The 72,089-nt window shown below is 38.1% G+C and overlaps 4 protein-coding genes and 1 long non-coding RNA gene across 6 annotated transcripts in view; 2 read left to right on the top strand and 3 right to left on the bottom strand.

Moving 5' to 3' along the window:
- Window positions 1-30,001: 30,001 nt before the first annotated feature.
- On the top strand, window positions 30,002-30,567 carry LOC149959152 (succinate dehydrogenase assembly factor 2, mitochondrial-like). Its single transcript, XM_090165146.1, has one exon. It carries the CDS (start codon window positions 30,038-30,040, stop codon window positions 30,476-30,478), a length of 441 nt encoding a protein of 146 aa, XP_090021272.1. The 5' UTR covers window positions 30,002-30,037; the 3' UTR covers window positions 30,479-30,567.
- An 872-nt stretch (window positions 30,568-31,439) lies between these two features.
- Window positions 31,440-41,133, bottom strand: LOC149959151 (ATP synthase mitochondrial F1 complex assembly factor 1). 2 transcript variants are annotated; one of them, XM_090165144.1, is made up of 9 exons: window positions 40,968-41,133; window positions 40,551-40,657; window positions 38,854-39,028; window positions 38,464-38,526; window positions 38,190-38,240; window positions 38,065-38,112; window positions 33,194-33,289; window positions 32,429-32,536; window positions 31,440-31,618 (listed from the first exon to the last, which is right to left on the bottom strand). In XM_090165144.1, the coding sequence occupies exons 1-9, from the start codon at window positions 41,076-41,078 to the stop codon at window positions 31,460-31,462; spliced, it is 918 nt and encodes a 305-aa protein (XP_090021270.1). In that variant the 5' UTR covers window positions 41,079-41,133; the 3' UTR covers window positions 31,440-31,459. The 2 variants fall into 2 exon arrangements, with proteins under 2 accessions (XP_090021270.1, XP_090021271.1); XM_090165145.1 differs by having other exon boundaries at window positions 38,860-39,028.
- A 921-nt stretch (window positions 41,134-42,054) lies between these two features.
- Window positions 42,055-49,784, bottom strand: LOC149959150 (uncharacterized). The gene is made up of 3 exons (XR_016478586.1): window positions 49,403-49,784; window positions 42,573-42,671; window positions 42,055-42,503 (listed from the first exon to the last, which is right to left on the bottom strand). It is a non-coding gene; the product is annotated as an uncharacterized LOC149959150 (long non-coding RNA).
- LOC149959149 (transmembrane protein 59-like) lies at window positions 49,739-58,325 on the top strand. The gene is made up of 6 exons (XM_090166424.1): window positions 49,739-49,963; window positions 54,658-54,763; window positions 54,820-54,914; window positions 56,491-56,677; window positions 57,402-57,697; window positions 57,873-58,325. Exons 1-6 carry the CDS (start codon window positions 49,802-49,804, stop codon window positions 58,029-58,031), a joined length of 1,005 nt encoding a protein of 334 aa, XP_090022550.1. The 5' UTR covers window positions 49,739-49,801; the 3' UTR covers window positions 58,032-58,325.
- Window positions 58,326-71,803: 13,478 nt separating this feature from the next.
- The window catches only part of Ctns (lysosomal cystine transporter cystinosin), a 9,026-nt gene continuing 8,740 nt past the window's right edge, over window positions 71,804-72,089 (bottom strand). The window contains exon 10 of the mRNA XM_090165143.1: window positions 71,804-72,062. Coding sequence (XP_090021269.1) covers window positions 71,911-72,062 — 152 coding nt within the window. The 3' untranslated portion in view covers window positions 71,804-71,910. The remainder of the gene's footprint in view (window positions 72,063-72,089) is intronic.

Genomic DNA, 72,089 nt, shown 5'->3' with positions numbered 1-72,089 from the left:
GTGCCAACAATTTTCAGTCTTAATGACTCTACACCATTGGAAATTTCAGAAAATGGTAATTTCAATTCAAGCCTTGCTACTCCTCTGAGAAGATCTAAAGGATAATTTTGGTTTTAAGTTTTTATTAACGGACAGGATTAGCCAAGATTTTGTAGATAATTTTCTTGGATCTATAAGACAGAAAGGAGGCAACCGTGATCATCCCAATCCACAACAATTTCGAGCTGCATACAGGGCTGCCTCTGTGAATAATCTCTTGAAACCACCGGATTCTAATTTTGAAAATCTTGTAGTCTCGCAAAGCCAGGGGTAATGTTCCGATGAAGACTTAGAATTTTTTAATTCTATTGGAAGTCCAAACCTGCTAAAACAAAATGTTCTTAGTTACATTTCAGGATATCTAATTCACCGCTGCTACTCAAACCTTCAATGCTCTTCTTGCATAAGTCAACTCAAAAATGACAATCCAATTGTTGACCCAACAAATCTGCTCTTTTACTTTAAAGCTTTCAAAACATCGTGTGTCGGATAGTAACGTAACCTCTCCTATGGGCGCGCGCTCTCAAAATCTTGTACGAAATTTTAACGTTACGGGAATAGGAAGAGACGCCTCTCATAATCTTTACACTCTCTGCTAATAGCTCGTACCGATAGGTCTTCGAGCGGATGAAAACGCGAAACTCGGACCAAATAGATCTTCGAGTGAATAATTAAATTAAATAAAATAAAATAAAATAAAATAGCCAGAAAATCCAACGGTAGACCGGTTTCGTCCTATTTGGGACTCGTCAGTACCGTGCGGGAAATCTGTCTTGCGACTATAACACCGAATAGAGAAACTAAGCCTAAATATTAAAAATTTCAAAACGAGTTGCATAGCAACGGAAAGCCGAATAGGGGGAGAGTGGTGGAGATTATTATATACGTAATGTTAAGTTAAAAGGAACCACCTATGGACTGCATTGTACAGGATGAAAAATTGGTGAATAAGTAGATAAGTCCATAATGAAAAGGGATAATAAAGCTAAACCCTAAACAAATTTGAAGAAATTTAAAAACTTACTAATAGCTCGTACCGATAGGTCTTCGAGCGGATGAAAACGCGAAACTCGGACCAAATAGATCTTCGAGTGAATAATTAAATTAAATTAAATAAAATAAAATAGCCAGAAAATCCAACGGTAGACCGGTTTCGTCCTATTTGGGACTCGTCAGTACCGTGCGGGAAATCTGGCTTGCGACTATAACACCGAATAGAGAAACTAAGCCTAAATATTAAAAATTTCAAAACGAGTTGCATAGCAACGGAAAGCCGAATAGGGGGAGAGTGGTGGAGATTATTATATACGTAATGTTAAGTTAAAAGGAACCACCTATGGACTGCATTGTACAGGATGAAAAATTGGTGAATAAGTAGATAAGTCCATAATGAAAAGGGATAATAAAGCTAAACCCTAAACAAATTTGAAGAAATTTAAAAACTTACTAATAGCTCGTACCGATAGGTCTTCGAGCGGATGAAAACGCGAAACTCGGACCAAATAGATCTTCGAGTGAATAATTAAATTAAATTAAATAAAATAAAATAAAATAAAATAGCCAGAAAATCCAACGGTAGACCGGTTTCGTCCTATTTGGGACTCGTCAGTACCGTGCGGGAAATCTGGCTTGCGACTATAACACCGAATAGAGAAACTAAGCCTAAATATTAAAAATTTCAAAACGAGTTGCATAGCAACGGAAAGCCGAATAGGGGGAGAGTGGTGGAGATTATTATATACGTAATGTTAAGTTAAAAGGAACCACCTATGGACTGCATTGTACAGGATGAAAAATTGGTGAATAAGTAGATAAGTCCATAATGAAAAGGGATAATAAAGCTAAACCCTAAACAAATTTGAAGAAATTTAAAAACTTACTAATAGCTCGTACCGATAGGTCTTCGAGCGGATGAAAACGCGAAACTCGGACCAAATAGATCTTCGAGTGAATAATTAAATTAAATTAAATAAAATAAAATAAAATAGCCAGAAAATCCAACGGTAGACCGGTTTCGTCCTATTTGGGACTCGTCAGTACCGTGCGGGAAATCTGGCTTGCGACTATAACACCGAATAGAGAAACTAAGCATAAATATTAAAAATTTCAAAACGAGTTGCATAGCAACGGAAAGCCGAATAGGGGGAGAGTGGTGGAGATTATTATATACGTAATGTTAAGTTAAAAGGAACCACCTATGGACTGCATTGTACAGGATGAAAAATTGGTGAATAAGTAGATAAGTCCATAATGAAAAGGGATAATAAAGCTAAACCCTAAACAAATTTGAAGAAATTTAAAAACTTACTAATAGCTCGTACCGATAGGTCTTCGAGCGGATGAAAACGCGAAACTCGGACCAAATAGATCTGCGAGTGAATAATTAAATTAAATTAAATAAAATAAAATAAAATAAAATAGCCAGAAAATCCAACGGTAGACCGGTTTCGTCCTATTTGGGACTCGTCAGTACCGTGCGGGAAATCTGGCTTGCGACTATAACACCGAATAGAGAAACTAAGCCTAAATATTAAAAATTTCAAAACGAGTTGCATAGCAACGGAAAGCCGAATAGGGGGAGAGTGGTGGAGATTATTATATACGTAATGTTAAGTTAAAAGGAACCACCTATGGACTGCATTGTACAGGATGAAAAATTGGTGAATAAGTAGATAAGTCCATAATGAAAAGGGATAATAAAGCTAAACCCTAAACAAATTTGAAGAAATTTAAAAACTTACTAATAGCTCGTACCGATAGGTCTTCGAGCGGATGAAAACGCGAAACTCGGACCAAATAGATCTTCGAGTGAATAATTAAATTAAATTAAATAAAATAAAATAAAATAGCCAGAAAATCCAACGGTAGACCGGTTTCGTCCTATTTGGGACTCGTCAGTACCGTGCGGGAAATCTGGCTTGCGACTATAACACTGAATAGAGAAACTAAGCCTAAATATTAAAAATTTCAAAACGAGTTGCATAGCAACGGAAAGCCGAATAGGGGGAGAGTGGTGGAGATTATTATATACGTAATGTTAAGTTAAAAGGAACCACCTATGGACTGCATTGTACAGGATGAAAAATTGGTGAATAAGTAGATAAGTCCATAATGAAAAGGGATAATAAAGCTAAACCCTAAACAAATTTGAAGAAATTTAAAAACTTACTAATAGCTCGTACCGATAGGTCTTCGAGCGGATGAAAACGCGAAACTCGGACCAAATAGATCTTCGAGTGAATAATTAAATTAAATAAAATAAAATAAAATAGCCAGAAAATCCAACGGTAGACCGGTTTCGTCCTATTTGGGACTCGTCAGTACCGTGCGGGAAATCTGGCTTGCGACTATAACACCGAATAGAGAAACTAAGCCTAAATATTAAAAATTTCAAAACGAGTTGCATAGCAACGGAAAGCCGAATAGGGGGAGAGTGGTGGAGATTATTATATACGTAATGTTAAGTTAAAAGGAACCACCTATGGACTGCATTGTACAGGATGAAAAATTGGTGAATAAGTAGATAAGTCCATAATGAAAAGGGATAATAAAGCTAAACCCTAAACAAATTTGAAGAAATTTAAAAACTTACTAATAGCTCGTACCGATAGGTCTTCGAGCGGATGAAAACGCGAAACTCGGACCAAATAGATCTTCGAGTGAATAATTAAATTAAATTAAATTAAATAAAATAAAATAGCCAGAAAATCCAACGGTAGACCGGTTTCGTCCTATTTGGGACTCGTCAGTACCGTGCGGGAAATCTGGCTTGCGACTATAACACCGAATAGAGCTATTTTATTTTATTTTATTTAATTTAATTTAATTATTCACTCGAAGATCTATTTGGTCCGAGTTTCGCGTTTTCATCCGCTCGAAGACCTATCGGTACGAGCTATTAGTAAGTTTTTAAATTTCTTCAAATTTGTTTAGGGTTTAGCTTTATTATCCCTTTTCATTATGGACTTATCTACTTATTCACCAATTTTTCATCCTGTACAATGCAGTCTATAGGTGGTTCCTTTTAACTTAACATTACGTATATAATAATCTCCACCACTCTCCCCCTATTCGGCTTTCCGTTGCTATGCAACTCGTTTTGAAATTTTTAATATTTAGGCTTAGTTTCTCTATTCGGTGTTATAGTCGCAAGCCAGATTTCCCGCACGGTACTGACGAGTCCCAAATAGGACGAAACTGGTCTACCGTTGGATTTTCTGGCTATTTTATTTTATTTTATTTAATTTAATTTAATTATTCACTCGAAGATCTATTTGGTCCGAGTTTCGCGTTTTCATCCGCTCGAAGACCTATCGGTACGAGCTATTAGTAAGTTTTTAAATTTCTTCAAATTTGTTTAGGGTTTAGCTTTATTATCCCTTTTCATTATGGACTTATCTACTTATTCACCAATTTTTCATCCTGTACAATGCAGTCCATAGGTGGTTCCTTTTAACTTAACATTACGTATATAATAATCTCCACCACTCTCCCCCTATTCGGCTTTCCGTTGCTATGCAACTCGTTTTGAAATTTTTAATATTTAGGCTTAGTTTCTCTATTCGGTGTTATAGTCGCAAGCCAGATTTCCCGCACGGTACTGACGAGTCCCAAATAGGACGAAACCGGTCTACCGTTGGATTTTCTGGCTATTTTATTTTATTTTATTTAATTTAATTTAATTATTCACTCGAAGATCTATTTGGTCCGAGTTTCGCGTTTTCATCCGCTCGAAGACCTATCGGTACGAGCTATTAGTAAGTTTTTAAATTTCTTCAAATTTGTTTAGGGTTTAGCTTTATTATCCCTTTTCATTATGGACTTATCTACTTATTCACCAATTTTTCATCCTGTACAATGCAGTCCATAGGTGGTTCCTTTTAACTTAACATTACGTATATAATAATCTCCACCACTCTCCCCCTATTCGGCTTTCCGTTGCTATGCAACTCGTTTTGAAATTTTTAATATTTAGGCTTAGTTTCTCTATTCGGTGTTATAGTCGCAAGCCAGATTTCCCGCACGGTACTGACGAGTCCCAAATAGGACGAAACCGGTCTACCGTTGGATTTTCTGGCTATTTTATTTTATTTTATTTAATTTAATTTAATTATTCACTCGAAGATCTATTTGGTCCGAGTTTCGCGTTTTCATCCGCTCGAAGACCTATCGGTACGAGCTATTAGTAAGTTTTTAAATTTCTTCAAATTTGTTTAGGGTTTAGCTTTATTATCCCTTTTCATTATGGACTTATCTACTTATTCACCAATTTTTCATCCTGTACAATGCAGTCCATAGGTGGTTCCTTTTAACTTAACATTACGTATATAATAATCTCCACCACTCTCCCCCTATTCGGCTTTCCGTTGCTATGCAACTCGTTTTGAAATTTTTAATATTTAGGCTTAGTTTCTCTATTCGGTGTTATAGTCGCAAGCCAGATTTCCCGCACGGTACTGACGAGTCCCAAATAGGACGAAACCGGTCTACCGTTGGATTTTCTGGCTATTTTATTTTATTTTATTTAATTTAATTTAATTATTCACTCGAAGATCTATTTGGTCCGAGTTTTGCGTTTTCATCCGCTCGAAGACCTATCGGTACGAGCTATTAGTAAGTTTTTAAATTTCTTCAAATTTGTTTAGGGTTTAGCTTTATTATCCCTTTTCATTATGGACTTATCTACTTATTCACCAATTTTTCATCTTATGACTGTACCCCGTGTTCCAGTCATATTCCTTCATCCATGCTAGTAGACGAACTTTCACTCTAGGCTGGTTTTCTTATGGAGTGGCCGAGGGCCAAACTTTAATTAAATTTAAAATGAGTGAGAAAACTTGTAGGAAATTTTTCAAAGGAAATTTTGAATCTCTGCTTGATAGCGACCAGTTAATTTATAAAAAAAATCTCAAAATTTGTGGGATTCGACCCATATGAGGAAAGTATGGACGATTTCAAAAGTGATGCCTCGGAATGGCCAAGGGTTCTGTTTCCAGATATAACAATGTATCTTTTACACACAACAAACTCGGTCACGTTAGAAGAAATGAAAAACCATAAGAGTCTGGAATCCCACACATTTCTGACAAGTGGGAATATAAATGGTATTCTCGTCAAGAATTTGGAGAATGACTTGAAACTCGTTTTGGGAAAGGTATGTACAGTACCATAATAAATCTAAAGTATATAGTGCAATTTGTGCTAATGTAATATTTTTCTCTTAGGTAAAACATTCTCAAAAATCTAACGTTGATTCACACAACTAGATTATTGCTAGAGAAAGTGGGGAGGTATTAACTGCACATTGCTCCTGCATGGTGGGACTCGGAGAGTCATGTTCTCATGTGGGTGCAATTTTGTTTTTAATTGATGCAGGGGTAACGATTTTAAAAAATCAACCATCAACTGAAAAGTTAAACAAATGGCTAGTTCCCCATCTTAAACAAGTACCATTTAAGAGAGCTCGAGAGATAAACTTTTCATCAGCTAAACAACGAAAGAAGAATTTAGAACGTTTACTCGTTGATCCTGAAACTACGACAACCCGTCCAGTGAAGATGAAAAAATTGTACCGAACGTTACAAATGATGAATTTACTGAATATTTAAACTGTTTATCTACGTCAAAATCAAAACCAGTTATTTTATCACTTATTAGCCCCTATAATAAGGATTATGTGCCAAAGTCAGTGGAGCTACCTCCACCCTTAACAAACCTTCGACAAAGCGAAGCAAGTGATTTGCCGTTAAATGAAGTCCTTAAGATTTGTAAAACACTGAAAGATAAAATTAAAATCGCAAAAGAACAATCCGACAAGATTGAATTATTAACCAGGACACAAGGTGCGAGTAAAATTTGGTACGCCCAGAAAGCTGAAGGGTTAGTTCATCCAATGCTAATTCAGTTTGTCACACTAGTCTTGTAAAACCATATGTTAGCCTGCTGAAATCAATCTGTTATCCGGAGGTTAAATTTTTTTCCAAAGGTACAGATTGGGGTAAAAAGCATGAAGATACGGCTGTAGGTGCGTTCATTGCAGAAAATCGAAAGCAACATGTAGATCTTACTGTTCGCAAATGTAAAGAACGGCGCGCCACCGTTTCTTTTTTTCTTAATACCCTTTTTTTGGTATATTAAGCTTGGTTTTCATCAAAGATAATTTAAACTCATACCCTAGATTCGAATACTGAGAGCTTTCCCATTGACGGTTTTGTTACGAAGCGTTTACCCTTTTCCGGCACGTGACCTCAGAAAAATCGCGCTCTATCGGTTGCGGTAAGGCGCAAACCATGGAGCGAATTTTTTCTGAGTTCCAGCGGGAAGTGGGTAAACGCTATCGGCAACGCACGAGAGAGTGATTTTGAATCTAGCGTACTAGTTTAAATTATCTTTGGTTTTAATTTACGCGAAAATAACTACATTTGAACACGACGTCGAACGTCAAATTTTGTTTTTCGGATTTCGGTCGACGCAGAGTAATAGCATTTTCACTTAGCGTCAATAGATTCCAGCATTGCTATCTTGGCTATAGAGAGAGTCACTAATATAACCAAGGCTTATCCACATTTTAATTATCTTTAAATTTAAATGTTGCTTGGTTTATCGATATGTTTTCGAAAATTGCATTATAATAATCAGTGGCGGACTGGGTCTAATATTTTTTGGTTGCTAGGAGACTAAGGGTCCCAGCTTTAACAACTATAACGCTACCATGTTTACGGAGGCCCACTTCATGAACGGTCCATGGGATTCACGCCATCGGGCAGGTTACCTCTATGGCCAATCCGAGACTAATAATAATTTTTTACTTTAAATTCAATAAATGAAGCATTTTATATACTGCATTTTAGACGTCCAATACGTTTATAAAATCATATCACGATACCTTGAATTATAATTAAATGGAAAATAACATATCAAAATAGCAATATGTATGTTCACCGTGCGATGATAACCTTCGGGAGCAAAAATGATATTATTCGTAACTCGGATATATTTCTGATTGGAAGGCTCAGAGCGTCAGTGGCGTAGCCGGAAGTTTGTCAAAGAATGGTAATATTAAGAGGGGTGTCGAGAAGGGGGTGTCAGTTTAGTATAGTCAAGGTAGGCCCAGGGGGTTGACATTGAACCCTCCTTGTCTACGCCACTGCAGAGCGTTATCGTGGAGCACGACCAAAAAAATAAAAAGCCAATATCGAGCCTTCATCCGAATTTCGACCCGGCATAACTGCGAATAATTTTGGATGTCGTTTGACGTCAGGCCAGTGGCCTACCTCGGAAGGACCGTGGACTAATTAATGTACTTCGCACATTAAAACATTAAAACAAACGTTTTACAAATTGAGTAAGTCCCACGTGTTTTTCAGCTGCTGAGCTACATTTGTATTTTCCCTCCCCTCACCCTTTTTCTTTCTTCCCCGGTTATCATTAGTTAGTTAGTTCCTAACTCCGCCGCCAGAGCGCACATTTAACAATCGCCCGAAGCAAATATTCGGAAACGGGGCGTCCCTGTGTGAAGTACATTAATTAGTCCATGGAAGGACTAGTACGAGTTGGTATTTGCCCTTGCCCTTCTGGTCGCGTGTTTTTTAAACTGTCGCTACAAGAAATAGCTCTAAAAATTTATACAAACGCCGGCGTACGCCGCCGTCGCCGGTCATTTTGGCCACGCCGAAGACGCCGCCGCCGTAGGCCTAAACGCCGGTATATTTCGTGACGGGTTATTATTTATCTTCTATATTAGTTCAAAACTTAAAACAACATGAAACATAATTTAATGGGTATCTGTTTATGTTGAAAGCACCTTTTTACTATATTTTAAAATGTAATTAACTTTTTTTTAAATATCAAGTTAAGATAATGTGATATAAATATGTTCCTATGTGCAATCTGTCACATAAACTATCATTTAACTAAACTACCTCAAGTATAAAAGTATAAACAACGCAGTGATAAAAGAACCATTAGTAAATTTAAGTATAATTTGAAATGGTGATATAAAATATTTTTCGAAATATTTTCATGCGTTTTAGCAATGGTGCCTTATATTTACTGTGCGAATTATTCACTTTGTTTTGAATAATTAGTTATAATAATTTAATGTTACCATTTCATATAAATTATATTTTAATAAAACGCACATTAACTGAAAGTAACACCTTTGAATCATTCAAGATAATGTGATGAAAATATGTTCCTATATTCATAAGTTAACCATTGTGCCTTAAGCTTTATGTCAAATTTAAAAAAAATAAAAGCGTTAGTTTTTATACAATATAATTAATTTAAAAGTCCTTTTTGAGTCGGCTGTGTTAAGCAGGCCCGACGACGGTTAAGAGTAGGTTTACAGACGAATTTCATATGGTATCTGGCCAGCAATATAAGGTCGGTTGAACTCTGGTCCGACCTAAAATCCGGTAGGACATTTCGACTTGGAATCCAATGTAGCAAATTTTCCTACGTCGGGCTGACTCTGATTTGCTACAGGGGAAGGTTCCTTGATTAATCTATTCGCAACCAAAACCAATCTAGCTGTTCGAATATTATAAAAAATATTTAAAAATTAAATCGAAGATGGTCAGTTGAGGGGTCAATGGTTCACTGGACCACTTAAAAAAAGGGTTCCACTGGTGTTTGAAAAATCCAGCCCGAAAATCGAGTAGCAGGTGATTTTTCACTCCCTACGTCATAATTTCGCACTGGAAATTGTAATAATTCGAAGGCAGTTGTGGCCTTTAATTCAACTTGGTCTACGGATACATATTATGGATCAGCTCAGGTATTTCAGGGCACGGGGTCGAAGGCTTAATCGATGGTCACTGCCACTCACTGGTTTTCTTTAAAAAGTTCCTTATTTCCCACCCTGTAAAGGGGCTCACTTTATTTTCCGTCTGCTTGAGATTCAAACATCGCCTTCCAATTAGTTCCAAATTTGAGCCAACGCCGGGAGTAGTGGCTCACTCCTGTTACCTGTAATCCCAAGCGTCCGGGAGGCAGAGTTTGTGGATGGCCGTGTGAGGACGACCACCAATCCCCCAACGGGTGTCCCCACCCCTGTCCCCTCGTATCCCCCGTTGGCATTCCCGTTACACATATCTCGCCCTGATGAATCAAATGGACTGTCACACACGTTACAATCGAATAAAAAAAATTCGAGCCAACCAAATTGTAATCGATTGTAATACGCCCGAGAATACGACGAGCTAATACCGAGGCTAATACTGCTAGTATGCTCAGTAATACGAATACGATTCAACTATAGCCACGTTCACACATACGCCTAAAAAGGTTTCGAAGCTCTTCAAATCGTTTTCGACCATAAGTGTGAACCTAGTTAAATCAGAGATAATTTATAATGTAATAAATTATCTCTGGTTTAATCGCTTAAAACCGTTTCAAATCACTCAAAAACCGTTTTCGGGCCTTAAAGCAAGTGTCGGCTCGATGTCAAGTAGCTCTTTTTTCAACAGATGTCGCTATCGTTGACACCAAAACAAGATAGTTAAAGAGTAAGTTGCAAATTATTCGTTATCGCCTTAATATTTCTTTTAAACGAATAAATTACGTTTAAAATTCCCGAATATAAAGTTTCGTTGCTTTACGTTTCGTAGATAATTAGAAATAATTAAAAGAACGGGAAATGTTTTTGAATTTTGCCGTGGTCATTGACGTCATTGACAACGAGTTATCTCATTGGTCGCTTTACCCAAGATAGAGTTTAGGCTTGCATACAAATTCTTGATGCCACTATGATGCTACTAACTCCGTTTACGAAAACTAAAAAAAACCCCTATTGAACCATGGGATTCTACTAACAGAATTCTTATGCGGTGCTCGTGCTCCGTGCGCGGATCACGGTGCGCCTAAAGGCCCAAACACACATACGGTTCGCAAGCGATTTCGCCTGCGAATTTTCGTACACGCGCCCCATGCGCCATGACTTCCATTCTATTTAAGTCACGCGACGCGACGCGATTTGCCAGCGAAATTTCGCGCGCGAAGGCTATGTGTGCATCCGCCTTTAGAGTCGAGCAATTTGATTCATCGTGCAGTTAAAGTTAGAGAGCGTGCGCATATTTTTGTTTTTGTTGAGCTCGCGCGAAAACGCACGAGACCCTTTACACGGAAATATTAGGAAGCGCGCGCTCCAAAAAATAACACTTTTTATACATGTATGCGTATATATTGTTTTATAGAAAGAGCTATTGAAATAAGCCTGCACAAGGCAAAACGATATGAAACCGAAGGCTCCTCGCTCCGCGCCGCGTGATTTGAAAATATAATTTCTATGCTTATATTTTTTATTTCGATAATAAGCCTAATGGCGTTTTTATTTGGGTTGCTCCGAAACCGCTCTCAACTCCCTTTCAGATCAAAAAAAAATTGACGTGTGACGTCATCGATCCTTAAGAGAGCGGACGAGAGTTCTTTTCCAATGATAAACGTAACTTTTTTCGAATCAGTATTTTTGGCGCGCTTTTCCCAATGAGAAACAATTGTTTCTCCAACTTTCTTGTATAGAATTCAGACGCATAGGCCTACGCTGTAAAAATGAGTCAGAAGGTGATTTTCGGCAGAAATAGCACTACGGCCACCATGTCCTTTATTGGTGGAAAGAACTCTGAAGCTTCAAATTCCGCGACGAGGCAATAACACATTTCACGGGTTAATCGAAAATTATCCCTAGTAGAGGTAGTAAAACATTTATGTACTTCTTCATTTGAAAATCTATGCACTACATTTTCAATAAATCTCTCAATTATCCGATGTTCTGCTTTATCCTTAAAAATATGTTCAAAAATATCTTTGTCCTCTGAACTTGATGATGAAGATTCTAATAATAACAAAATAATTCGTAAATCTTCTTCCCCTGACCGCCGCCATTTTCCACAAAACTTGCTCCGAATCCGTTGATCCGTCACTTGTCTCGGATCAGCAGAGAGCAAGAAATCAGCCACTCTCTCACGGAGCAACGTCCCAATGGTAAACGCGAATCTCTGCGGGATCTGCTCTCGAAAGCCCAATGGGACACGCAAGGACTTTCGGAGCACTCCGGGGGCAGAGAGAGCAGCCCAAAGAAAAACGCCATAATATTACGATAAAAAATATCTGGTTTGAAAACTTCTACAAGTAAATAGAATCGCTCCACTTCAGTTCCTTCTATTTTAGGAATGAAACTACAGCTTCGATTTGCCCCAAATTGCTCGTGCTACTGAGGAGAAAATTCGCGGAAAATTTCCGGATTTTGGAGAGCGAAAAAGGTCAGTTTCGGACTCAAAATTAGTACACTTCGGCTTTTAAATTTGTTTCGACAATGACATTTTTCGAAAGAGAACGTCTTGGGCTTCCAAACAAGCCCGCATTCATTCGTTTTTATTGCTATCGATTTTTCGTGCAACCAACACTTTAAGTAACATTTTGACCCAAAAGGCGATAATCATTTAATCATAGGTACACCTCGCGTTGATTGGATCGTTTGTAAAGTGAAGAATAACATAAATTACAGCAATTATAAACAAAATTTTTACACGGGATATATAATTTAGGTTAAAGTCCACTAAATAGAGTATAAGTTGTTTAAATATAATACTCAACAACGGCTCTCTGACGACGTTATCATTGGGGGGGGGGGGGGCGGAATAACTTATAAAAGGTTGGTGTATATGGCTGGAAGTCTTCACACCATGCATACAGGAGAGAGACTCATTCACAACAATACCATAAAGTAATACAAAAGGCCCGGAAAGAGTTATAGTCAAGCTTGAATGGTTTTACGTAAAATGTCATAGGTGGCCGCAACGACGTTGGAGAATCTGGCGTGTACCGCACTGAGGACGTCTAATAGATTGGTCGGCAGAGCCCTAGTCGTAAGTGCCCGAAGAAGAAAAGCCCGAGCCGTCCGTCGCGATAGGCAAGATAATAAAGCGTGGGAAGCGTCATCCACTGCGACTCCACACCGAGTGCAGGATGCTGTGGGACTAAGATTAAAGCGATGGAGAATCGCCCTAGTGGGAAGTCTACCGAGGCCCACGAGTAACGTTTCATCCCGCGGCGTTAAAGTTATCCGTATAATGGCTAGAGAGCCAGGACAAGGTTTCGCGTCCAGAAAAGGCCTTTGTTGTCCTAGTTACTGACCACTCTTGAGTCCATGCCGATGAAATTGCCCTGCGGCAGGCTCTTTTTCCCCCGCGAGGAGGAAGTCCACTTTTGGTGGGCGTAGAAGCTTAGTAACTCCCGCCATTTCATTGCCCGGAACTCCATCATGAGCCGGACACCACAGGAGAGTTATGGGCCACTGGTATCCATCACAAAGGTCGCGAATGGTGGTGACATTGATAGCCGGGATCACGAAAGCCGCACCCGCCCGACCCGAGCCCTCAGGCAACAAGCCGTCGGTAAAGATGACTGTAGCGTTCTTTCCATGAGGTTCTAGAGCCACGAGGAAAAGTTGTCACAGCATATCCGAAGTATTGTCCTCCTTAGCGGTAGTGAGCCAAGTCGAGAGAATCGTTGGCAGGACGGCGAACCCTTGAAAGACAAATGACGACGGAAGGTTTTGAAAGGCGTCTTATAGATCCAGGAACACCGCTAGACAATGTTGGTTGGTTGCTTGGGCGCACTGTGCCGTCGTGGTCAACTGGAAAGCCTTAGCCTATACGTCGCCCGCCGACCCTTCTGGAAACCCGATTGGTTAAAATTTAATTTCATTTTTCATTAATAGATGGCACCGCGGTCTCCACACAAGTCGTTTCTTTTTGAAGAATCGGATAGATTCATGGCCATCTCTAATAACAGGGGCCTTTTCATAAAAGAGGTGGCAATGATTGAGCCGACAGTTGCTTTAAGTGTGACCGAGGCTGATGACTGATTCCTTAAATCAATTTTAGATTCCGTGATTCGTATGTGATTCATCGATTCGAGTAGGATTCCAAGATTCCGAAGATTCGAATATTCTTAATATTCCTGATTAGATTCTTGAGATTCGGAATCACGGAATCAAGGTCCGTACGTGATTCCCCGAACGTGGCTGTTCTACCAAGTAAGATAATATTTTAGATGTAGAAATTTTGAAAAATAAGATGTCGCTACTGTCCTATCGTCGTACGTTAATTTTCTTATCTCCAGGACAGCGCCGTTACCATGGGCCCCTATGGTAAACGTTTACTTATGATTATATATATGAGTAGATGGGACAATACAGTCCACTAACCGCTATGCGATTAATCAGGGTTGAGACATGTGTAAAGGCCACGCCAACGGGGGGATACTTGGGGACAGGGGTGGGGACACCCGTGGCGGAAGTATTCCGACCACCCTTTGGGGGATCGGTGGTCGTCCTCAAACAGCCATCCACAAACTCTGCCTCCCGGACGCCTGGGATTACAGGAGTGAGCCACTACTCCCGGCCTTATAGTTATATATAAAGTATGCCTGAGCCTTTAAGAAAATAAACTTCCAAGGTGCGACAGAGATGGCGATACTTTCGTCATCCGCGAAACCAAAAGCACGGTCAAACCTACATTTTCTAATCGGCGCGCTTCCCGCCATTCGAATGAGCGTGCTAGTTATTTCTTTGATTTCTGTGATTAACAGGGTTGCGGTACATTTTCAGTGTTAAATAAATAATTTAGAACGAAAAATGCATGGCAACCCTATTAAAATAGCGTCTGCTTCACCATGTTAGACTGGAAAGCTTCCGAAAACCGCCACTTGAGGGAAATAGGAATATTCTGAACCATAGAACGTCACTTCCCGGAAGGAATAGAGTGAAATAAGCCGCAGTTAGTAGACTACAGTGCTACGGGAAATTAACCTTAGTTAGTGTAGTCCAATCAATATTTGTACTTGATTAGAGGTCGGGGATGGTTAACTTTTATTCAATAGATAAAGCTCTCAAAATTATTCGACAAATGTTTTGACCAAGTAATTTATATTTCTGTATTATCCGATTAAAGTTTTGATAAATTTGGAAAATTAATCGGAAAAACGACGTTTTTTTCGATAAAAAGCTCAATTTTACGAATAATACATGTTTTTAATCATTTTCCGAAATATTAACCGGTAAATTTCTTAATTTTAATTTTTTCCCCGAAAAAATCAATTTAAACTTGGATAATGATTAACCGTCCCCGACCTCTATACTTGATTACGTTCCAAATTACTGTTTCTGCTACAGCTAAAACTTTCAACTTCAAATGGGGGAAGTGATACTAATATAGTAAAGCAAGGTACACGAAAGAAAATAATATAGTTTGAACAGTTGGACATAATTAAACATAATATGTGATTAGGAAATTTTTTATTGATTTTGTTTAGTTACTTTGATAATTGTCTAGGGGCACAGAGACTGTTTGAGGGGGCACGATGGGACACTCTCAGATTTTTTTGAGGGGGCACAAATTATTTTTGAGGCTACGGGCCGGACTATTGCAGATCGAAGTAGCAGACGTGTAAGACGACATTCCGCTGGAAACACACAGACCAATATAGTACCAACTCGACGGTGCACCACCCCATCAACCTTGATTAGTTGTGTAGCATCTAAACAACGAGTTTCCTCTGCGTTGGATTGGATGGCCTCCGAGGGTTCAGACCTAACAAGGATGAACTTTCACTTATGGGGTTTCATCAAAAAAAGAGTTTACGAGACGCCCGTTGCGAGCATAGATGATTTACGACAACGAATTATTGCAGCCTTGGCACTTCCCACTTAGACATATATTTAATACGTTTTAGCGTAAGTATATAATATTTTTACATAAGTGTGACATTTCATATTCTTCACACGCAAAAGTTTTACTGAGAGCTATTCACAGGACAGACTGCATTACGGGCTTCGTTGCCTCGCTAGGGGGAGATTTTATTTTTGTGATGACGTCACTCCGTTACTAGCTCTTAGTAAAATATTCCCCAAAGTGACAAACTTATAGAACAATATTATAGACTTCTGTTTTTTGTAAGGCAGTGTTATTGGGTAATGGTATTTCGTAGCTTTAGCCATGCTGGTATAGTTTTTCTTTATTCTTTCCGAGAACTCCTGCCAAGGCAAGGATAGGCTTTTGTACAGGTTAACAGGTACATGTACAGAACTAAAATTTTTAACAAATGAGGGACATTAGAGCAGGTTGACAGAAATAGGAAAACATATTGACCGATATCTAAAACCAAGAGACATAGAAGAAAAAGAGTTTGCCTCGAAAGCCCTCCCCTAGCTTCTACCATAGGTTTCCTGAAATCTTCGAGCTTCGCTAACCTCTCTCTTACCCCTTATACCAGTGAGCTAATCATATTGTTAAAATTCAAATCCTTTTTTTATAGTACCCGCGACACTAGCGACCAGTAGCGTAGCAAGGATTTGTTTCGGGGGGGCACACCAAAGTTGAAAAAAAAGTAAAAAAATAAAAATATTTGTACGTACGACCATACGTTTCGGGGGGGGGCATGCGCCCCCTGTGCCCCCCTGGCTACGCCACTGCTAGCGACCCTAGTAGGAATTCTGGTGAACTCACGAATAACACATTTTCAAAGTGCTACGCCGGTCAAATGTAATCATGCGCAAGGGGGAAAGAACACGATTGAGAAGTTGGAAATTTTCATGGCACACGTAGGCAGCGTCGAGGCAGACACTTTTTCTTTTATGTCTCTTGGTAAAACATAGTGGTAATCAGGTACGTGTGTAGGATATAAAAGTACAAAATAAAAAATAAATTGAATATACGAAATGCCGAGTCACAGAATTATACAGTATGTAAGGCAGTAGCGGCGCTAAGGTTTTTTCACAGGTGGGCTAATTATTTTGTGGCCCCTAAGAATTTTGTGGCCCTTAGCGGGAACCTTTGATTGACCATATTTCGCAAAAGTGGTGAAATCGAATAAACCCACAATTTTCCAGGAAGCGAGAAGAGCATGGTCGTTTTATTGTTGCGGCTCTCGTCGCAGTAGCGGCGCTAAGGTTTTTTCACAGGTGGGCTAATTATTTTGTGGCCCTTAGCGGGAACCTTTGATTGACCATATTTCGCAAAAGTGGTGAAATCGAATAAACCCACAATTTTACAGGAAGCGAGAAGAGCATGGTCGTTTTATTGTTGCGGCTCTCGTCGCGTTTTCTGGACCCCCTACTGACCTTGTATCTGACCTGGAGGGGACATGTGCATGCCTGGGGTATTTCCCTAAATTCCCATAAGCCCCTTTCTTTTCAACTTATTGGATTCCGTGATTCTAGGTCAGTTTAAAATTTAAATCGAAGGCGGTCAGTCAAGAGGTCAGTGGTACACTGGACCACTAAATAAAAGGATCCCAATGGGGTTTGAAAAATCCAGCTCGAAAATCGAGAAGAAGGTGACTTTTCATTACCTACGTCATAATTTATCGCGGGAAATTGTAATTCCAAGGCCGGTGAGACCTTTATTTCAACTTGGTTTACGGATATATATTATGGATCAGTTCATGTATTTCAGGCGAGATTTCAGGGCACCGGATCGATGGCTCGGTCGATGGTCACAAGGTTAGTAAATTTTAGGCTATAAAAGGTTGCCTTGATACGCTGTGGTTGCTAAGGGCTAAGGCTGGTAACTTCGTTGCTAACGAACATCGTGACGTCACTGAGATGAGATCCTATTGAAAACAATGCGATCTCATCTGGGTGACGTCAGCAACAGACGAATTTTGGAGGCAATCCAAAAATTCTTTCAAACCGTTTCTCGATCGAGACCCCGTTGGATGGTCACTGCCACTCACTGGTTCACTTTAAAAAATTCCTTATTTCCCACCCTTTAAAAGGCTCACTATATTTTTCCAACCTCGCATTCTAAATTCCAAATAGACCTTTCTATTAATTCCTAGCTAAACAGGCCAAACACTTCAAAAAAGACAACATAGCGCTACTTAAGTAGGACTTGCTAACTTTTTTATTCTTTGGTTTTAAAAAATCTGCTTATACTCATTTTTATTTGATTGGTATTTTCTGAAGCGTCACCCATAAAGTCGATATTCAAAATATAGCTAAGGTAGCTTACGTGAAGATGGTATATTTTAAATTATAGTAAGTCCGTAACTGAACCTTTTACAAAATACATCAGATATAGTTAATTAACTATTTATAATGGTTTATGTTCACACATACGTGATACGTCTAAAAAGGTTTCGAAGCTCTTCAAATCGTTTTAAACCATAAGTGTGAACATAGTTAAATCGCTTAAAACCGTTTCAAATCACCTAAACAACCGTTTTCGGGCATAAAGTGTCACCGAGGCTTATGACCGTGATTCCTTATATCAATTTTATATTCCGTGATTCATCTTTGATTCCATGATTTACACGAGATTCTGTGATTCATCGATTTGAGTATGATTCCAAGATTCCGAAGATTCGCATATTTTATGTTAGATTCTCAAAATTCCTGATTAGATTCTTGAGATTCGGAATCACGGAATCAAGGCCCGTATGAGATTCCTCGGAGTGACGGATCCCTCGGAAGTAACAGAACCGAAGGGCATCAACCCATATACAAAATCTCAACTCTATTTCACAAACCAGAAAGGCGCAACTTATAAATTAAGCTAAGCCTTTGTAAAGAAGTAATTTGTTAAACAGAACAACAGTAACACGCAGGGACGTACCTTTGGGGGGGGGCTCCCCCCCAGTTTTGTAGAGTTGGCAAATCGAGGTGGACTTGGCAAAATGAAAATTATGAAACATGTTAGTTAATTAAAAAAACTCCTAAATCGATAGAAAACGATATTGCAACAAATCATTTAGAATTTCCCAGCAATTTACTTCCCTAAAATCATTAACTATGTTTGAGATTTCTATGTAGTTGCTTCTCCTTATCAGTGTTCAGCGATATCGAGATACACGATAGCTAGATACGGATCTACCTACGATTTAAGTTACTTTCTTTTAGCTACGAGATACAACTGTGGCTAAAAGGTACTACCTATTCTCAGGCGAACACAGATTAATAAAAAACTTTTACACAAACCTTTTTTCTGTAACTGATTGCGAATTATGTATTTTACGAATCTAGATTTTTGCCCTTTGGTAGTTGTTTTTTTTAGGGGCTATATCTGCAACATTCCTTATCTCTATCTCTACTGTTTTTATAGGTAATTTTTTAATACATCGCTAAAGATATACCAAGTACAAAGGGTGCATTTACAGGTCGCCTAACGCAAACGAACGTAATTATTATTTAGTTCGGATAAGCATTATTTTCGCGTGGAGCTTACAAGGGTCAGTTTTTAGTAAAGCATAGGCTCTTAACATGGCTGACAACAGCGCGTGTAGTGATGAAAGCAATTCCTATAGTATTTTGCCTGAATGTGTTGGTACAATTAATATGGAAAGTACGATGACAACCGCAAACACCACTCACAAGGAGACTACCCGAGGTGGTTATCACCGATTTTGTTGGAACTCGGGGGTTATGTAGACCTTATGGTAGTATGAAAATTCCCAAAAGGAAAAGTTGAAATGGACTTTAGTTCTCCCATGGCAACCGAAAATGTTTTTGACTTATCCATTTAAAAAAGTATGGGATTTTCTCGGTTAACCGAATTTTGTTAAAATTTTAAAAGCATTGATCCATTTTACCAAAATCCTTGATCAAATATACCCAAAATAGATCAAATTCATCTTTTTGGGTAAGTTTTGCAAATATAATTTTATCAATTTTTTTAAGTAAGTAAGTACCCTGTGAAACCGAGAAAATCCCATGCTTTTTTAAATGGAGATTTTTTTGTTTTGAGTGATCAAACACATTTTCGGTTGCCATGGGAAAACTAAAGCCCATTGCAACTTTTCCCTTTGGCAATTTTCATACTAACATGGGGTCTAGTTAACCCCCGAGTTTCAACAAAATCGGTGATAACCACCTCGGGTAGCCTCCTTGTCAGTCCACTGTATCTCTTCCTTATCTCTTGGACGGGGAGTTTTTCATTCCAGTCAACTAAACTGTCAATAAAAATTCTTTAGCCGTTCATTGTTTAAGTTGTCCTGACAAGGCAGTATTGAAGACCTCAATAACATCTACGGGAAACCTGCTCAAGCACATTAAGGTACGTCAAAATTTCTAATTATAAATTATCGTCAATAAATATATACTGGCAAATACCTGACACATCTGTGTGCGCACGGGTAGGGCGGTTAAGAAGTTTTATATTGAGGCCACAAATCTCGAGAAAACTATGGCTCCAAAACATTAAGGTTGCGCACAAAAATATCGTAATTAAAAGGTTTAAGAGGTCAATGGTAGTTTTCTTCGGCTACTCGATCTGTATTTACTCTAGTCACCTCGGAAATGACACAAAGGGAAAGAAAATCGTCGTAAGAGGAATTGAAATGCATTATTTTAATTAAAGGTGATGCAAAATATTACCGTTGCCCTACCTGACTTTAGGCGCTCGCACTCTTATGACGGTATATGTTCACATAACGTAAAGAAGCTTGGTCACAATATTACCAATATTACATACCATGTACTTTGCTAAGATTGGGAAATGAACCACCTCATGTTGAACGTAAAATATAATCAATCGGTCGTGAATCTATTCCCTTTAAACTCTTTTCTAAACCGGTTATAATCAAACCTTAAAGACAACAAAAGTAACATAGGGGGAAAGAACGAAACGTGGAATATTTTAATTCAAAATACTCCACCAGTGGCGTGGCTTACTACGCCTTAGAGTTCCGGTGCCGTTTGAACCAAGTACGTTATATAGATCCCCATTACTTTTGTTGCCTTTAACTGCGTAGGATTCTAATTATAATCGTCCAAGGTTAATGTACCTAATCTAACTTGAAGCGTGGTCTAATGCTATGCGTGTAATATTCTAGAGGAAACATCCGATGGTATTGAATAAACTAAAAGCTAAGAAAGCTACTAAGAGGAAAGGTACTGGTTCTACAGATTATATCTCAAAGCGTATGGGTTTGTTTCCTCCCAGTAAAGATCAACTACGTATTGTGTCATATTTATACTGGTATCATGCACTACACAAATTATGCAGTATTTTGGTAATTATCCATGTAAAGGGTGCATTCCAAGTTGTTTTGGGTATAATTGAATAGGAAACTCGACCCAATTCATCCTTCACCAATAACACAACTCTACCTTTGGTTATGTAGGCGTGTGTTAAGTTGAGGTCAATTGCGTAGACAAAGAGATAGTTACCAATGTTCAAACCCGTCCCCTTTGACTGTATACAGATTTAACCTTCTACTCGACCCCCCCCCCCCTCAATAACATGCTTCGACTCGCCCCCTTGATGTATTTCTAGCTACGCCACTGTTTGGATTTCGAATGCTTAGGTTGGGTGGATTTGGAATTTGAACGATTTTATTTAATTTTCATACATGTTTACTGTTACTTCGGGCTTTACCCGTACATTTTGGTTAATCCGTTAATTTCGCAATAGACTATTCTATAAATTCCTTTGACTGCTTTCCCCCTTTTGAGTTTGAACAGACGGGGGTTTGGCCAGATTTATCTCAAACTCGAAATTGAATATCAGTTATCTGGTGAACCTACAATCTTAGTTGCCAACAGGCGTAGGAACGTTTTGAATTAAGGGGGGAACATCTTGGATGTTGAATTTGGCGCCCCTGTCCAATTTCAAGGGAGTAAAATTTTACCCCCGTACCCCCCGTTCCTACGCCACTGGTTGCCTAGTTAGATATATGGAACTTCTAGCCAAACCCTACTGATTTTTCCGTTATACGTACAGGGTCTTTTTGTGCTCGAAAAAAACGTCTTCAGTGAGTAACGAGACTTGAAAATTGACAAGTTGGTTAAGCTAAATTACGCTTTTTAACGAGGCAAAAATAAATATTCGTAAGCCACAGTAATTGATTACATTTGTTAAACGCTCGTCTCACTGTATTCATTGATGGTGTTCCATGTCGATGTCATTTAAGGTCTCGGTAGGCTCTGCTACTGCCTTACTAGGCATAATTAGAAAAATTATCATTCACAATAATAATAATTTCCCAATTTTCTTTTAAATACCTAATAGTGTGTCGAACTGGCCTTAAGTTTGTGTTTGGCTTCCAATTTTGTAAAACCGGTTGCGGTTCCAACCAGGGTAAAATAGAAATACTTTCTTTCACTGGCGTAGCCAGAAATTCGTCAAGTATGTAAATATTAAGAGGGGGTCGAGAAGGGACCGGAAAATCAATACAGTCAAAGGTAGGCCCAAGGGTGGGGGGCGGGGGTGACACGGAAACCCCCTAACTACGCCATTGCTTTCTGTGTTTATTAAGACCTATGCAATGTTAAGATATTATGGCAACTCTATTTATTGAAATAAAGGTTATTAGACTGAAGTCTCAAAAACAGTTAAAAAAAATAAGTAATTATTATATCCCGTTTCTTTTAAAAGGTAGACGAGGCTGTTATGGATTACATTGTTTCAGAAATGCGCCCAATATATACCGTAGAAAAGCCTTCATTTCGCCGTATGATTAAACTATTGTCTGGTGGTGTAGAACCACCTTATGGTTCGTGTTTTAAGGCGAAACTTTCATGCAAGCGACAATCTTTAGAATGTACTCTGAGAATCCAATTTTTGTATGTAAATCACGTATGCACAACAGCAGATATTTGGAGCTCAAATCATAAGTCTTTCATGGGAGTTACCGCGCACTATATTGATCCGATTTCTTTAAAGCGCGTATCCATTTTACTTGCCTGTCAAAGATTGAAGTATAACCATACCTTCACGGAGATTGCGTCCGTGTTATTTGCTATCTACTCTAACTACGGCTTAAAAATACCACAGTTAGTGGGTACTGTGACCGACAACGCTTCGAACTTTGGAAAAGAATTCAGAATTTTTAGTACCCCTGATAACATATCCGACAACGATGTATCTTTCCTGGACGACGAGTACCAGAAGTCAATAAAGGTAGAAGCGGCTCCCGATGTTTCCCTGGAAAGTGATATTTTACACGATACCAATCTACCCAAACACAAGTGCTTTGCGCACTCACTAAATTTGGTAGCGACAACAGATGCTGAAAAGGCTTTGAAGGATTTTGGGTACTAAAAACGGTACAATTTGGCTTTAGGGAAATGTTGCGCCATCTGGAAGAAACTTAGTAGATCGACCCAAGCATCTGATTATGTTAGTGATATTCTACCTAAACGATTACCTGTCCCTTGTCCTACAAGATGGAACTCGTTCTACGATTGCCTATTGGCAATTGTTAACTCGAGAGAGCAATTACCCGCTATTGCTGATATTTTTCGTCAATCTCAGTTACAAGCACCCGATTTTGATTTCATTGTAGAGTACCTTTCTATCATGCGACCAGTTGCTACTGCCTTAGACTACTTCAAGGGGAAGAACAGAGTTACCTTGGCCTGGTGATTCCTACATTGTACCAAATAAAACTATCATTGGCTAGTCTGGACAAAAAAGGATTATGTTCCGCTTTGATAAACGCAGTCACTGAAGGCCTAAATATCCGGTTTGCGGACATATTAACATTAAATCAGCCTGAGAGTAAACCTTATATAATATCTACCGTGTCGTTACCGAAGTTTAAACTCCAGTGGCTATCCAAAAGTGAAGACGACTATATGCTCGAAAAGGTAAAATAAATGTTCTTAGAGGAAGCCACCATGTTTTCCGGTTTTCAAATACGGCGGAACACGATACTTTGACTAAAAGCGAAACTACTAGCAATGAATCGACTAATGACGTAGACACGTTCTTTTCATTTTTAAATAATGGTGACGACAGGCAGAACCACGATTCCAATAATAACAAAATTACAATGGAAGTCCTCTCGTACTTCGAGCTAGGAATATGAATGACCCGTATCCTGGAATGGAAAATTGTATTCCCCCAATACGGGCTCCCCGTCACACCTACGGTAACGTAGCTCGAGATAAAACTTTAACCTAAGTCTGTAGCGCCATCTAACGACAGGCAGTGTTACTAGATTAACATATATGCGTGTTTCCTCTCCATAATTTCCATCCTCCTAGCTTCGAGAACAGAAGTAGAGACTTAAACATTTTACATCAATATCCCACAGTAAAAAGCATTTTCCTTAAGTGCAACACCATATTGCCGTCGTCTGCCGCCGTAGAAAGAGCATTTAGCTCTGGTGGACAAATCCAAACGCCCAGACGTAACCGACTAGATGACCACATGTTCGAAACAATGCTAATGTTAAAATACGATAACAAAAATGTTCTGTAAATCAAACTAAGTGTATATGAATTTACTGTGTTCATACAATTAAAAAAACATAAGTAGTCAAATTGTAAATAATTCTACTTAGGCCTACATATTATACCCGTATTATTATGTGTTAGGCTTGTTTTTCAAGAATTTTGTTTTGTTCAGAAATTAATAATAATCCATCAAAGGTAATATAAACACATTTTTGGAGGCAGGGGGAGCCAACTAAGATATATTTCAGAGCGGCTAAAACTAAAGAAATTTATGGTAATAAAAGGTTTGAACATAACATTTCTAAGCACGCTCCTGAATGGGGCTACAAATCAGATTTTCAAGCGCTGCAGAAGACTACGTTATACGTGGGCCTTTTCTTAAATGATGGATTCCAAAAGTCAGATGGGGAAAATAGTCCTATTCCATAAAATGAAGGCGAACTGGCCACAAGCGTCTTCCTGCCCCTTCTATCCTAATCAGTAGCGTAGTCAGGATTTGATTTCGGGGGGCCTTAATGAAAACAAAACAAAAAAGGTACATACAACCATACGTTTTGGGGGGCACGTGCTCCTGTGCCTCCCCCTAGCTACTTCATATCCTAATCACAAGGGAAGACGAGAAAACAGACGACGTTATGACGTTGAAGAAGTAATATTTGACTTCTAGGGGGTACGAAAAGTTTCACCCACTGGCTTTCGGAATTGACGTCTTGAGTTAGGTTTGTTGCAATTCGGAGTGTGCCTGCTCTGCTTTGAAAGTTTCGGTTAAATTTTGTGTCGCTACTCGCAGTACGTATAGGATTCGATATCTATATCTAAACTGTACCTATTATCTAGCTAAAGATATTTGGACCTTTAGATAAAATTACATTTTACTGGGTACTGTATTTTAAATTAATAGGTATTCCAGATACAATCTGATACGCGAAAATAGAAGTCGAAAACGTATCAAAAGATAAACAGTATGGCACGTTTAGATATTTATAGGCTAACGAGATAAAAGTATCTTCCCACTAACCATTAATAGATACATTAGATACATAAACCTTAGACACAAATAACTTTTTACTATCTTTTACCTTGTACCTAGATTGCAAATCGTTGAACACTGGTGTCGGAACTTTAGTTCAGCCTTGTGGTAAAAGCTTTTTAAATAGTCATTTTTCCTACAGCACCTTATAAAATTGAAAGGCAGATAGATAGACGAGTGATAGAGAATATCGGTTGTTCGTTATTATTTAAGTGTTCGTTTTCTATGTTAAATTTGGCAATCTGTATAAAATTTATAAAACAAGTTTTAATTTCTATAGGAGACGTTACAGTATTTTTTACTTAGGTTAAATTAAGTAAGTCGTGAATATTATAGTGATATTCTTTAGGAAAGTGAAAATTTCACAAGCCAATATTCCTAAAGTTGCGTTGGGTAAAGATAACGTGTGATCATATGGTGTGATACAGTGTCGGTTGTTCTTACGTTAATATTTCAGTAATAAGTGTTATATTTGGGTATGAATAATTCCAGTTATTCAAAGCAGTTCAGTTAAACAACAACTAGTATTCGTCAGGATTAAATGGATCTTTTTTTTACTACAGCGGGATACACGACGAGAAAATAGTAAGAGGGTTTGATGGGATTTTTAAATTGCTGTAGCATCGTTCAATCTCTGTTTTCTTCTTTGTGTATTTCACTTTATACAGGGTGTCTCAATTTGCTCGATCAGGTCATTTTTCTCAAAATGTATTTATGCTAGGGTTCTGAAATTTTCAGGGGTTATTTGTTAGGTATGGAAGGCTTTGGTTACTAAATTTCAGAAAAATCGAACGATTTTGTGCCGTTTTGGAAAATTTATTTTTTCACCGGTAGGTGTCACGCAAAATGTTTCAATAAAAAAGTTGTAGGGCATAGTCAAAAGTGTAAAAATAATTTTGGTTCGGTTGAAAAAGACCTATTTTTCACTGAGTTTGGAGGTCGGGGGAAAAACAGGTTGTACTAGCAGGCAATAGCCTTTAACGAATTGTAGGTAACATGCATTTCAGTTATAAGATTTCGAAAAATAAACAAATAATAATTAGCCCAAGTGACAAATGTTTTTTAATGACTTCTACAAAATGTTTTCAAAAATGCCACCTTCTGATGCAATGCACAAATATGCACGATGTTGCATATTGCGAAATGCTCCCCGAACTATTTCTGGAGTCACCCGGCGACATGCTTCGATGTTTCTTTGTCGTAAATCTTCAACGCTCGTCACAGGTGTTTGTATAGTCCTTTACGAATCCCCAAAGAAAAAAGTCGAGTGGTGTTAGATCAGGGAATCTTGCAGGCCAACGAACAGAACCAGTTCTTCCGATCCATCTTCCAGGAAACTCGTCGTTTAGATATGCAACCACGTCACGATATTGGTGAGGTGGTGCCCCATCTTGCTGGAACCAGATGCGTCTGTACTCGGCCAGAGGAATGTCGTCCAACACGTTGGATATTTCATTTTGAAGGAACCCCAAGTAGTTTTGACCGTTCAGACGATTTGGCAGGAAGAACGGGCCAATAATTCTGTCACCTAACAGACCAGCCCACACATTTAAGCGAAACTGCACTTGGTGGCGGTGAGGAAATCCGCAGTGTGGATTCTCGTAGTCCCACATATGTTGGTTTTGACGGTTGAAAGGCCCATCTCTTCCGAATGAACATTCGTCGGACATCAGTAGTTGATCGTGAAAATCCTGGTGTGCGTCAGCCATGAGGCAAAACCAATTGCAGAAGTCGAGTCGGCGCTGTCTATCACCGTCATGCAGTCCTTGGTGTCGCTCGATATGGATGAAAATGGTGTCTTTTGAGTGTTCTCCAAACGTAGTTTCGATCCAACCCTAAGTCAAAGCTGGCAGTCCTGACGCTCGCTCGAGGATAGGCGACGAAGTAGGCAAGTATGGTGTTTTCCATGTCGATGTCCTGGAGACCACGACCACGAAACCTCGGATTGATATTACCCCAGTTGTCGAAGTCGCGGACCACTCTAAGAACCGTCGTATGACTTGGTCTGCAATTGGGAAATCTTCGTCTAAATAACTGACTTACTAGAGTAGCATTACGACGACCTTCTCCGTAAAATAATTCTAGCATATGAGCGCGCTGATCTCGAGTGTAAAGAGGCATACTGGACAACAATCGGCCAAGCTGAGATAATGTCTTAACTTTGAAATGTAAACGCTTTAAATACTACTCGGACAACTGATATTTCACGTTAAAAAACAACAAAAGAAAATAAGCGTAATTTTTGGTCTACAAATCTTTGTTTGATGATCTTACTCGTAACCACGTCGAAATGGAAGACGCGGTCTTTGTCTACTTTGTCTAATTAGGTGTTGAACGTAATAATTTTCTTTAACAATAACTTTTTGCAGATCTGATTATTAACTACATAGCTGAAAGCATAAGTTCCCTAAAATAAATGTACATGTGTGTTGTGATTATGTACGATTGTTTACGTTAAAGGCTATTGCCTGCTAGTACAACTTGTTTTTCCCCCGACCTCCAAACTCAGTGAAAAATAGGTCTTTTTCAACCGAACCAAAATTATTTTTACACTTTCGACTATGCCCTACAACTTTTTTATTGAAACATTTTGCGTGACACCTACCGGTGAAAAAATAAATTTTCCAAAACGGCACAAAATCGTTCGATTTTTCTGGAATTTAGTAACCAAAGCCTTCCATACCTAACAAATAAACCCTAAATATAGTTTGAGAAAAATGGCCTGATCGAGCAAATTGAGACACCCTGTATATAAAGAGAGTACGCAAATGCTTCACTCAATATAACTAGACGCCGAGCCGTTTTCGCCATTGAATTGGGAATAGTACCGCTAGAATGACATAGGCGCGTTCGGTAGTCGTGGTTTCGCGAAACAAATTCTGAAATTTCCAGTCGGTGCACTCAGCCGTCAACTCTATCATACGGGTGGCGCCATCTATAACTTTCAAAGTACATTAGTACTATTAATTCAATTGTATAGTATATAGTTCCCGCCGCTAACAGCGGATGGCGCCACCAATTAAAATTTTAATGAAACATTTAAATTGAAATCTACCGTAACAATCCAAACTTAGACGACTTGACAAACTATTTTTTACTTGGCAAATTTCACTTACCTCCCCCCCCCCCCCCAAACGTACTCTCTTCGGTACGCCCCTGGTAACACGGGTCTTAAAGGGACTCCAAAGTTCAGTGGCAAAAAAAAAGAAAATTAAGCATGCTTTTCTTCCCCCCCTAACCCCTCCCTCGGCTTGGCAGAGGCGGGCAGAGTCAACCGTAAATTTCGCACTTTACTGACTTTACACACATTTTGCCACCGAACTTTGTAGCCCCTTTAAGTTCTCAACGCGATACCTGAAAAAGGAAAATAAAAAAATATGAAATACCGTAAGCCTTTACTATGAAAAAAGTTTGTAAACAGAACAACAGTCCGATTTTAGACGTCAAATCTCAATTCGACAATTACTCTAAAAACATAAGCAGTCCCTTCTGTCTGAAATTTCCAAGGAGGGGATGCCGGTGAAGGTTAAGGAGATGGGCCCCTAAAATCGTGTTTGTGGACCTTTTTATGACGCGGGCTATAGGCTTAGAGCTTAGTAAATATAGCACCATCTGCCTTAATATGTGAAGAAATAGCAGACGAATTTTGAATTACTATGTTTTTCGGTTGAACTTTCAGTTGTGTAGAGGGAATTTTGAACGAGCAGACAGCTTTCATATATTCAATTTAAAACGCAGTCGGTAGGCGGCGATATTTATGAGCAAATTCTACGCACGAAGCCGATAAAACGGATAAACCTCCAACGCGTTCTTTAAACAAAATCCCAACCACTTTAGGCATTAACTCCGCAACCACCCCTAGAACCTAAGACCTTTTACACCTGGACTACAATTCCAACGTTATAACTCCGATTTCAGAGTGTACGCTACAAAACACCACCAAGTGGAGAAAATCCGCGATAGTAATCCACAAACATGCAGCAACCCCCCTTTTTTGATCCCCCTTCTTTAGTAGGTGAACGGTTCGCTCTCTCTCTCTCTCTCTTGACGCCGTAAATAAAGGGCAAAAATTGGTCAGGACTCGCGGGGCGACCGAGTAAAATGTCGGGATAGGAGCGCGAAGTGAACGCGTTTTTTCAGTCCGAATTCCCTTGTGGACAAGAGTTGCCTCTAAATAACGATGGTGGCGTTGAGGTAGCGGTGACACTAGCCTAACAAGAACGCCTACCTTCATTGCAGTCCAAGTGTAAAAGGTCTTAGCTAGAACAAACCACTAATGTCAAAAGCTATAGGAGGTAGAGGCTGGGAGTAGGGGCTCACTCCTGTAATCCCAAGCGTCTGGGAGGCAGAGTTTGTTGAAGGCCGTGTGAAGACGACCACCATTCCCCCAACGGGGGGTCGGGGTACTTCCGCCACGGGTGTCCCCACGTATCCCCCCGTTGGCGTGGCAGTTACACATATCTCACCCTGATTAATCAATTATTGTGTGTGTGCTGGTGTCTAAGGCCTAGGGTCGACACCGATTGTGTGTATAAAAAAAAATAGGAGGTAGAGGCCAATATTGAAATCCTTTGGGATGGTGATAGAAAAAGGCTATATTCCATTTGAAATATCTTATAAAATAGCTCAAGTTAAAAGAAGTGTATACTAAATCAAAATTACCGATCAAATTAAAATAATTAGGGAACGGCTTATTGCAAAATGTTCAATACTTATTTCCTGCACTTTAGGTTATTATCGCATAAAAAAGTTAGTCTGCTTTTTATTATGTTTCTTTTTGGAAAGAAATGGCCTCATCCCGTCTTTTGAGTAAAAATTCTTTTAACATTTTAAAGAATTTGATTTCTCCAAAATGTGTTTCTCAAAGATCAACACACATTAAGGATGAAAATGGAATAAATATTCCAGATTATTATATTGATCCTAATGAGCCTGTTTCGCTAAAGCGATCTAGATTGCTCTACCAAAGTCGTAAACGAGGAATGTTAGAAAATGGATTAATTTTGAGTACCTTCGCAAAAAAACATTTAGATGAATTTTCTGCTGAACAGTTGAATGTTTATGATCACCTCATAAATTTACCATCAAATGACTGGGATATTTATTATTGGGTCACTGGATTGATACCAACACCTCCGGAGTTTGAGAGTGATGTATTAAACATGTTGAAAGCTCACTGTCAAAATAAGGATAAGGAGTCAAGATTTCATCAACCCGAATTATATTAGTAGTAAACTATATATTCCTGTTATTTATTATTAAAATTAGTTCCTTCATCACTGTGTAAACAAATTTAAATAAAATTTGTTCAATCAAATGATACTGTTATTAAATTAAAAACACCATAGTTGTTTGTATATCATATGGGGAGAGGAATGTGCATTGTAAAAATTTAAATGACTGACCTGATTCGAAATTGTTTTAGCTAAAACTAATGAGATATGTTTCTAAAACCATATAAATTTTTTATTGAGGTGCTAAATGAGCAGCTATAATTTATAAGTTTCTGAGAGGGAACAAAACTTGAAAAGTTATAACTCACACTACTACCTATGTATTTATTTATACTTAAGGAGAATAACTAATTTGAGATGGTTTAAGAGTAAGCTTCTTCCCCCCAAAAATATCAAATCATTAGTTCCCTAAAACTGACAACTTCCAAAGCGATTGAGGCAAACACCAGTTACTAGTTTCTTGCTCCACCTCTTGACAGGGAAATTTCACCATAACATATTAATTATCCCTAACTAAATACATTCTCACTACTACCAACTACAATGGTACCACCCACAAATACGTAAAACGAACAAGATTTTCATGGGAAATTTTTATACTTAATTTTGATTATTGTCCTTTCTGAAATTATGTCACATAAATGGGAAAGGGGGTATGTGAATATTTTACTGTATGTTACTAGTTCAATCACACATTCCCCTTCGGGTAAATCAAAATTTTGTGGTATTTTCCACCAACAAAAATTGGAGTTATATAACAGGTTAATTTATCACATATTCCTCCATTCTCTCTCCTTCAATTATCTGGAGGCGCAAGTATCTTTTTTTCCGTTAAAAGGCTGGAATTTTTTTTTTCAGTTTTTGTTTTCCTCAATTATTAAAAAGTAAAAGTAACTAAGTTAATAAATTAATATTCAGTAAAACTTAACTAATTATTTTATAATTTATAGCTAAATTCAAATTAATTTACAATTTCTAGACAGGAGGACATGACTCAAGTTCTTTAATAACATCATTGTGTTCAAAATTATGGGATTCTTTATTAAATGTCCATAGTAGAAGTTTCCGGTTTAAATTATTGGTCACATAGTACAGTTGCACTTGATTTGCCAAAAACTGTGCTTCAACTGCAGTCTGAAAAATGTAACAGATTAGTATAAATTATTTGAATGCAATATAGTGAAATATATAAATAAGAAACACTAAAAAAATATAATAAAATTAATGTTCATGTGGAGGAAAAAGTAAGATATGACATTATGAGCAGACAAAACAAACACAGCCATTGGTTGAAAGGTCTGGGAAGGAAGTAATTTTCCTGAAGCATTTTTTCATCAACAAAAGGGGCAATGCAAAAAGTTATTGGAAGTGTATCCCCATCTATCTATCTATCTATCTATCAGTGGAGATGGAAAAAAGAAGTTGCACAGACATGGAATGAATGGTGGAACAAGATTTTTGCTTCAATACATTTTCCCACCAAACCATGCTGGTCACTTGTTTTGCCATTAATTTCATTTCTAGGGAAACATCATGGAACAGCTGAGATATCTAAAGCAACAAAGGTTTGGTTAACTTAATACCAATCTGAAACACAGAATTTTTTTAATTTCCCTATTATCCCGGACTAGTCACTAAAAATAGGGCTAAAAAAGGCCACAATATGATTGGCTGAATCGGCTATCATAAGATGAATTCTGTAGCGATTTTAATTGAAAATATTTCAGTTACTAAACTTTGGTGGAAGCCATCTTAATGGTATTAGATGTCTAGCAGCAATTGGGTAGGAAGAATGAGATGATCCGCAGCCATTCTTCCTAAGTACCAATAAATACATCCTCGGAAAACATGACAAAATTTTTAAAATAAAAGAAATAAAATGGTATTGGTATGGCATGTATTAAAAATGCTACTTATAAATATTCTGATTTAAGGTACAAGTACAATTATATTGTTGTCAAACTCTCCAGACATCAAAATGATTCCTTTCTGACTTCCAATCTCAGTAAAATGATTCAATGTTAGACATACAGGAGCTTCTTCTTTATACGTCTATTAAACCAAATAAAGCAAAAAAATATTAAATTAATTGATAAACTGATGAAATTGGAATACAGAAAAATGTAAAAACTGTTTTACAGGAAAATGACAAAATGATAAAACAGATAAATGAAAGATACGGTTTAAACTTATTATGTTTAACTTTCAGCAGAAGCATACAATAAATCTTTACAAGTATCCATTTAGGCCCTTAAAATTTAATATGTATCTTCGCAAGCTTTGGCTGTTTTCAATGGATGTAATTTTTCTGCCACAGCAAATAAACATCAAAATTTACTTCATTACTTACAATGATGCAAAATGTCAAAATAAAATTAGTTAGAGACATTTAGTTCTTTATGAACTATATTTTTATAGAAGTCACTATATGTATTTCGCACGAGCATTACTTATTTTTTTAACTGTATTTCGAAAAGCAGTGGGAGCTAGTGTAGGTACATGCTACAGATAAATAACATCAGCAACAAAACAAGTCGAAACCTTTACTCTAAAGAGATAAATTATATACTTTTAATCATAATTTCATTGTAAGAGTTGTTACAAAACTAACTGAAGCCATTAAATAATATTTTGAACCTTTAAATATAATATTCTGCACCCATAAATACTATATTCTGCATAAGAAATTATCCGAAATGAAAAACATACCTGATAGTTTATGAGTGGGGTGAAATAGACAGTATCTCCACTAAATTGGCCAAAGATGAATTCATATCCTCCTTTTCTTGCCAATGCATAAACAAACTTAAATAATAGACAATAAAATGTGAAAAAACAATTATTTGGCCTATACGATGGAGTAATGCAAATGAGTTGGAGCCTTTTGGAGTGAGGATTCAAATAATAAATATCCGATAGAATTTATAATCATGACTATAATTGGTGATGCAACTAGAAAAATATGGTCTTTAGCAAACTACAAATCTTCCCAGACCTTCTAGGGCACATTCGTATTAGTATTATTTTAGTACTAGCTCAGTTGCACATTTCGACCCTGAGGTCCATTACGCAGCTCCAAATTTTAAGACTTAAAAAGCCCAATCTACGTATGGCCAGGATATTAAACAAATGAACTGATGCAAAACAAAATGCTAGAGCCTTTAAGCCACATTCGTTTGTACCACAAGGGAGTCGTTATATGGTTGGATAGTTTTTGAATAGTTGTTTTCAGGTCCATGACCGAAAACTAACTTCAAAAGGCTTTAAGATTTTAGAGGCAAAGAAATGTAATGCACGTTGTATTATTATTATTAAAGGGGTGAAGGGCTAAAGACATGCCCATTTGCGCACTTCGACCAGTGGTCCATTGTGCAACCCCAAACCTTATGACTTAAAAAGCCCGATATCCGACACAAAATGGAGAATCCTCTTGGCCGCCATGTTATGGAAATCCGAGGTTTCCAACTGATGCATACCAAGATGCTCGAATCTTTGGGCCGCGTAATAATTGCACCTACAAATCACATGAGAGGTGGTTTTCTCCCCAACGTGACATGCCCTACAGATTGGATCATCATTGATACCAATCAAGTAAAGATGTCTGTTAAGAAGGCAGTGACCTGTTAGTAGGCCAACGACCAACCTAATATTAAATTTGGAGAGCGAGAGCAATTCCTTAGCTCTCTGCCTAGAGGGGCCCGAGATAAACTCTTTAGCCTGCCTTTGGCCATCCATCTCAAGCCAAGGCTTGAGTTGACGGTCAGTCATAGAGTTAGAGATAAGGCCGCGTACTATGCTAGAGGGGATAGGAACGGCAGGTTCCGGACCAAAGAACCCAGCCTCTGCTCCCTCCTTGGCCAAGATATCAGCCTTCTCATTACCATAGAACCCCCGATGGCCAGGAACCCAATAGAGCTGAACTTTATTGTTGGTAATAATAATAATAAAAGCTTTATTTCAGGATATTCCTATCAGTTAGAAACTGGTTTACATAGGACTCCGTCTTATTAATTTAAATTAAATCTAAAATTCAAAACCAAAGAAAGGATAAAATACTACAATTTTGTCACCAATTTTCAATTATATAATTTTTTTAGGTCTTTTTTAAAAATATTAAAAGAGTTCTGACTTTTTAGCACTGCTTCTAGTGAGTTCCATAACCTTATACCGTTTACTCTTATGCTTTTATTACTAAATGAATTAAGGTAACTGTTTCTTGTGACGTACTTATGGTTTTGATTGAGGGACGAGTCAAATATTTCCAAGCAGAAATCTGCTTCTGTGCCGACTATTGTCTGGATATGAAGCATTGCGGGAAGGTTATCCGAATTTACACAGATAGTCAGGCCGCTCTTAATGCTCTTAACCAGTATAGTATCACTTCTAAACTGGTTCTTAGCTGCTTAGATATCCTTTCTGATCTTGGGACGCCCAATGATACCTTTATTGGATACCTGGTCATAAAGGGCATCACGAGAATGAAAAGGCTGACGCCTTCGACAGGGAGGGTGCAAGAGCTCGGTTTAGTGTGCCTGAACCTGCTCTACCCATCCCCTGTAACCTGGTACGCAGCCTGGTCTCCAAGCATGTCGGATCAACAACTCAAGCTTTGGCTTGAGATGGATGGTCAAAGGCAGGCCAAGGAATTTATCCCAGGCCCCTCTAGGCAGAGAGCAAAAGAGCTACTCTCGCTCTCTAAAACGAATATAAGGCTGGTAACTGGCCTACTAACAGACCATTGCCAACTAAAAATATTCTTTGTAGCTGTGACTATTATGCGACTCAAAGATTTGAGCATCTTGGTATGCATGAGTTCCTCAGTTAAGGAGAGACTAACTCATATGTTAGATGTTAACTTTCCTGACTCCAGAGTCACTAGCAGAGCAGACTCTGATCCTCTTCCCATTAAGATTGCATGTACCAAAAGGGAAGATTGGATGGTGGAAAATAAAATTGTCACACATTCCAGGCTAATTTGGGCTACAAAATCTTTTAAGCCCTATAACTCTCCAGGGCTGGATGGGATTACTCCCATTCTTTTACAGGAGGGCATTGACATTCTCTGCCCCATGCTGATTACAATTTACGGGGCTTGTATTGCTTTAACTTTAAGGAGAATGCTAAGATGTTACTTTAGAGAACCAGAAGTGCAGTAAGCAGGTCATGGGGACTTAGCCCTAAAGTGCCTTACTAGCTGTACACCATGATCATCAGACCAGTGCTCTCTTATGCTGCTGTCTGGTGGCCTAGAGTCCATATTAAGACGGTGCAGAATGATCTACGCACTCTTCAAAGGCTGGCTTGTGTCAGCATCATAGGAGCTATAAGAACAGCCCCAAGCCCTTCTCTAGAAATTCTCCTCAACATTCTTCCTCTTTATCTGTTCATGGAGGAAGCGGTTGCTAAAAGAGCCTATAAGCTCAACCAAAATGGTACGTGGAGGGCTAATATTTTTGATAATAACCACACCAAGATTTACCGTGAAATCTCCAGTCAGTTACCTGTCTTTTTAATAGATTCTGATATTTTGGCTACTATATTACAATTCAGCAAGCCTTTCAATACTTAATTGCCAAGAGGCACAGAGTGGTCTAATCACAAAACCCCCGGAGCCAGAGGAAAAATAGTCTGGTTTACGGAAGGGTTTAAGACTCATTCTGGTGCAGATTCAGAAATGTATTGACTTATTAACAATCTTGGCTTCTATGAAAGCCTTGGTGTTAATGCTATTATTATTATTATTTGCTTATGTGTTGACTTTTGTCTTAAAAAAAGCTTCGTGGCAAGGTTATCCAAATTTACTCAGATAGTCGAGCGGCTCTCGAGGTGAGAGATTTCTTCTAAACTCGTCTATAGCTGTTTCTAAACTCGTCTATGGCTGTTTGAATCTCCTCTCGGAGCTAGGCACCCACAATAAAGTTCAGCTCTACTGGGTTCCTGGACATCGGGGGTTCAATGGTAATGAGAAGGCCAATGTCTTGGCCAAGAAGGGGGCAGAGGCTGGGTAACTGGGTTCTTTGTTCCGGAACCTACCGTTCCTATCCCCTCTAGCATAATGATTGGCCTTATCTCAAACTTTATGACTGACCGACAACTTAAGCTTTGGCTTGAGATGGATGGCCAAAGGCAGGCTAAAGAGTTTATCTCGGACCCCTCTAGGCAGAGAGCAAAAGAGCTGCTCTCGCTCTCTAAGTCCAATATTAGGTTGGTCGTTGGCCTCCTAACCGGCCACTGCCTACTTAAAAGACATCTTTATTTGATTGGAATCAATGATGAACCAATCTGTAGGGCTTGTAAGGTTGAGAAGGAAACTTTTTCTCATGTACTTTGCAGGCGCGATTATTACGTGGCACAAAGGTTTGAGCATCTTGGTATGCATTAGTTGGAAACCTTTGATTTATATAACATGCCAGTTATGTTATTTACATAATAATCTAAATTTACGACTATAAGTAATGGTCATAACAAATGGAAAGTCGGCCCAACGTTGTTCGGAAGTCGGTTTAGGGTCATACTTTTAAGGTAGATCGACTAGTTTACATTTTGACTATAAAAACCTTATTGGCCGACCTTGCCGCTTGACGGGTATTTTCGATGTCGGGCCGACTCAGTCGTGCTACAGGGGCTACAATACAGTCTTTATTGTTACCAAACTATTTCTAGCTCTTATCGAAGGCTATTAATCAGGGCTCTACATTAGCTGGTAAGACTAACATCAAATGGATAATGTTCCACTGATCGGGAGTACCAATGTTACTGACTTCATTATAAAAGTTTTATAGTGTACTTTTAATCATTGAATAGTCTATGACCTATTATTGAGTACTTCAAAAATTTGGAGAATTTTACATTGTACTTATATAACATGTCTCTCCCATTAAAGGGCAAAAATATTTTGTGGGAAAAACTACATTGTTGAACCTGCTCAAACTGCACTGTCCCACTGAAGTTAGTACCTTTGACATTGTACAGCAGCAGAGCAGGTGGACTTTCTTATAACCAAACAGGGTTGGAAAAAAACCGGCTTTTTTTGAAAAATCCAGACCAGTGGTTTTAATTGGCTATAACCGAATTTTTTCAATTATAGCCGGCTAAAATATAAACAGTACCTTTTACATATGTAAGTAGAAATTGTTTGCCTTTATTGTCGTAAATAAGGAGCTAAACAAATAAAGCGAAATAGCTATATAAAATAACTGAATTCTTTTGATTTCTTCGGGAAATTCCCCCTAGTTTTTGTGTATGACGCACCGACAGAAGCGAGGCAGCGGACTTTGGAACTTTAAACCTACCAAAAAACTGGTAAAGTAAACCGGTTTCTAAATATAAACTATTAATTTACTAAAAAATATTCATATTGTAATTTTTTTTTAATAAAGCCAAAAAATTCTGGATTTTTTTAAGTGGCTATACTGGATTTAACCAGGTGGCAATAACTGGTATGGCTGGTTCTATGCCAACCCTGTAAAAAACCAAATCATGCCATATTTCCCCTTTCGCCAGTCCCCATGACCGCTTTGTTGCCCTTTAAGTGGTAGTATTGGTAATTTTGTTTGAAATACAATACATTAAATACTTACATTTGGACATTCCAGTGAACGATTATGCATTATTTCATAGACATCTACCTAAAAAAGAAGTAATTAAATAGTTGGTTATAATTTTCAAGCTCTGGAAATGTTGTATATTATAACCAGAAGCTTACAGGTATAACGGCACACAAGGAATCTCTTTTACCATGATAACTTCTCCATATCTGCAAAGAGAATTAAAACTATACATAAGGGGCAAGAACTCATTGAAGTGATTTGGAAATTTGTTAATCAGCTGCTAAATCACAATTGCATGAGAAATATATAAGGCATCAAAACTATAACAAATACTAACAATTGTAAGTACCATTACTAAAAAACCCAAATTTTACAACAGCCAAATGTTAGAAAAAAATTAAGTTGGGTAATAATAAATAAATGCCATACCATTTCAATTTCATTTGCAGTTAAACTGGCAATTTTCTCAAGCTTCATGATATCATCCAATTTCTGAAATAAATGAATACCTCAATTTTGTATTCATTAGAAATACCAACACCCAACTTGTTTATTGCAGCAGTTCCCAAAAAAATCCCTCATAATTTTGATATGATAGCAAACCAAGGAAACGTTCTGCAGTATGATACTTGATATAACATTTTTTTTATGAATCTCTCATAATCAGAAAGTGACTTGAAAATATAACTCAGTATGATGAGAATGTCACCCCTTCTTAGAGTGACACACAATTATTGTTTAGAAAATACCCTTTTTAACAATATCTTATGGAATCTGATTAATTTCTGAAAGAGAGCCAGAGAGAATATCAAAGCTTACATGTACTTTCTTTTGTGTGTAACTAGGTTGGTGATATTTCTTATGATGACCCATTTTATTTTTCACATTATCTGACTGTTCTGATTGTAAAGATTCAGACGTTACAGGTGCCTTCCTTTTAATTTTTTTCTCAGATAATTCTTGAATTCGTGAAAGAAACTCATCTTTATCTTCACTAAAAATAAATTTTAATATTTATAAAAAATCTCATAACAATTCTGAACACATTGCCTATGCCTTATTGGGTGAAGTGTAGTACAGCGGCCTCATCGAATTTGATATTAATTTTAGTTGCGCCTGATAGACCTTGTCACGTAGATGTCGAGGGTATTTTTTATTTTGGCCGCAAATGATTATTTAATTGTTTAACTTAATTTTTTTAATTTTAAAAATTTCTCATTTTCATTGAATTTTATATTAATTTTGGTTGCACCTGATAGACATTGTCACGTAGATGTCGAGGGTAATTTTTATTTTGGCCGCAAATGATTATTTAATTGTTTAACTTAATTTTTTAATTTTAAAAAATTCTCATTTTCATTGAATTTTATATTAATTTTGGTTGCGCCTGATAGACCTTGTCACGTAGACGCCGAGAGTAATTTTTATTTTGGCCGCAAATGATTATTTAATTTTTTAATGTAATTTTAAATTTCTAATTTTTGGGCATTTGCACGTGTTTTGTTGTACTTATTTCCGTCGTGTGTTCGCCGGCAACACAGTTTCGGTGTCCTAATGATTTCCACGTGATATTCCCTTTTTGTATAAAATCAATTACAGTTTTTGTTCATTTTCTCGGTGTTTTCTATTATTGGGCCACTTTGTTTCTGGTTGAGATTAAAAGTATATACTTGATGCGTAAGGCTTGGTACTGTCCTCTAGGTCGCGTTATAGATGGCCCATCGCTTTTTTTAGTATGGGGTTGGGGAGGCGCTGCGCGCCCCCAGCGCTTGAGCGAAGCGAGTGCGCGGCGCCGTCAGGCGCCAATACGGGGAGTTTAGTAACGTCTTTTACGTGTTTTGGAAGTAATTATCTTCGTCGGGTTGTCGCCTACACCACGGCTTGTTACTGTTTGTTTAGGTTTCCACTCTACTAACTTTTTAACATTAAGTTAATTAATTTAATTATCATTTTCGACCCAAAAACAAAAGTTTCGTAATCAACGCGTCAAGTGCTACATTCTCCGCCACCCAAAAATACAAAAACACGGTAATTTCCTACAATTAGTACATTTTTAACATTAAGTTAATTAATTTAATTATCATTTGCGGCCCAAAAAAAATTAGTTTCGTAATCTACGCGTCAAGTGCTACATTCTCCGCCACCCACAAATACAAAAACACGGTAATTCCCTAAAATTAGTACATTTTTAACATTAAGTTAATTAATTTAATTATCATTTGCGGCCCCAAAAAAAATTAGTTTCGTAATCTACGCGTCAAGTGCTACATTCTCCACCAAAAAAAAACACGCAATTACATGAGGCCGCTGTAGTGCAATTTTGACGAATTATTTTTAAAAACAATATTTAGCAGCAGGAAAAAAGTTTCTAGTCCTTAATGAATAAGCCTATAAGTATTAAAAAAAATTCTAAAGCAGACCGTAGTTTTTAAGTACTATGCTCAAAAATACTTGGTGAAGTGATATTATTTAGTTATAATATCTTGACAAATGAGAACATTGCCATTGATACTTACTCTTGTAATTTTTTTATTTTATCCTCATATTTTTTATAATAAGGATTGTTGTGTAGAATTGCTTCATCTTCGCTGGATTTATCAGTAACAGTACTGAAATACCTAAACTGAAAAAATTAAGGTTGAAATTCACTTATTCATATCATATAGAATAAGATATAATGTCTATGTCAGCACCGAGAAAAAAACCCAATTATACTGGAATTCACCAGTAGAATGAAAGCTATGACACTGAGATTTGTAAAGTTTCACAGGGACACAAGTTACCACTGCCAAATTTATACTTAACTGTAGTACAGTAAGGTTTGTAATTGGAAAAACATGCAAATACCACTCACTTGGCTAGTAGAGCCCTTTAAAATCTACATAGATAAATATTAAATTTAGAACAAAATACAATTGACAAAACAAACCGACCTTTAAAGAAGAGATGGCATTTTGCAAAGGTTTGAAATTCGACAAGTTATCACTTGGCTTAATTGTTAAAGGAAAATATTTGAATAATTCCCTTGTGGACCTAAGAAACATAATTTATTAATTTATAAACAAGCCGAAATCAAAAATTTCAAAATTTGTGGTACAGTACTCCAGTAATCCTTACTAAATTAGCAGACGACAGTTACTAGTAGAAGAGATACTGAAAGTCTGAAACCTTGGAGGATTCCTCCAAGCTGAAACTCCGCCTGAAAAGCACCCCCCCCCCCCCCCGGTATTTAAAAAAGTCCTGAGTGGAGCGACGCCTAACGACCGGAAGAAAGCGCATTTTTCAAAATCCCAAACAGCGGATTTCAGACGCAAGAATATATCTACGCGTTTCGTCTCAGAAATTATTATCTTGAGTGTTTGTATTTTGTAGCAATAAAGAAATATGCCTGGAAGTAATTGTTCTGCAAAATTATGTAATAGTTCTAAAGAAAAGCCAAGGATCTCCTTGTTTAAGTTTCCAAAAGAGAAAGAAAGAAAAATTAATTAATAGCTTTTGTTAGGCCTATCTTTAATATGTGGTTTTTCAATAAACTTACCTCTGGGAAATGGCTTATAAATGTCGGAAGAAGCGATCTTTATTTGAAAGATGCTATACAATTACATCATAATAAAATATGCGCCCTACATTTTGAGGATTCTTGTTTTATGAATAGTAAAACAAAAAACAGACTGACACCAAACGCTATTCCAACAATATTTTCGAATGAATTTAGGCCAACAAGTAAAAATGGAGTTTTAAGTATTGTTTATTTATAAGTTAATTTAAATGAAACATATTTCAAAAAGGGAATGATAATTTAGCTAGTTGCTCAAACGTAAAGGTTTCGTAGAACTTAGTAGAAAATAATATCAAGGACTGTCATAAAACAACTGGTACGATGAAATTTATATATTAGTAACGGCAGAAGATGGTAACGGGGTCATGAGTTCAAACTCAAATTTCAAATAGAATCTAGTAAACGGTTTGTAGAAATGGTGGAAGAGCGCAACAATATACCTACAAAAAGAAGCAAGTTTCAGCGAAAATATATCTACAGAACAATTTTAAACAGTTTCATTCGAAACAACTCTATTAAATTTTAACACGACTTTCTTTATCAGTGGAAATTCCTACAATTGAAATTCAGCTAATATCGAGACAAAACAACAGCAAACAAAATGGTTCAAGTAGTGGATTTGAAAACATATGCAAACAAAAATATTCCAGCAGAAGATAGCAAAACATACGAAAACCAAAAGGTTGGATTTAAGACCAAAAAAGAATCATCATATTTAAAGGGAATATAAACTGTGGTATTTCTGTCGCCCTCCGAGGGTTCCAATATTGTCCGCTGCCGCCCATGGCTCTTCACACTTGCGGCGCTGATAATTGCTGATTGTGAAGGGAATACAGGAAATTGATGGGGTCTTCCATAAAGAACGCGTTGGAAGTTCTATTCCCTTTAAGAACTATAAGCAAACCGAAACCTTAAATAAAAAGGTTGCAATTGAAAATTAAAAAACTAAATGAAAAGTTGGCAAGTAATGGTAACGTACACAAAGGTAAGAGGATTACAAGAATATTTCAAGAACAATTGATCAATCTTGGTTTATTTCAAAAGATGATATCCATCAGCATCTTTCATGTGTTGATTACTTGAAAGAAATAATAATTTTTTATGTACAACGTTCCATTCGTAGTACATTGGAAAAACATAATTTAAACCACAAGTATGACCATAGAAATCTCATAGGTAACTAGAATGCTGCCGCCTACGGCCGAGCTTGGCGCCAGTTCGCCTTGAACCATCAGCCAATGAGAGGCCGTAGAGTGGTTCCGCTACTATAGCGGGAGATAGGTGACGTCATTCTCTCTGGTGACATTAAATTCTTGGCAGAACCACTCTTTGAGCTCTGATTGGCTGAGATCTGGCTATCGTCTGCCACGGCGTTTGGCCCATTTGCCAGTTACACGGCAGCATTCTAGCATGGACACTGTATCTCTAACCGGACGAGAAAAACAGTTTAAAAATGTATCCCCCCACTGTCCGTTTGCGTCCTACTTCGTGTTAGCTCAAATAGTCGGCCGTATTCGATTCTCAGGGCCGTCAAGGTCATTCGGAAGTGTAAGCGTCCGCTATCTGTTTAAAATTGCGCGGGCCACGGGATTATCGGAAAATTTAGGTGAAAGTTTAATTTTTAAGTAAAAGGTATTTCAAATGGAGCATTCTTACAATGGAAAGTAGGTACTATTAATTTTGAATTTTATAAAACGAATTATGGCTTTTAAAAACTAAAAAAAATGACTTTAGATTAATTTTATGCTAAGCCTTGTCTATGTACTACTGTTTTGAACCATTTAGAAAATCTAATTTTGGGAAAAAACTTGAACAGTTGGATGACAATTTTTATGGAATCATGGAATTGAAGGAGGAGGAAAAAAACTGTGCAATAATTTTTAACCATAATGTTGTTAAAAACGTACCATATTAACTAAAGAACTGATATTTAGTCCATAAGTCTATTTGACACGGAACCGTTAAAATACAATAAAAAATTACCTCCTAAATAAAACTAATTTAATGAAATCCGAAGAATGTAAACCGCAGTTTCAAACGGAACGTTTTGTTGATCACGTGACGAGTTATATAGCCTTGACAGCCCGGAACTTTTAAAATTCTCCACCCCCTCGCCCCCTTACAGATGGACGGTGGCGGCGGCAGGTAATTTTGTATGGTGGAAGCTACAGCTTTTCCCGTCCGGTTAGAGATACAGTGTCCATGATTCTAGTTACCTATGAGATTTCTATGAGTATGACAAACTAGACAAAGCCCAGAAACGTCTAGACCGCAAATTACTTAAAGGGGCTCCATAGTTCGATGACAAAAGAAAGAAAATTGAGCATGCTTTTCATTCCCCCAACCCCTCATTCGGCCTTGGCAGAGGCGGGCAGAGTCAACCGTAAATTTCGCACTTTACTGACTTTACACACATTTTGCCACCGAACTTTGGAGCCCCTTTAAGGTTCCACATTACCAATACTTTTCAAACATTTTAGTCGTTAACCCTTTGGTTAACATATACTTGGATTAATAATATTCCAATTATTTATCCAAGAAATATCCTTGGATTAATTATCACTATAGGTCGTCGCAAAAACCGAAAACGGCATTTTCAACAAAGACTTGAGCGGAGCGAGCAGCAAATCAAGCGGTTAATTAGGCTTAGATTAATTAAACCCAAGTAGAGAAAGAAAAGAAAGATAAATAATTTAGTTTACCAAAGATTACTGTTTATTTGGTAAAGATAAAACAAAATAAAAAACGAAAATATTTGTACACAGCTATTGCTTATCTTATTTGAAACTTGGCCTATGTGGTATTGTGGTAATACCGCAAAGGATCATAAGCCTTTCAAGTTCTGTTTTTTTGGCAGATAATCCACTCTTATTGTTAATTTTTAAGGCGCGCAATATTAAAACCCGGGTCAAAAATTAAGGCGGATGCACACATAGCCTTCGCGCGCGAAATTTCGCTAGCAAATCGCGTCGCGTCGCGTGACTTAAATAGAATGGAAGTCATGGCACATGGGCGCGTGTGTGAAAATTCGCAGGCGAAATCGCTTGCGAACCGTATGAGTGCTTGGGCCTTTATACCATCCAATGATATAACTCGCGACACGGCAACATACGTCATTCCAAGGGCAAGCTCCCCTTTTCCCCCAACTCCTTTGGCTTCCGACGGACAGCAATATTTTCTCTAGAGTAGTTTTCCGAAGCTCCCCTTTTCCTTTCCCCCAAAGCGCAATGGACAGTGAACTTTCCACAGTAAGAGCTACGCTCAATTAATTTAACCTCTGGCCCTCATTCAAGTAACAAAGGCCTAAAATAACAAAAAAAGTTAATATAGAGTACGAGCGATTGACGCGCAGTGCCTCTAGGGGCGAGCTCGCTCGTAACTTGGTTAAAAATAAATTACTATTCCCGTTGATGCTTATGTAAATGTAGCGACCATAGAAATCTCATAGGTAACTAGAATGCTGCCGTGTAACTGGCAAATGGGCCAAACGCCGTGGCAGACGATAGCCAGATCTCAGCCAATCAGAGCTCAAAGAGTGGTTCTGCCAAGAATTTAATGTCACCAGAGAGAATGACGTCACCTATCTCCCGCTATAGTAGCGGATCCAAGGAGGATTATTATCCTCCTTGGCGGAACCACTCTACGGCCTCTCATTGGCTGAAGGTTCAAGGCGAACTGGCGTCAAGCTCGGCCGTAGGCGGCAGCATTCTAGTTACCTATGAGATTTCTATGGTAGCGACGATTTAAACTAAATTAACAAATTGTTTTTAGAAATAATATTTGATTAACATTTTTCCATAATAAATGAACTTAAAAGAAACCCAAAAATAAAGATTTTAAGATATATTTTATCGTTTTATTTTTGAAATAGACAGGCTCAAAGTTTATGCGTATGCTATGGATATACCTAGGGAGAGAGCGGTAATTCCCAGTGAATTTTAAATACTTATATCTTGTACAACCTAGAGTAATATTTTATAGAAATTATATGACAATTAAAATTAAATTATCTACATTAATTGTTATATAGTATACTTTTTAGTCATTGCCCTTGAACTACTGAGCTGTCTTCGTTAACTGTTTCCCTACCGTTAAATATACGATTGCCTACCAAAAGAGCTTGACCTTTCTATACGTAGATTCTCTAAAATATTTTAACGCCAAATGTCCCTCGTATTTCGTTATTTGTTTCGTATTACAATTAGCGTTCGCAATCATTTAACAATAGTAATCGGGTTTTTCCGTTTCGAAATACGCGGTAGATTAAACCGAGGCTTAAAATTTTCGTATAATTTAAAGATACATTGTGTCACCTAGGAGCAACAAACTCAAGGAGAACGCAGCTAGCCTTTAAACACGCTAACGAAGGGTTGTGTACGAATTTCATTGGACGAGCGTCACGAGCCTCTACGCTGAACGTTTTATGGGCGGGGGGAAGACAATTTCCGAATTTTCCCTTCCGACGGCAGCAGGCGATAAAGCTCTATCTCCTCTCTCCCAATCCATTTCGGGCTGGGCTCGATCCCCTCGTGGCAGTCGGCGTGGACCGCACTACGCTCTCCCTTTCATGAGGACTTCAACTCGACGGCACTCTTTCGTTCCTTCGTCGCTGAAGGAATGGAATGCCCTTCCGGACCACCTCAAATGCATTGTGGATCGCTCAAAGTTCGCCCGCGAGCTAAACGCTTATTTAACCTGATCTCATTATCCTGTGTAAATTTCTCTGTATATACTCTTTTATCTCATTGTTTTATAAATTTACCTTGCAAACTACTGTACAGCCCACTGGCGTGATGGGCATCGCCTTTTGCCGGAATAAAATACTTTAGAACTTAAAACTTTGACTTCTAAAATAAATGATCTGACTAATAAAATTAATCGAAATCTGAGGGCTTACTAGTTAATTTGACTAGAGAAAAATTAACCTAAATATTCATATATAATGGCGAACATGGCGTATCATAAATTCATCATTCATCAATCCCATTTTATTTAAAAAAATTACAACATGTATACTTGTAGAAAATCAAGAGTCCAGGAGTCCACTGCACCTCATACAAGTTCTGATTCTAAATCTCTATCTTAAATTAATGCGTCATTTGAGGATATTATCAATGAAAATATTTTAAATTAGTCAAAGACTCTAAGTCGTGAAAAAATTGTGATTGGCCAAAGTCCTGTAATTCAAGTGATAATAAACTCTTGACTAGTAAAGCAAACTGTTGACTGTCCTTCTGGTTTTTAGTCTTACACGAGCTGTATAGGCTCTTAGTAAGACTCCTGGTCTCGCTCCGTTATCCGGCGTCCGCCGCCGCCGCTGCCGCCGCCGTAGGCATGACACAGCACGGTAGAGAGAAAGAGTCACTACGTCTAGCCTGGCGCTGGGGTAGAGCTGTACCGCGAAATGGCTGGGGAGAGGACGCGGGGCTCGTGTAAGACTATTATTTGGGTCACGTGACCCACTTGTTATACCCCTTTTTACACACAACACAATCCTAAGGATTTGCCGCCGATGACGCCGATGGCGCCGTGTCACGCATACCTCTTCAACGGTTATAACTAGAAGAGTCAATGATATATCGTTCGAATGTACATACATTGCCATTGATAGCCTTTCATAAAGTTTTCAAATCGGAGCCCAAGACGTTGGGCATTTGCCCAATTTACTATTTTCGGTGATTTCGCTTTATGTGGTAGATATTTTCATTAAAATTAAGTCCGATAACGTTTAAAAAACATTTATTGGATAGGTTAGGATTCAGTGGACCTACCCCTGTAGCACATGAAGTCGTTTTAGGGTCGGGGTACGGTCGAAAAGTCGCTTTATAGTCGACGACCAAATGCCGACCTAAAAACGTCCGAACGTTTTTCGACGCTAAAACCGTAAATCCTTTTTTGGGACTATTTATGGTCGGTACTTAAAATAGACCTTACATTTCATTATTACCCCTCTAGCAGAAAGAGTCGATTTAAGGTCGCGCTTTGCCAATTAATCGCTCAAAACTGTTAAACTTTGGCGATTTAATAAAACAAATTGAAATATTTTTAAAATAACTTCTTTTCTGTATTATATTTTTTCGAAAAAGATTATATATTCAATCTGAGAATGTTTCCTTATTAAAAATCTCTCAGCTCAAGTAGGTTACATTCGTATAGCTAAATATGTTAGGCTAAGATTTTATAAATGAAGATTTATTCGTTACTTTTACTAAGCCCCAAGAAACTATAGAACTCTGTATTCTAGATTCAAGAGCTTTCCGATTGACGGAAAAAACTCATTGTTTCACTCCCGTTCATGTGACTTGACCAACTACATACATATAAATAGCTATTTATACAGCTATGTTTACGGTTTTATGTGGTCATTTTCATAAATTATCAAAAAAGTAAGTCGTTTCGACGTAATGATACAGTACATTCTAAGTCGGGCCGACGTCGTTTCGGAGTCGGTTCTTAGGTCTATTAAAAGGCGGTAAAGAGTCGACGTTTTGTGGTCGGCCGACCCTTTTACCCCTAGGACATTTCGACCCTAAATCCAAAGGTCGGCCGACCGTCGGCCGACTTTAGTCTCTAGTACCTTTTGCCGACGTCGGCCCGACTCTAATTTGCTACAGGGGTACAACTTCGGTTATATCAGTAAATATTAAATTTAAGTATAGTTTTTAGGGTAATTTACGGGACCCCAATTTTCGTGTTTTTATATATTCGCCTAAAAATCTACATACAGTTCCTTAATTTAAGTCCGATTTTCATGAAAGTTATATTTTTGATAGCTGTGGTTTGCATATAACCTAAAATTGCAAAAACGTTCCTTAAATTTAAAGGGCAACGCAAGTGACCATGCAGGGGGGTAAATTATCTTCTAGATAAAAAGAACGACTGCGCATGCGCCATCTGCCATAGCCTTTCCCTCTGTAAAAAAAGCAGAACCATATTTGCCGAATTTATTTTGCTAACTCAGCGAAGAAAATCGAAAAATTCGCGAATGAGAGCGAAATTGCGCCACGTGGCTACACCAAGGAGAATAAGGCTTTCGCGCTGTATAAAATCATCCTTGGAAAACCTACTTACGGCTTGTTGAAGAAAACATAGTTCCCCCCTGCATGACCACTGTCTTGCGTTGCCCTTTAATTTTAAGTAAGGTTTTTTGGGCAGCGTATACGGACCCCCGCAATTTCCAACATGGTAAATCCGCGTGTTTATAGAGGTCTACGCGCCCGTTTCCCTCTGTCGTTTTTCAAGGACGTTCAGAGTGGGCCGCGCTTTCGACGTATGACCATATGTATCAATTAAGTATGACACTGATCTACCTAGTCTTCGGCGTATGACCAGAAGTAATAAGTGTGACACTCAACGTAACAAATAAGTGTGATCAGAAGTAACAAATAAGTGCAATCCGAAGTAAAAAATAAGTGTGTTCAGAAAAACAAATAAGTGTGATCAGAAGTAACAAATAAGTATGAAACTGATCGAACTAGTCTTTGTCGTATAACCAGAAGAAATAAGTGTGACACTCAACGGCTGACTAGTAGTAACAAATAAGTGTTATCAGAAGTAAAAAATTAGAGTGACACTGATCGAAGGAATCTTCGTGCTTTCAAAGTATGACTAGAAGTAACAAATAAGTGTAAATTTGAATATATGTGTGACCGTGGATATATTTTGGTTGTGATACCGGCGTTGCAGGTTGCTGTGAATAGCTCAAACAAACTTAACACATTAGAAGGATTGTGTGTATTCTGATCGTCGTACGTCTTGTTTACCCCTCTAGTCAGTGACTACTAAAATAAATTAAGATAGAAGGCTCACTTAGGCTGACTACTAAAAAAAATATCCTTATGTCCAACCCCGTTGTAGTGGTGCTCCGTGCTTGTACAATGATAAATCCGGCAATCCTGGTGGACAATTCTTAAGAATCGTGCATTCAAATTTATAATAAGTGTAATTTTTCCCAAAAATGCACATGAACGTTTCATTGTATTTAAAATTCTTGCATTGCGCCTTTTATTCATTCCAAAGCGCAATTAAAATAGCTCGAATCATTTTCTTTTCGAATTTGGTGCTGGTGTACATGGCTTCTGAGCTCCCTCTAACCACTGCCTTCTCTGGCAGTGCTCTAAAGTCTGGCATTTTTGCTTAAAAAGAAAAAACCCGCCATTGTGTATTCTATGGATTAGTCTTGAAACTATTATATTTAATATTAAGAATATGATTAACTTACTTGTATTTATTACGGTTACTTTTCAAATTTGTATTTGTGCAAAATTAGAAGTTGGTGATTCGCAAATAGATATCGCCTCTTACGTTAAAGGTGCTGGAACATGTGAAGAAGTATGCGAAAAAACCTACTCACTTCACACTTACCCAAAGGTAACCCACATAAATGCTTGGACTATATATTAATAACACTGTAGAAATTTTTTTCTGATGAAATTAACAGGCTTTTGTGAAGTTGAAAGTTCAGTTACTTAAGAGTTACTGAAAAATTGTTCACTACTTTATGGCTCATATAGTGGAAAAGATAACTCAGTTTTTTGGGCAGAAAAGGGGCAAATTTTCTTTCTCCTCCTTTATATCTCAAGAGGCTCGGGTGACACTAAATTAAAAGAATGGGGTATTGGAGCTAGTACCTGTGAATACCTTTATTAAAGACTATGAGGGAAGACTTATACATATGTGAGCTGGCACCTAAGTCTTTACCTATACACTATTTGTGACAAAAAAGAATTGCTCAATAAGCCTCAGGTGGGCTTTTGTTTGAGCATCGCTACAGTAAGACGCAAAAAAAGACAAAACAAATGACTATAATAAATGATTAAATTTGGAAATGGTTGGAAAAAAGCCGGCTTTTTTTGTAAAAATCCAAATCAGTGGTTTTAGTTGGCTATAACCGTTTTTTTCGGTTATAGCCGGCTAAAATATAAACAGTACCTTTTACATATGTAAGTAGAAATTGTCTGCCGTTATTGTCGTAAATAAGGAGCTAAACAAATTAAAGCGAAATAGCTATATAAAATAACTGAATTCTTTTGATTTCTTCGGGAAATTCCCCCTAGTTTTTGTGTATGACGCACTGACAGAAGCGAGGCAGTGGACTTTGGAACTTTCTAAATAAAAACTATTAATTTACTAAAATATTCATATTGTAATTTTTTTTAAAAAAAAAGCCAAAAAATTCTGAATTTTTTCAAGTGGCTATAACTGGATTTAATCAGGTGGCAATAACCGGTATGGCTGGTTTTATGCCAACCCTGGAAATAGAAGTAGAGAATCAAGTAACGCGAGAGGAATCTTTAAATTGAAAAAAGGCAGAGACGTGGCGGCGAAACGTGTGGCGATTGGGGATAGAAACAGTCTCTTGGGGAAGGGAATTCCAGTCATTAATAACACTACAGGAAAAATGTAAGGCTTAGAGAACAAATGAGATGTTGGCTCATTTGAAGGAGTTAAATCTTTATTTACCTTTTGAAATAAAACGTATCACGACCCAAACACTTTTGCTCCACCTAAATTCCATTTTTTTCCTCCATGCCCAGAAAAAGAACGCAAACTGTCTAAAACGAAGTAAAAAAGTACTATATCAGAACACTAGCGCCATATACAGTATATCGCAGCTGATCTCCTCCCACCTCCCCCTTCAATAGATTTTTTGATAAGAGTAGCTTCCAAGGACATCCAAGTCAGGCGCTTATAGGGAGCATTTTTCTTCATTGTTACGATCTTTCCCTCAAATTTAATGTGTGGGCCCTTTAACGATAACCTTGGTTATTCTTATTGGTACATCCCAATCCCTTTCAGATTTCGTCAGCCACGAACCCCCCTGAAAGTGATAGTGTCGTGATAAACTGCTCAATAAGCCTCAAAGGCAGGCTTCTGGTAAAGCATCTTTGCAATGAAGTTTATGTAGAAAAAATACATTTATAAACATGAGGAAACAATAACCAATAACACTAAATCAGGGGAGCATGATAGGGATCAGTCTCAACATAATCATGCTCCATAAGTATAAATAACTATTAAAGCCCTGAAGTAGCACCTTTTTTAAAAAAATAATAATAATTCATAATTAACCATGGCTCAAAGTTTTAACATTTAAAGTAAATAACTACACTCTAGGATTGATTAAGAAATAAAAGTTGTGATGTTATTGATCATCCAAGGCATACAGCAGTGAAAAATCTCAGTGATTGTATATTGTACATTTAATCGTAAATGCTAAAATTAAATTACAGAAGTATGTAGAATATCTAGCTCATGCGGAGTGATTAATATTTTATAATACTAAAGGTGGAACTCTAATCTGACAAAATTTTAGAACATTTAGTAAGGGGGTTGACATTTTTTGAAACTAGCCAGTTTAGTGGTTTCTTATTTGTGGTTTGATTTTGTGATTTTTTTACAATTGTGATAATATGGTGCTCTCTAATTGTTGGGTGTGTATGTCAATTTCTGACTTCTACGTAGTTTATTCTTCAAACAACGAAAAACCAATTAATTTGTACTTTTCCAATCTAGCGTAAATTGATTCTAATAAACAAAGTTTTGGCTCTGATTTTCAGCCACACTAATATAAATCTTTGTTTCAAAACATTCACTAAATGAAAGTTTAATAAAGTTAATTTTGTTAATATTTGTTAAAATGTTTTAAGAGTGGTTTTATACTGGTATATCTAAGCAAGGATGTTCTGTTTCCAGAATGAGACACTCAAGATTCAAGATTTTTTATTGACTTGTAATTAAAAATACAACCATTTTGTAACAGGGTGGCTCATCAAATAGGGAGCACAGTCGATGCATAACACATAAACAGACTAGTATTTGACACGGTCGAGCTATAACCTTGAACAAATGGCTCCTTAAATATCTTTTTTTTGGCATCATGTTTCACGCAGACTGAGCCAAAGTGAATCAAACTATGTAAACAAACTGTGACGTCATGTTTTCAAAAGCGTGTTTCAAAATTTAAAATTCCTCAGCTTTCTATCTTAACAGCATGGTCGTCTCTCTATTTAGGGTAAATCCAACAATAACTTTGTTGATTTAGGCTTCAAAATGGATTCCCCTAGCAAAAACTACTAGCGCTTCTGCTTAACTCTCACCACCACCATTTTGTTTGCTTACATTGACTCCCCTGTTCAGCAAGGTAAAATTTGGCAGCGCTGCTAGGTTTATGGACAAATGAGGAAAAAGGCAAAGGACAAGATAACCTTAAATATTAGGAATTACATGTTGTGGAAGAGTGCCATTTATCTCTACCTATTTTGTGTCAAAAATTTTCATAGTTTTTTATATCTAAAACTAGTTATAGGTCATTGACTTACAAGGAGACTACCCGAGCTGTAACTTATCGATTTTGTTTAAATTCAGGGATTGAGTAGACCTTCATGTAACTTAAAAAACCCCAAAGGGAAAATATGTGATGGGCTTTAGTTTTACCATGGCAACCGAAAACGTTTTTGACAACTAAAATATTATATTTCTTTATGTAAATTAACATGGGAAAATCGAAATCGCTATGAAATTATTAAATTTTTTTTAAACAAAGGTGGTTAATTTTGGGTAAATATCTAATTTTTGGTAAATCTATTTTCGGTAAAAATTCCTAATTTTTGGTAAATATCTAATTTTGGGTAAATATCTAATTTTTGGTAAATATTTAAAATTAAGTATTTAAATTCTTATCCAAATTGAAATACTTTCCTAAATTTAATTTAAATATTTGAATTTAAATATTTACCAAAAATTTAAATATTTACCAAATTTAGATATTAACCTGAATTAAAATATTGACCAAATTTAGATATTTACTGGAATTAAAATATTTTGATTATCTGATATATTTAATGATTTTTACACATGCATATTAAGTTGAAAACAAGTTTTCTTAGTTGATAGAATCTCTGCCACATAGAATTTCGTATTTGGTGGAATAATTTTTATAAAAATTTCTATTTGGTTAAAATTTTCAAACCTTGCAGTATTTGGTCATTTTAAAAATTCGATTTGACTGTAAGTATTTAAATAAGAAGTATTTGATGTTTGACAAATATCCAAAAACGAGCTTTTCGTCCAGCCCTACATTAACATGGATGGCTCAATTAATTTACCCATTGTGGTAACACAATGGCCATTAGAGGATATTAAGCATGAATTATAATTTAAAGGAAAAGTCCAGGTTCGGTAAAACTGGTCTATTTGAATGATCATGTTTAAGTATACTCAAAAATATCAGTCGTAAAATTTTATCTTTTTTTAATGATGAGAAATTAATTTTTAAACTACTGAAATGTACCCGCCAAGCGAGCTGCCATTTTCTTTCGCCTTCCCTCCGCAGATTGCACGCGGAGCAAGCGCGCGCAGGGAACAGAGCGCTGTTATAGCATGTGATTAAAGTCCCAAAACGTCACCGCGAAACCAAATGGCAGATCGCTTGGCGGGTAAATTTCGCTCATTTAAAATAATTTCTCTTCATTAAAAAAAGATACAATTTTATGACTGATATTATTGAGTTTATTTAAACATGATCTTTCAAATAGATCCAAGTTTTACCCAACCTGGACTTTTCCTTTAAACCATCAATCTATTTAATATAACCCATTCATGTTTAATCTAATTATTATAATTATTGTCGCAATGTGGAATAATCCTGAATTATTTGGTTTTTGTTGTTTTCAAATTTATTTATTAAGGGAGTATGAACTTCTACGTTTATAGTATATCAACAAATTTAAAATTTCTGCCACCAGGTTTAGCAGGAACTAGTTAAGTTTGAAACAAGTTGTAACACATTTTAGCAGTTAATGTTAATTAGTTTATACTCCCTTTCATTTTGGTTAATGGAAACTAGATTCTACACTGTCAAAATTAAAGGATAAACAATATGAACATGTTTTTCTTTATTATGTTTAACACATTATCAAATGGAGCAGCTATTTCATTTCCCCTCACATTTATTAATGATAAGGATGAGACAATAGCATAGCTTTTTGAAACTTTTTGTCGTTAATAAATATATGCTTCTTAGTACCATAAAACAAATTTTTAAGTTTGAAAATATTTTTTAGGCAGAGCACTTATCTTGCTGTAAAAGAGGATGTCGTTTCTATTCAATGATTGATGTGCTTGGAACAGTCGATAACGCAAATGATACTCATCATTCCTGTGTAGCTTGTAAGTGTATTTTTCTTGATTTTGCTTATGTGATATAAATCTTATTTCGTTTTCAGCTTGTGAAGAAGCATACAAAGTTTCTCCCGAAAAACTGGCCTGCTATGCAGGATGTGATAGCCAGCAAAACTTCGCAAATAAAGATGAAAATCAGGTTAGTAATTCTATAGAAGGTGAACTGGCCACATGGGTAAGTGGCAAACCTTGACCAAATTTGGCTTTGGGGGCTGGTGATTTATTTAACCTTTCTGAGTTCCGAAATGTTCAATCAGAATCCACCTTGGTTTCAAACTCCGAAAATTCCCGTCAGCATTCTCCCTCTCAGTTAAAGTTGGCGAAAAGTGGGGTGATGAGAATATTATGACCACCTAACTAAAATTTCACCAAGTTTGCATCTGTATACAAGGTTATAGTAAAAATAAACCTTTAAAAAGGTACCTAATGGAACAATTTCCCAATTAAAATGATTGTGATGCAATGTCAAGCAGTGTTTTATAACAAGACCCTTACCAAAAAATAAGTTGGTATGTAGTTGGTATTCACATTTAAGTTGATATTAAGTTTGTTTTAAGTGGTCAGCATATTTCATTAAACAAGTTAAGTTGGTAATAAGTTGGTTTTAAGTTGGTGGGAAAATGCCTTTTTCTTTAAGTTGGTATTTAGTGGTCAGAAAATTACATATTATTTTTAAGTTGGCTTTATGTGGTCTTTATTAAGTAACATTTTAAGTAAGTTTTAAGTGGTCTTTATTAAGTAACATTTTAAGTAAGTTTTTAGTTAGTTTTAAGTTGTTTTTAAGTAGGTTTTTAGTTGGTATTTGTCTCAAATACGAACTTAAAACTAACTTAAATAGTTCTTAGACCACTTATTTTTGGTAAGGGCGATAATGCTCTCCTGAAAATGTTATACCGAATTACGTCACAGAATCATCTGAAAAATATTAACCAAATTTGAAGTGCCCCTCCTCGTGATAGCAGATACGATCCATACAATTCTGGAGACTATAAATAACATAATAGTCTATTCTAATTTGTTTTTAATTAAAAAACAGTACTTTGCAATGGAAAGAAAAATAGCTTCGTTGAAAGCAATTATAATTTTATATGTGTGTTTTGTACAAAATGATTACGGAAAAAATCCACATGCCTTTGGTTTTTCAAACTTTATGTAGATAATATAATGGTTAAGCTGCACTAGAAAACATGTAGGCAGTGTTAAGAAAAGGTCACTTTTTCTTTCATAACTTAGGCCAGTGGCAGATAGTGGAAAATTGGGGCAATATTACCCTAATAAGCTTAAAACAAATAGCATGGTTTAAACTTTATTTTATAGTATTAACATTATAGTTCAATTAAAAGGAATATGAAATAGTCAACGTACAAGTTGGCCGGGTTTATAATTCTTTAATCTGAGTCTCTAAATTTTTAAAGTAAATGTTATTGTCCACTACTTTCCATGTATGAAGAAAGTATATTATTAAGAATGTATTTTTCATACTTAGAAAGAATGACTAATGTCGGAAGACTTAGACTTTAAGGAACCAATGAGATACGGGATGCAACTTACTTTTTGATAGTGAAAGGAATTGTCTCCACATAGTCGTTTTCCTTGTGTATATAATACATTTTTGATATGATCTTAAACATTTTGTTGTGCAGTTTTATTTTAAACCTTAACAGGCTTAACTTGTCTAGTGTATTATTTTATTTTGAATTAATTTTATTTCTTAGCCACAGACTGCTCATGTACTTCAGCCTTTAATCTACGTGCGAACTGTTTACTCAAACATGGTTGGCCATGTGTCCCAATTTATATCATCAAGTTGGACATTATATGTTCAGCAAGATGATGGTAAAGTCGTTGTGAGTAAGGATACACCAGACGTACTGCAAGAGATAATCAGTGAAGAAAGTACAGGTATTTATACCCTTAGAGTGTGCGTGTGCGGATTATCTTATTCTAAAAGAGAGACAAAAGTTAAATATTTCTGCCACTTCTAATTAATATTTAATATCTGATAATTTAACTTGTTAAGTATTAGTGCTCTTCAGATTATACAAAAATGTTTTGCGACAATTCAGAAGATAAGTTTCAATATCGTGTGATCAAAATACAAAATTTGGATGGCTAAAACATGGATTAACAATAACTCTAAAATAAGTTTGATTCAAACCCCATCGGTCCTAGCGGGCGAAATCAGAACTAGGCCTAACGGAAACGATTCAATTCAGGGAGCAGACGAGCAGTTTTTTTGGCGGAAAGTCGGGAGTGTAGGATTGTAAGAGGGGAAGAGTTTGTAGCAAACGTATTTTTGGCTGGCAATGATAGTTCTATATAAGAGAACTATCCCTGTGAGTTATTGTTAATCCATGGCTAAAAGTAGTAAATTTTTGTAGGATTACGTAATGTAATTCACTGTATTAATTTTTAGATAGTTTTGGCCATGATGTACAATTTGTATTATGCCAATTGGTAGTGTAGCGGAAGCCGAAAACTACATTTAAATTCTGTATGGGATTTTGGCTTAATGGAATCCAGAGGGCTCAGGCACCTCATTATTTACGGAATTGATGACACTCATTTCTCATAGCGTAATGTTGAATTTAATGTCAGCAGTTTTCAAAGCCTTTTTTAATTTTAGGCGATATTCACGAAATGGACGAGTTTGGAAATGGCTTATTGATTAGTAGTGGTGGTACCATCAAAGATTTCACTGCAAACACTCTGAGAAGAGATGAATTCATAAAAATGCAACAAGCATTTGATCAATCAACTGGTAAAAGTTCAACTGAGAAAGGAGTGGATTGGTTAAGTTGTGTCTCTAGGCAATCTGGAGTACCTAGGAAACTATTACTTCTGTTTTTACTACTAACCATTATGGTTATGATATGGCTTTGCTGTGCTACTGCGGCAACAGCTCAGGAGCAAAGAGTCAAGGTAAAAACCTAATTTTTTTCTAATTTCAAGGTAATGTTTCTGCATCCACACAAATGTAATTGTATAACACCTTGTTCAGAAAAATGAGGAACTTTGCAAAGCTATTAGATCATTAGTTTTGGGCTTATCCAACTTATGACTAATTTTTTAAACTCATAAAAACTGTCAATTTCAGAATTTGCAAGTTAACAATGACTTATCATATTTGCTTTTGTGCAATTCTTCTGAAAAAGTGAAAATTCAACCTTACGGTGTCAAAGATACCTTACCACCACCATGTTACGATTTCTTGGAAGCTCCGCCATTGCCACTTAAAGAGAAGCCTGTGGTGTGATATTGAACTGTAAACAACATCAATTGTAATTTAACACACTGTACCAAAATATGTAAACTTTTCTTACGCAAATCATTTCACGTTTTAACATTATAGGGAAAATTATTATGCAACTATTGTAGCTGGTTAAGTATTTTGTACATACTTTATCCCCTTAAAGATAAATGCTTTTTTATATATGTCTAATAATACGCATTTGTCGCAAGTCCTTCCTAGTCATAGCACTGTGTTCCTAAGTACAGATTTCTTTATATATAATATTTAAATGTAAATAAATAAGTGTTTCTTGTGTAATTGGTTGTATTCTTCCATCAAGTATTTTGAAAATGTAGGTACAAACAAAGACTAGCCATAAAACATTTGTTAGAGGTGGTAATGAGCAACGGGACATTTGAATTATCTGTTACAAAAATGTGACAGTATTTTTTATGGAGAATTTGATTGGCAAACCAGAATAGTTGATTTTATAAAATAAAAAGTGGTCTTGCTCAACTTGTTAAAATGTTGCTCTTACGTCACAAGACAGCTTTATTAGTATATTTTGCGCACGAGCGATTTGCACACGCGCTAAAAAACTTATATTCCTCGCGACTGTAGCGCGCGCGTAGTAGGCTTGTGAAAGTAAGAGCAACATTTAAACAAGGCCAGGTTGCAACGGTTCGGGCGCCCTCCGCGAGAGGCCGCCACGATCCGTGCAAGGTTCATCAAGTTACGATGACCGCTTGGGGGCAGCCTTGGAAATAACGGTGGTCAGGTGGTCAAAGACCAGTTAATTAATTGCTCAGACCAGTTTATTTATTCAAAATTTGGGGGGTCACTGGTCACCGTGTCCAGTTTATTAATTCGAAATAATAACAAAAAAACAGAAGGTGACAAGTTTAATAATTCCAAATAATAGGAGTTGACCTATTATTTCAAGGTTTATATCAAATTTGATTTCCCTATTCACTGGATTTCTATGTACAGCGACTCCGCTTACTACCGCCGCGGCCGCACGTCGATGTTTTATGTAGAGTCGAACTGTCTAACCCCCCTCTGGCCTCAAACCCTCAATCCTCTAGTCTCGCTTTCCCCAAGTACGGTAGGCTACGCGGTAACGGACCGGGGACTCTGGAGTTACGAGGCCTAGAGAAAGAGAGATAATACGGTAAATTACGAGGGTCTTCTAGGCTATGGTAGTAGTCTTAGGTGAGATAGTACTATATTGTACTATTTTTGTGGTACTCGTAAAATGAAGTTAACTATTTTGAATACGTGTTAAGTTAATGTTACCAACATAATCTAACATCTAAACATGTAGTATAGGTTTTTTTAGGCTTATAAATGACATTAGAACATTTTATATAAGACCAGTTTAATAATTCATAAGCTAGGGGGTCACTGGTCATAAGGACCAGTTTAAAAAAAAACCTTATTTCCAAGGCTGCTTGGGGGGGGGGGCTAGTTTTAAAAGCGCTGGTGCCACGCGATTCAAGGCAGTGTGCGTGGTTCACCTTTCACCGATCGCGCTCCGTTATTTTCGTTCCTGAAAAGATTTTTCCACCACGATGAACTCCGCCTACGGTCGTCTGGAGATTGACGGGTTAGACTATATCGTAAGTGGATAGAACCATTAAAATTCTTTTTGTTCTAATTCTAATTCAATTCCATAAAGGTTAATATTGAAAACAGATCCTTTTATGTCGTTATTCCAATAAGTTAAGCCTAACCAGGAACAGAGTCCGATTAATAATAGATATGTAACCGTTGGTCTCGAACTACTCGTGAGATTACTAAAATAAGAGTAGAGACTGGTTACATTTGGCACCCGAACTGGGGCTCGTAAAAATTCCTGGTTGGGTTATTATTCCGAACAACGATTAAAATAGATTTCCATGGGTTCGCTCAATTGTTGGCGGCCGCGTTGCAAACTAGCCGAGGGCCACCCGAACCGCCGAAAGATTTGTCCTATAGCAGAAGGCGCAACGAAAACGCGCCTGAATTTATCATGGCCCTAAATGACTTTAAAAATTACAAGGCTTATCGGACAAGCCATGATGCGAATGTTACCCTTAGTGTTAAAAGATCGCGCTTTAGCTTGGTATCGACAAGAAGCGGCAGACCTTGAGGGAGTACAATTTCAGGGAAGGTTTCGAAATTATTTTTTCCCAACCGAACAAGAAGAAACCAGTATGATTGATATGTTACAGACCATACAGGGTAAACATGAATCAATCGATAACTTCTTCGGCCGAATAATTAAGTTAAATCAGCAGTTATCCTATCCACAACCGGATATGGCGCTGATAGCTATTTTAAAACGAAATGTACGACCCGAAATTAGATTACAACTGGTCACGTCATCAGTTCCCACATTAGCAGCCCTACAGCTGAAATGTAATCAAATTGAAGCCGCGATAAAAGCAGTCAATAATAACGACACACCTGAAAACAAGTCAAGTTACGACCGCAAAAATAATAAAAAATATCATCAAAGATTCGAAGCGAATAGGCCTAACAATAGGGAGACCCCTACGTCCATAGAAATCTCATAGGTAACTAGAATGCTACCGCCTACGGCCGAGCTTGACGCCAGTTCGCCTTGAACCTTCAGCCAATGAGAGGCCGTAGAGTGGTTGCGCCAAGGAGGATAATAATCCTCCTTGGATCCGCTACTATAGCGGGAGATAGGTGACGTCATTCTCTCTGGTGACATTAAATTCTTGGCAGAACCACTCTTTGAGCTCTGATTGGCTGAGATCTGGCTATCGTCTGCCACGGCGTTTGGCCCATTTGCCAGTTACACGGCAGCATTCTAGTTACCTATGAGATTTCTATGCCTACGTCAAACAAAAACAAACATGAAAAAACCTCGTTTAAGCCTACAGGAGAAACAACTCCATATAAAGAAAAAACGAATACAAATATGGAAAACCGCGGTAGCAATCCCAAAGTCCGATGTTACAATTGTAACGGACTCGGACATATTTCTACAAATTGTCCCTCACCAAAAGCTTCAAACTCAAGCGGGGGGCGAAGAAACGGGCACCGCCCTCCCGAACGAAACAACGGCCCGCGAAGAGATTAGGCGTTTTACGAAGACCTTCGGTTGACCCACCTATTGCTATCCAAGTCGATTTTGTTCATGGTTCTCGCATTGCTCGTTTAGACTCTTTGGGCAGACGTCTCGTTTATGAGCCTAGAGCAATGGCGGGAAATCCAGGAACTGACTTCGAGCAAGCTTGAGCTACCGACTCAGGAAGTGTTACGCTATTTTTATCGTAATTTTAAATTCTTCCTAGGGGTTCTCTAGATAGCCGTAACATTAAATATGAAGAGGAAGAGCTCCTGTGGGTGAAAATAATTGTACTGGATCAAGGTTAACGTTTAAAATTTATTCTTGGGAATTATCGTGCCAATGGTTAAATTAGTACACTATTGCAATACATCAAATATACATAAGGAATTCTTGCTTCCTTTATCAAACCCGTACACTTCCAATCCCCAATAAATTCCCGCCCCAAATACTTTCAAGCTACCCTCCCACTAAATACTCATTTTTCCCCGACACTAAATACATGCAATTAAAAAAAACTTTGTCTCTAATAGGGATTGTTTGTCACTGCCAGCGTTTTGCCCTTTTGTTTTACCTAAAGCCAAGCCATATATTCGACGAAAGTACTTATCTCTTCGTTGGGTACCATACACCGATGCACTCCTCCGGAAACGGAAAAACGTAGATTAATGAAAAGTTTTGGCCACAGGTGAAGATTAGTAGATAGAAGGTGATGGTGGACGATGACTTCGACGAAGAGGTTTGCACATTCCCGATTTGGACAGATTTGTCTCTTTTGAATTTTTAATACTCTTTTAAACTTTCGGAACGAAAGCGAAGTCTGGCTCAGACTAATATTTCGAAAACTCTAGCCTCCCAGGCCTATATGGAAAAACTAGCCTCCCAGGCTAAAGTCGTCGGACGTCTCACTCCTTCAGTCTCACTCTCGCTGGTTTTATTGTATTTTTTTTTGGATGTCTTGGCACATGAAATCACGTGTTAGGGTCACTAGGTGACACCAATCGTAGGTCATGGGAGGGGCTAAGTTCTGGCCAATCCAAATATTTTAGCGGATTAAGAGAAGCGTTTATTTTCTTATTATTGAGTATATGGCGAGAAAAGGGGTAAAAGTAGGTTGAAATGAGTTTATGGTTCATGTATCATGACTGGCAGTGGGCTGACAATTAACGGTTTAGAAATGGATTCTTTTGCTATGGCTTATCTGGCTTTTTATTGTAAGTGGCAGTGACGATCCGAAAACCCAATCTTGACACGAATATTCCCCGACATTCCCACCAAAAAGTTCAAAACAACATCGTAAATATTTTCAGTGACAATAGTCACTGACAGTTAAAATATTTTTAGCAACTTCTAAGGTTGCCCATCGGCACGATAATTTTTAAAGGATAATCGAAAATAAAGAAAAGGGTTGGAGTTCCCGAGCGGTCATTAGGGGGGGGGGGCAAAGGAACCACTTAGAGCCTCGAGGCCCTTACTTCTCTGTCCCGCGCGACTTCTGAGAACTGGGCACCCCACGACTTTCATTTCCCTTGAAAAGCGTAAGGGGGGGGGCACGTTTTACAAAGGTATATGGTAAATGAAAAATATATATAAAAATGAAGTTAAATATAAAAATAACGTAACAGAAGAAATAGTGTATAATATTGGGGGATGGAAGGTACACGTTTACAAAGGGTTCTGCCAACGTGGCGTTCAAAATTCAAGGTCGACAGTTTGAGCAAGAATTTTTAATAGTCCCTTCCCTCCTATGCGATTTCATCTTGGGTCGAGACTTCCTGAAAAAGGGATCGGCACTTTTAGATTTCGGTCTAGGGGCTTGTACCCTAGGAAATCTAAAGATCCCATTTTCAAGGGCAGACCCGCAAGAGGGACCCTCTCCCCTAGTTATAGACGATATAAAAAAGGCGGTCAACCAGAGTTCTCTTCCATACCACCGACGTATGGAACTAAAAACACTTCTATATAGATTTCCCGAGGTCTTTTCGAGAAAAGAGGGAAAACTAGTCTAGTTTACCACGAAATACACACGGAAGACGCGCCAGCAGTGACTAGCCGCCCCTATAGGGTTAGTGAGGAAAAAAGGCGTGAAATAGAACGGCAGGTGCAACAAATGTTGAAAGACCAGATGATCAAGCCTTCTATAAGTCCATGGGCGTCCCCAGTAATATTGGTATATCAAAAATGTGGGAAAATTCTTTTTTGTGTAGATTATAGAAAATTAAATAAACTTGTAACCGATATTCAGCCAAGGGAAAAACCAAATCGGCTTTAATCGAAATAAAATCACCTTATTTCAAAAAAAATAAAGTCTTTATTTGGGGGGCCGCAAGGAAATACAAAGTGAATTCAGTTTATCTTAAACCATCAACGGATGCTTAGTACATAGTCGAAAACAGTGACAAAATCAACAATTAACATTACCATTACCAGAGAGGAGAGAGCCATTTTATTGCTGCTGAGACAGGCTTGTTGTAACTAGTGGCAGGGATGACTACCACGGCAAAAAATATCTTATAGAGAAAAAAAGCAGTGCTGCCATGGAAGTCTGCCGACTAACCGTCGAGTCAAAACGCTAAAAAACAAATGCGCCCCTGCCGCTCGGACTAGAGTTTATATAGGGTAAATAAGGTGGTTCTCGCCTCTCTGGCGCCATCTCTGGAGTGGGGATAAAGAAAGTAAATAAATATTAATGTAGGATTACGAGTGTCAGGCTGTCCTAGTGGCAAAAGCCACTACGCCTAGGGTAAGTTAGGTTTTATACATTAGGGCATCCGTTGCATACCTCCCCCCTTTAAAAAAAAGTTATTAATTAATTGTAGCACTACTGGTGGGGTGCGAGAGAACAGTTCCGGCGGAGATGAGGGCCGCGACATCGAGAACATTTTACTCCCCGTCTACGCACACTGTAACGCTTGGAATTAAAGGGAATGTCCTTCGGGGTAGGCAGTAATGCAGCGGAAGGTGTTGGCAAACCCCTGAGCGGAGCCGGTAATCCGGAAACCGTGTGGTGGTTGTGACAGGTTCGTGTCAGTGTTGTTGTGGGAGCGTCATAGAAATCAGCTGGGTAGTCCTGGGACAGCGCGCCCATCACCGAATCAAGTTCATCTTCTACTGGCGTCCCAGCTTCGGATGGTGCCTTAGGTGAGGCAAGTGCGGTGGGGACGTTATGAGGATTATTTCCGCTGAGCCCTCCATGAATTAAACACTCGTCACATATACAATTAAAAAAAACCATTAGTTTTTATAGCAATACGGTTAATAATGATAAATGGCTGCGAATCAGCTAAAACCAGTGCAAAAATTGTCATAGGCTTGTCTCCCATGGTAACTAGGAGCTTCGGAACATAGCCAGTGATGTTGGCTCTACACTCAAAATGTGGCCACACTTGGGAAAGGATAGGCGAGAATTGAGTTAAGTCCTGCCCCTGAACGGCTATTTCTACATGACCTTGTAAGGCCCCCATGGTGACGAAACAGTAAGGTGATTGAAATAGCACTGCTAAAGGAATCAGGATCGTATCAGCCTGGTTTATAAACCCATAGTGTTTTGCAATAGGAGTCTGTAAAGTAAAAAAGATATAATAAATGATACAAATTTATTTCACATTACTTGTCTGGAAATTTCCCACGGAGGAGTAAAAATTATATCGTCCCTCGAGAAATTAAAGCAGTGTAATGTAAGGTCAGGAAATCTATTAAAATGTTCATTAAGGTAGGCTTGAGCGTTGACCCGAGATCGAAGTTTCTTTCGATACGGCGGCGGAGCGTGGTAGTACATGTCCAACACTGGGCCATCTGACTGAATGATGTCATGGTAGACAATTTCACGTACAAATCCGTGTTCGAAAGGCTTTATAGTGTTCTCTGTTAACTTAGGAAATCGTTGTGGTTCCTGTTATCCACAGTCGGACCAGCGAATGAAGGTTCGGAGGTTCGTGAAGCGTTCGAAGGAACAGGAGAGCCAGGTTCTACGGTTTGCGGTGGTTCGAGGTTGGATAGTCGTCCCTCCTGGGCGGAAAAGTCTGTTTCACTTTCACTGTGGGCTGAGCTAGACAGCCGGTCATTATGGGGATGGAAGGTTTCATCCGGCTCGTCTAAGAGTGATTCGTCACCTCTCTCTGTAGGAGGAGGTAGCTCCCCAGTGGTGTGGTACAACTTTAGTTGACTGATATGGATCTGCTTACGCAGCCCAGTTCCAAGATCTTCTACCTCGTAGACCAAGTCATGAGCTACTTGACGGAGCACCTTTAGGGGTCCTAACCATTTGGGTGCGAGCTTGGCGGAATTATGGATCTCCACCCGGGATAGAGGATGATTTTCTCTCCAGACGAGCATCCCGGGTTCTAGCAACACATCCTCCCTTCGTAGGTTGTTGTATTTACGCTGTTTCTCCTGGTTCCTTGAAATAGTTCTGTGAGCTTGCTCCAGTTCAGTCCCAAGGGCTAAGAATTGTTGTTGCGTTTCTTCGGTGGCTTCATTAATATTTACTCGTTCCACTATATCCTGATAGGATTCCCAGGGTTTACGAGCTTCTCGGCCATGCTTGAGATAGAAAGGAGTTCTACCAGTAGAATCATGGGGACTATTGTTGTGTACATGCTGTAAGCCCGCTAAACTATTGTCCCAAGAGCGATGGTCATTGCCTACGTGCATGGATAGGAGTATGCCTATTTCTTTGTTCACTCGCTCTGTTGGATTAGATTGAGGATGATAAGGTGAGGTGTATTTTGTTTGAACGTTAAATAAAAGGCAACATTCCTTCCAGAGGTTAGAAGTGAATTGGGCTCCATTATCGGAAAGGATTGCTTTTAGCGCCCCCCATCGGATAATTAGTTCTTGAAGGGCTTTACTTAATGTCAGCGTTGTAATATCCCGTAGGGGTTTCACTTCTATATAACGCGTAAAAACGTCAACAAAGACAATTAAATATTTGTTCCTATTATAACTTTCAGGTAGAGGCCCCATCAAATCTACACTCACTAGATCCCATGGTTCATGCACTGTGGTGGAGACCATATAACCAGGGGTTTTACGGTTTTTACCTTTGTATTGTTGACACGGAACACATGTTCGTACGAAAAGGGCGATGTCCTGCTTCATTGAGGGCCAATGAAAACGCTTAAGTCTTGTCCCTCCCTCTATGCCCAGAGAGTGGATGAGAGTGATATAATTCTAGGGTTCGTTTTCTTAAGGTTTTAGGTAAAAAGATTTTGCGAGGCTGGCCCCTATAAGCCTTACGATATAATATACCATTAATAACTTCGTATACCATATGCCTAGAGTGAGCTAATTCTACTTCGCGTATGTAATGCAACGATCCGGCATCAGTTTGTTGGTCTGCCTGGATGTCACCCAGCGTAAAGCTATGTAGTAAGAGGGGAGGTGGTGTAGGAAGTAAACTAGTATGCAATTCCCCCAAGGCGATTGGCGCGTCATTGGGTGGTAAGTCTCTCGATAGGAGATCTGAAACTACATTTTCAGACCCCTTTTTATAGTGGATGGTAAAGTCGAATGTTTGGAGGTACATTCTCCAACGCGCTATTCGGGCAGAGGGTTCCTTATGATTAAATAGCCACTGAAGAGCCTTTTGGTCAGATATGACCGTGAAGGGTCTTCCCTCTAAAAATTGCCTATATTTATCGATGGCCCAGTATATCGCCAAACATTCTTTATCATACGTCGAGTAGTTTTTCTCTGTCTGGTTCAGTACCCTAGATGCATATGCTATTGGGCGCTCATGATGGCCATCTGTCTGAGATAACATCACCCCAATTGCTTTATTACTAGCGTCAGTAGTTACTAATATAGGCTTAGTATCGTCGAAATGAGCCATAGGTGAATTATTGGCTGCGATAATGGCCCTTTTTAACTCGTTAAAAGCTACCTCACATTCAGGGGACCATGCCCATCTAACTGCTTTACGTTTTAATCTATATAAAGGGGCGGCTAGTTCAGCGTATTTCGGTATAAAGCGACTATGCCAGCCTGTGAAGCCCAAAAACTTCTGTAAGGTTTTTAAGTTATAAGGCCTAGATAAATTCTGAACGGCCAAGGCTTTATTCGGATCAATATGGATGCCTTCGGCATCTATAATATGTCCCAAGATAATTGCCCGTCTACGGGCGAAGAAACATTTCTCCATATTTAAAACGAGGCCTGCATTGCTAAGCTGCGTAAACACGTACTCTAGAGCCTGCATATGTTCTTCCCACGTTTTAGATAGGATCATTAGGTCGTCTAGGTAAACCGCGATGTTAAAAGAGGCCTTATCACGAAATATGTGGTCCATTATTTTGTGAAAAGTAGAGGGACCATTACAAACTCCGAAGGGCATAACCTTATATTCGAATTTGCCAAAAGGTGATACGAAAGCAGTTTTACTTGACTCTCAGGGTCCATGGGGATTTGGAAATAACCCGATTTTAGGTCAAGAGTAGTGATATAAGTTGGTTTGCCTAAATTGCGAATGGTTCCTGCTATGTCCGGCAGAGGATAAGGGTCTTTAATGGTAACCTTGTTGACCGCCTTAAAGTCAATACACATCCTCCACCCCCTTCTTTCTTAGGTATTAGGTGTATGTTTGAAGACCAAGGGCTACGAGAAGGTTGAATAAGCCCTTCTCTTAGTAATTTATCTACATGCTCTTTAATGATCTTTTTCTGAGCGGGCGAAAACTTTTTATAGTAAGCCTGTACAGGTTTGGCATCCCCGGTGTCTATGATATGTGAGCCTACTGTAGTTCTACCATTATTTCCAGATATAAGCCTTGGAAATTTCCCTAGGAGACCAGATAGTTGCTGCTGTTGGATAGCGGATATAGTCCCAGTGTCAATAGCGTTAGCAATAATTTGTTTGACATCTAGCTTTTCACTAGCCGATAAATTAAAGGAGGAGCTTCGACCATTTGAAATTCATGGTTATCAAGCCGTAAGTGTCGGTTCGGATAATCGATAACAGCCTGATGTAATAAGAAAAAGTCATGTCCCAAGATGAAATCACAATATAAAGTGGGGACTAGATGGAATGTATGACTAAATTTCAGGCCTTCTACTTTAAAGTGTAAGTCAACTTTGCCTTTTGTAAAGAAATAATGACCATTAGGCATAAAAACACAATCATCCGTAAATGTGGGAGTCTTTTCAGTTCCGACAAGCTTAAAATAAGTTTCTAAAGCTACAAAAGAAGCCTCAGCCCCACCATCTAATCTGGCGAAGTAAACAAAAGAGGGTTGAAGAGATTGGGGAATAGTTAATGGAAGTGCAAAAGACGGTACATGTCCTTTTCCTGCACTACCACATGAAATATGCCTTCTACTAATAGGTGTCTTAAAATGAAGGGAATGTCTCTTACGGCAACAGGAGTTTCCCTTACTCGTCCCTTTGCGTTTCAGTTTTCCGCAAGCTCAGGACAATTAGGCCTAATATGCCCTGGCGTACCACAATGGTGGCACTTCAAGTTCCAATGGCGACTCGGACCAGCCCTCAGGTTTTCCACTTTTACTGGAATAGGTTGAGGTAGTACGGGCCTATTCATGGGAGCAGGTGGGGCAGCTAATTTTACCCTTCTTTCAACCCGTTCAGCGACCCTCAATAAGTCAGCTATGGTGGTAAAACCTCGCGTTAAATGAACACTGAGAGAAGACCTCATGTTTTCTACTAAAAAATGAACTAATTTATGTTCAGGAATTGGATCCCTTAAAGTTATATACATAAAACTCCAAAGGGTTAATTTAAGCTACTACCGGTTCATTCTGAGTTTGCTTAGTTCTTAATATCTCTATTTCAAGTTCTTGTTCATCTACGAGTGGTAAAAAGGTTTCTCGGAACTTTCTCTTAAGCCTATCTAACCTATCAATATATTGGCACTGGTCTTGCCTATACCAATCGAGGGCTCGGTTACGTAAGCATATCGGTATAATTCGCAGAACCTCTGCGTCAGTTAGATTATGGATGTTTTGATATATGTCTAGGTTAAATATAAATTCCATTACCTCCCGTTTATCCCCAGAGAAAGAAAATGAAGGATTGGGCAAGGCCCGCCTAGCAGGAGGGGTTTGAGCCGAAAGTCCTGGTTGGCCTGCGAGATTGGAAAAATAAGTATTCATCACTTGAATTAGGTTATCTAATTGATCATTGCGGGTAGGTGTAGGAGTGGTAATATTTTGTCCTCCAGTAGGTACAAGTTGGGCAGAGATGGTCGGCCTAGGAGTAGAAATTCCTCCCATGGCTACAGTGGTATTACGGGGGGTCCTATAACTAAATTTTGGACAGGTTATTGGGTTAAACATTTGAGGAGTTATAGTGGAATAGGGAGTGGATTGACTAAAGCGAGCTCTGATTGGCCCTACCCCAGAGGTCAGGCCTCCGAAGGTAGCTAAACCAGTGCCCTCCCCAGTCGGAACCTCTCTATTAGTAGTTTTATTTGAAAGTAATCGGAAATCTCGAGCCCCAAATGATAGAGAAGGGGTAAAAGTTGTGTTCAACGGCTGAGTTGTACTCACGATACCAGGCTCGTTTAATAGGGGGCATCCCTTGGCGTTACACCCGCGAAGGTAAATCCGGCACGGTCCCGCAGGCTTCGTTCCTCTACCCGAGGCCTCCTGTTGACTGGTGATATTAGGAGCTGTCCAGATCAGGTTATTCCAGCTGGGGGTGATCGGTGATCTTTCCCGTTGCTTCTTGGCCTGTTCTTCAGTAGTACTTAGAGGATGAAGTGTGGCTGATGGTAAAGTAGTGTTAGGGTACAGTCCCTCCTTTGTTCCTCCCGTGGCGCCAAGTAATGAAGAATCTCGTAAGAGCGGTGGTCGGAAGTAGACCGTTGAAAAGCGAAGGTGGCCGTCCGTACCCGCATCGTCTGGGTCGAATAGAGCTTTGTCGGGTGACGAAGGTTCGGAAGGCGGCCGGGTATCTCGCCATTGGGCCATTGCGGATAAGTTATTAGAAATGATTAATAATAATAATAGAGAAAATAAGTGCTTCATTGACGAGCTATTAGTATATATTTACCAAAGATAAACTATATATTTAGTATGTTTCACAATAAAAAATTATTAACCTACAGGCAAGAATGTTAAGCCTAAAAGAGCACATGGACATTCCCTTTCGGGCCCCAGTTCGGGTGCCATTTTTTATTTCTGTAACCGATATTCAGCCAAGGGAAAAACCAAATAAAATCACCTTATTTCAAAAAAATAAAGTCTTTATTTGGGGGGCCGCAAGGAAATACAAAGTGAATTCAGTTTATCTATCAACGGTTGCTTAGTACATAGTCGAAAACAGTGACAAAATCAACAATTAACATTACCAGAGAGGAGAGAGCCATTTTATTGCTGCTGAGACAGGCTTGTTGTAACTAGTGGCAGGGATGACTACCACGGCAAAAAATATCTTGTAGAGAAAAAAAGCAGTGCTGCCATGGAAGTCTGGCGAGCTACTCTGGTGGACTGCCGACTAACCGTCGAGTCAAAACGCTAAAAAACAAATGCGACCCTGCCGCTCGGACTAGAGTTTATATAGGGTAAATAAGGTGGTTCTCGCCTCTCTGGCGCCATCTCTCTGGAGTGGGGATAAAGAAAGTAAATAAATAATAATGTAGGAATAGGAGTGTCAGGCTGTCCTAGTGGCAAAAGCCACTACGCCTAGGGTAAGTTAGGTTTTATACATTAGGGCATCCGTTGCAAACTAACACGAAAAGACCCATATCCCCTTCCTCGAATAGAAGAAATGCTATGTAGAATGAAAAAGACTAATACACGGTTCCGTCTGATCCCTTCGACGGTCGGCTTTACATTTTTTATTTTTTCTTCTCAAGTGTTTTGAGGGCCCTCGTTTATTTTGTTTTTCATCCGCGCAACCGGCCCCGCTTTTTCGTTTTCTTTTTGGGGGAGGATGCAACGGTTCGGGCGCCCTCCGCGAGAGGCCGCCACGATCCGTGCAAGGTTCATCAAGTTACGATGACCGCTTGGGGGGGCTAGTTTTAAAAGCGCTGGTGCCACGCGATTCAAGGCAGTGTGCGTGGTTCACCTTTCACCGATCGCGCTCCGTTATTTTCGTTCCTGAAAAGATTTTTCTACCACGATGAACTCCGCCTACGGTCGTCTGGAGATTGACGGGTTAGACTATATCGTAAGTGGATAGAACCATTAAAATTCTTTTTGTTCTAATTCTAATTCAATTCAATAAAGGTTAATATTGAAAACAGATCCTTTTATGTCGTTATTCCAATAAGTTAAGCCTAACCAGGAACAGAGTCCGATTAATAATAGATATGTAACCGTTGGTCTCGAACTACTCGTGAGATTACTAAAATAAGAGTAGAGACCGGTTACAAGGTTAGTTAATAAAAAGAACTATTGAGTTCCCATCTAATATCATTTTTCTCTGAGCTGCTCTCAACTAGCACTTTATGGGGTGAAATGCCACAAGAGAGCTTTCCTCCTATTAGAATTGTCTTGCTTCCATAGAATTAATTTATTACAGTTATTTGAATAACAGCAAGTGAAATACTATTTTCCAGATATATTTGAAAGTAAATTCACCTGTGACTGCCAGTGTTGCGTTAAGATTTTTTTAAGAAAAACAACAACTTAGTTACATAAATAGTATTTTATACACAATAATCATTGATGAAAATAGGTATTACTCTTATCTGATACATTAAGTACATTTAACAGTATGAATAAAAAAGTTTGTTTAATATAAGTCTGAATATATTCAATACAAAAAAACTGATTAGTAATCCATGTACCAAAACAATTTGGTATAAAAACAGGAATATTATTTCTGGTATGTTTCTAAAAACGATGAATAAATATAAGGAACAATATTACGTAGTTGCACTTTCACATAATGGATCAAGTTCCTTATTATGCCTTCTGTAAAGGCAATAGTGTTGAATCATGAACAGGATATCAAATAGGATTGAGAAAAATCCTAAACCAAACTTTGTAGGATTTCCAAAGAGTGACTCCCAGTCATCTGAGGAGATAAAAGTTCTCTTGTTAA

This window comes from Leiobunum rupestre, chromosome 2 (assembly GCF_980474605.1).
Source record: "Leiobunum rupestre chromosome 2, qqLeiRupe1.1.hap1, whole genome shotgun sequence".
Classification (NCBI taxonomy): Eukaryota; Metazoa; Arthropoda; class Arachnida; order Opiliones; family Sclerosomatidae; genus Leiobunum; species Leiobunum rupestre.
Note: the sequence above shows the minus strand (reverse complement) of the source record. Positions and strands in the feature narration are given on the sequence as shown.

Bases quoted from the DNA above. Each gene is read 5' to 3' on its own strand.
- LOC149959152 (XM_090165146.1), top strand. From the start codon at position 30,038: ATGGCCTCATCCCGTCTTTTGAGTAAAAATTCTTTTAACATTTTAAAG.
- LOC149959151 (XM_090165144.1), bottom strand. From the start codon at position 41,078: ATGTTTCTTAGGTCCACAAGGGAATTATTCAAATATTTTCCTTTAACA. The intron at 40,658-40,967 runs GTCGGTTTGTTT...TAATTTTTTCAG, and splicing joins ATGCCATCTCTTCTTTAAAG to TTTAGGTATTTCAGTACTGT. The intron at 31,619-32,428 runs GTACTTGTACCT...TACATTTTTCAG, and splicing joins AGTTTGACAACAATATAATT to ACTGCAGTTGAAGCACAGTT.
- LOC149959149 (XM_090166424.1), top strand. From the start codon at position 49,802: ATGATTAACTTACTTGTATTTATTACGGTTACTTTTCAAATTTGTATT. The intron at 56,678-57,401 runs GTATTTATACCC...TTTTAATTTTAG, and splicing joins AATCAGTGAAGAAAGTACAG to GCGATATTCACGAAATGGAC. The intron at 57,698-57,872 runs GTAAAAACCTAA...TGTCAATTTCAG, and splicing joins CTCAGGAGCAAAGAGTCAAG to AATTTGCAAGTTAACAATGA.